The 71,423-nt window shown below is 47.2% G+C and overlaps 2 protein-coding genes across 2 annotated transcripts in view; one reads left to right on the top strand and one right to left on the bottom strand.

Moving 5' to 3' along the window:
* The first annotated feature begins 31,655 nt into the window (after window positions 1-31,655).
* Window positions 31,656-59,735, top strand: LOC146685306 (rab3 GTPase-activating protein catalytic subunit-like). The gene is made up of 13 exons (XM_085442379.1): window positions 31,656-31,673; window positions 31,762-31,829; window positions 43,919-44,084; window positions 45,075-45,174; window positions 47,657-47,738; window positions 47,923-47,991; window positions 48,946-49,019; window positions 49,734-49,826; window positions 49,967-50,139; window positions 50,236-50,323; window positions 50,748-50,836; window positions 50,980-51,087; window positions 58,781-59,735. Exons 1-13 carry the CDS (start codon window positions 31,656-31,658, stop codon window positions 59,012-59,014), a joined length of 1,362 nt encoding a protein of 453 aa, XP_085298505.1. The 3' UTR covers window positions 59,015-59,735.
* An 11,320-nt stretch (window positions 59,736-71,055) lies between these two features.
* The window catches only part of LOC146685307 (uncharacterized), a 10,122-nt gene continuing 9,754 nt past the window's right edge, over window positions 71,056-71,423 (bottom strand). Inside the window, exon 4 of the mRNA XM_085442007.1 lies at window positions 71,056-71,423. This exon is cut by the window's right edge and continues 382 nt beyond it. The gene's annotated coding sequence lies outside the window, so the exon portion shown is untranslated.

Below are 71,423 nucleotides of genomic sequence, written 5' to 3' on the forward strand. Positions count from 1 at the left end.
TATACTTTGTTTCGGTGGAGTTCCCCATTCAAATGCATGTAACAGTGAGAAACGCACTGTCTTGGCGAAAGAAAGCGTTTTTGTACAACTTCATATAAATAGCCGTAACTTTTGATAGAAGACTCAGACAAACATGTTTATGGCCTTATATTATAGAACTCAAGGTCTCCGTGCTGGGCAAAACAGGTTTTGCAGCTGTTTGAGCTAAGATTTCCAAGTTATTCACATAATGAAAACCTATACTTTGTTTCGGTCGAGTTCCCCATTCAAATGCATGTAACAGTGAGAAACGCACTGTCTTGGCGAAAGAAAGCGTTTTTGTACAACTTCATATAAATAGCTGTAACTTTTGATAGAAGACTCAGACAAACATGTTTATGGCTTTATCTTATAGAACTCAAGGTCTACGTGCTGGGAAAACAGGTTTTGCAGCTGTTTGAGCTAAGATTTCCAAGTTATTCACATAATGAAAACCTATACTTTGTTTCGGTCGAGTTCCCCATTCAAAATGCATGTAACAGTGAGAAACGCACTGTCTTGGCGAAAGAAAGCGTTTTTGTACAACTTCATATAAATAGCTGTAACTTTTGATAGAAGACTCGGTTACACATGTTTATGGCTTTATCTTATAGAACTCAAGGTCTCCGTGCTGGGCAAACAGGTTTTGCAGCTGTTTGAGCTAAGATTTCCAAGTTATTCACATAATGAAAACCTATACTTTGTTTCGGTCGAGTTCCCCATTCAAATGCATGTAACAGTGAGAAACGCACTGTCTTGGCGAAAGAAAGCGTTTTTGTACAACTTCATATAAATGGCCGTAACTTTTGATAGAAGACTCAGACAAACATGTTTATGGCTTTATCTTATAGAACTCAAGGTCTCCGTGCTGGGAAAACAGGTTTTGCAGCTGTTTGAGCTAAGATTTCCAAGTTATTCACATAATGAAAACCTATACTTTGTTTCGGTCGAGTTCCCCATTCAAATGCATGTAACAGTGAGAAACGCACTGTCTTGGCGAAAGAAAGCGTTTTTGTACAACTTCATAGAAATAGCTGTAACTTTTGATAGAAGACTCAGACAAACATGTTTATGGCCTTATATTATAGAACTCAAGGTCTCCGTGCTGGGAAAACAGGTTTTGCAGCTGTTTGAGCTAAGATTTCCAAGTTATTCACATAATGAAAACTTATACTTTGTTTCGGTCGAGTTCCCCATTCAAATGCATGTAACAGTGAGAAACGCACTGTCTTGGCGAAAGAAAGCGTTTTTGTACAACTTCATATAAATAGCTGTAACTTTTGATAGAAGACTCGGATACACATGTTTATGGCTTTATCTTATAGAACTCAAGGTCTCCGTGCTGGGCAAAAAGGTTTTGCAGCTGTTTGAGCTAAGATTTCCAAGTTATTCACATAATGAAAACCTATACTTTGTTTCGGTGGAGTTCCCCATTCAAATGCATGTAACAGTGAGAAACGCACTGTCTTGGCGAAAGAAAGCGTTTTTGTACAACTTCATATAAATAGCTGTAACTTTTGATAGAAGACTCAGACAAACATGTTTATGGCTTTATCTTATAGAACTCAAGGTCTCCGTGCTGGGAAAACAGGTTTTGCAGCTGTTTGAGCTAAGATTTCCAAGTTATTCACATAATGAAAACTTATACTTTGTTTCGGTTGAGTTCCCCATTCAAAATGCATGTAACAGTGAGAAACGCACTGTCTTGGCGAAAGAAAACGTTTTTGTACAACTTCATAGAAATAGCTGTAACTTTTGATAGAAGACTCAGACAAACATGTTTATGGCCTTATATTATAGAACTCAAGGTCTCCGTGCTGGGAAAACAGGTTTTGCAGCTGTTTGAGCTAAGATTTCCAAGTTATTCACATAATGAAAACCTATACTTTGTTTCGGTGGAGTTCCCCATTCAAATGCATGTAACAGTGAGAAACGCACTGTCTTGGCGAAAGAAAGCGTTTTTGTACAACTTCATATAAATAGCTGTAACTTTTGATAGAAGACTCAGACAAACATGTTTATGGCCTTATATTATAGAACTCAAGGTCTCCGTGCTGGGAAAACAGGTTTTGCAGCTGTTTGAGCTAAGATTTCCAAGTTATTCACATAATGAAAACTTATACTTTGTTTCGGTCGAGTTCCCCATTCAAATGCATGTAACAGTGAGAAACGCACTGTCTTGGCGAAAGAAAACGTTTTTGTACAACTTCATAGAAATAGCTGTAACTTTTGATAGAAGACTCAGACAAACATGTTTATGGCCTTATATTATAGAACTCAAGGTCTCCGTGCTGGGAAAACAGGTTTTGCAGCTGTTTGAGCTAAGATTTCCAAGTTATTCACATAATGAAAACTTATACTTTGTTTCGGTCGAGTTCCCCATTCAAATGCATGTAACAGTGAGAAACGCACTGTCTTGGCGAAAGAAAGCGTTTTTGTACAACTTCATATAAATAGCTGTAACTTTTGATAGAAGACTCGGATACACATGTTTATGGCTTTATCTTATAGAACTCAAGGTCTCCGTGCTGGGCAAAAAGGTTTTGCAGCTGTTTGAGCTAAGATTTCCAAGTTATTCACATAATGAAAACCTATACTTTGTTTCGGTCGAGTTCCCCATTCAAAATGCATGTAACAGTGAGAAACGCACTGTCTTGGCGAAAGAAAACGTTTTTGTACAACTTCATATAAATAGCTGTAACTTTTGATAGAAGACTCAGACAAACATGTTTATGGCCTTATATTATAGAACTCAAGGTCTCCGTGCTGGGAAAACAGGTTTTGCAGCTGTTTGAGCTAAGATTTCCAAGTTATTCACATAATGAAAACTTATACTTTGTTTCGGTCGAGTTCCCCATTCAAATGCATGTAACAGTGAGAAACGCACTGTCTTGGCGAAAGAAAACGTTTTTGTACAACTTCATAGAAATAGCTGTAACTTTTGATAGAAGACTCAGACAAACATGTTTATGGCTTTATCTTATAGAACTCAAGGTTCCCGTGCTGGGAAAACAGGTTTTGCAGCTGTTTGAGCTAAGATTTCCAAGTTATTCACATAATGAAAACCTATACTTTGTTTCGGTGGAGTTCCCCATTCAAATGCATGTAACAGTGAGAAACGCACTGTCTTGGCGAAAGAAAGCGTTTTTGTACAACTTCATATAAATAGCTGTAACTTTTGATAGAAGACTCGGATACACATGTTTATGGCTTTATCTTATAGAACTCAAGGTCTACGCTCTGGGAAAACAGGTTTTGCAGCTGTTTGAGCTAAGATTTCCAAGTTATTCACATAATGAAAACCTATACTTTGTTTCGGTCGAGTTCCCCATTCAAAATGCATGTAACAGTGAGAAACGCACTGTCTTGGCGAAAGAAAACGTTTTTGTACAACTTCATATAAATAGCTGTAACTTTTGATAGAAGACTCAGACAAACATGTTTATGGCCTTATATTATAGAACTCAAGGTCTCCGTGCTGGGAAAACAGGTTTTGCAGCTGTTTGAGCTAAGATTTCCAAGTTATTCACATAATGAAAACTTATACTTTGTTTCGGTCGAGTTCCCCATTCAAATGCATGTAACAGTGAGAAACGCACTGTCTTGGCGAAAGAAAGCGTTTTTGTACAACTTCATATAAATAGCTGTAACTTTTGATAGAAGACTCGGATACACATGTTTATGGCTTTATCTTATAGAACTCAAGGTCTCCGTGCTGGGCAAAAAGGTTTTGCAGCTGTTTGAGCTAAGATTTCCAAGTTATTCACATAATGAAAACCTATACTTTGTTTCGGTCGAGTTCCCCATTCAAATGCATGTAACAGTGAGAAACGCACTGTCTTGGCGAAAGAAAGCGTTTTTGTACAACTTCATATAAATAGCTGTAACTTTTGATAGAAGACTCAGACAAACATGTTTATGGCTTTATCTTATAGAACTCAAGGTCTCCGTGCTGGGAAAACAGGTTTTGCAGCTGTTTGAGCTAAGATTTCCAAGTTATTCACATAATGAAAACCTATACTTTGTTTCGGTCGAGTTCCCCATTCAAATGCATGTAACAGTGAGAAACGCACTGTCTTGGCGAAAGAAAGCGTTTTTGTACAACTTCATATAAATAGCTGTAACTTTTGATAGAAGACTCAGACAAACATGTTTATGGCTTTATCTTATAGAACTCAAGGTCTACGTGCTGGGAAAACAGGTTTTGCAGCTGTTTGAGCTAAGATTTCCAAGTTATTCACATAATGAAAACCTATACTTTGTTTCGGTGGAGTTCCCCATTCAAAATGCATGTAACAGTGAGAAACGCACTGTCTTGGCGAAAGAAAGCGTTTTTGTACAACTTCATAGAAATAGCTGTAACTTTTGATAGAAGACTCAGACAAACATGTTTATGGCCTTATATTATAGAACTCAAGGTCTCCGTGCTGGGCAAAACAGGTTTTGCAGCTGTTTGAGCTAAGATTTCCAAGTTATTCACATAATGAAAACCTATACTTTGTTTCGGTCGAGTTCCCCATTCAAATGCATGTAACAGTGAGAAACGCACTGTCTTGGCGAAAGAAAGCGTTTTTGTACAACTTCATATAAATAGCTGTAACTTTTGATAGAAGACTTGGTTACACATGTTTATGGCTTTATCTTATAGAACTCAAGGTCTCCGTGCTGGGCAAACAGGTTTTGCAGCTGTTTGAGCTAAGATTTCCAAGTTATTCACATAATGAAAACCTATACTTTGTTTCGGTCGAGTTCCCCATTCAAATGCATGTAACAGTGAGAAACGCACTGTCTTGGCGAAAGAAAGCGTTTTTGTACAACTTCATATAAATAGCTGTAACTTTTGATAAAAGACTCGGATACACATGTTTATGGCTTTATCTTATAGAACTCAAGGTCTCCGTGCTGGGCAAACAGGTTTTGCAGCTGTTTGAGCTAAGATTTCCAAGTTATTCACATAATGAAAACCTATACTTTGTTTCGGTGGAGTTCCCCATTCAAATGCATGTAACAGTGAGAAACGCACTGTCTTGGCGAAAGAAAGCGTTTTTGTACAACTTCATATAAATAGCTGTAACTTTTGATAGAAGACTCAGACAAACATGTTTATGGCTTTATCTTATAGAACTCAAGGTCTCCGTGCTGGGAAAACAGGTTTTGCAGCTGTTTGAGCTAAGATTTCCAAGTTATTCACATAATGAAAACTTATACTTTGTTTCGGTGGAGTTCCCCATTCAAATGCATGTAACAGTGAGAAACGCACTGTCTTGGCGAAAGAAAGCTATTTTGTACAACTTCATATAAATAGCCGTAACTTTTGATAGAAGACTCGGATACACATGTTTATGGCTTTATCTTATAGAACTCAAGGTCTCCGTGCTGGGCAAACAGGTTTTGCAGCTGTTTGAGCTAAGATTTCCAAGTTATTCACATAATGAAAACCTATACTTTGTTTCGGTCGAGTTCCCCATTCAAATGCATGTAACAGTGAGAAACGCACTGTCTTGGCGAAAGAAAGCGTTTTTGTACAACTTCATATAAATAGCTGTAACTTTTGATAGAAGACTCGGATACACATGTTTATGGCTTTATCTTATAGAACTCAAGGTCTCCATGCTGGGCAAACAGGTTTTGCAGCTGTTTGAGCTAAGATTTCCAAGTTATTCACATAATGAAAACCTATACTTTGTTTTGGTCGAGTTCCCCATTCAAATGCATGTAACAGTGAGAAACGCACTGTCTTGGCGAAAGAAAGCGTTTTTGTACAACTTCATATAAATAGCTGTAACTTTTGATAGAAGACTCAGACAAACATGTTTATGGCTTTATCTTATAGAACTCAAGGTCTCCGTGCTGGGCAAACAGGTTTTGCAGCTGTTTGAGCTAAGATTTCCAAGTTATTCACATAATGAAAACCTATACTTTGTTTCGGTCGAGTTCCCCATTCAAATGCATGTAACAGTGAGAAACGCACTGTCTTGGCGAAAGAAAGCGTTTTTGTACAACTTCATATAAATAGCTGTAACTTTTGATAGAAGACTCGGATACACATGTTTATGGCTTTATCTTATAGAACTCAAGGTCTCCGTGCTGGGCAAACAGGTTTTGCAGCTGTTTGAGCTAAGATTTCCAAGTTATTCACATAATGAAAACCTATACTTTGTTTCGGTCGAGTTCCCCATTCAAATGCATGTAACAGTGAGAAACGCACTGTCTTGGCGAAAGAAAGCTATTTTGTACAACTTCATATAAATAGCTGTAACTTTTGATAGAAGACTCAGACAAACATGTTTATGGCTTTATCTTATAGAACTCAAGGTTCCCGTGCTGGGAAAACAGGTTTTGCAGCTGTTTGAGCTAAGATTTCCAAGTTATTCACATAATGAAAACCTATACTTTGTTTCGGTGGAGTTCCCCATTCAAATGCATGTAACAGTGAGAAACGCACTGTCTTGGCGAAAGAAAGCGTTTTTGTACAACTTCATATAAATAGCCCTAACTTTTGATAGAAGACTCGGATACACATGTTTATGGCCTTATATTATAGAACTCAAGGTCTCCGTGCTGGGAAAACAGGTTTTGCAGCTGTTTGAGCTAAGATTTCCAAGTTATTCACATAATGAAAACCTATACTTTGTTTCGGTCGAGTTCCCCATTCAAATGCATGTAACAGTGAGAAACGCACTGTCTTGGCGAAAGAAAACGTTTTTGTACAACTTCATAGAAATATGTTCAGAGTTCCGGAATGCACCAAGGTTCCGGAATGTTCGGAATTCCGGAATGTTCAGAGTTCCGGAATGTTCAGAGTTCCGGAATGCACCAAGGTTCCGGAATGTTCAGAATTCCGGATTGTACCAAGGTTCCGGAATGTTCAGAGTTCCGGAATGCACCAAGGTTCCGGAATGTTCGGAATTCCGGAATGTTCAGAGTTCCGGAATGCACCAAGGTTCCGGAATGTTCGGAATTCCAGAATGTACCAAGGTTCTGGAATGTTCAGAGTTCCGGAATGCACCAAGGTTCCGGAATGTTCGGAATTCCGGAATGTTCAGAGTTCCGGAATGCACCAAGGTTCCGGAATGTTCGGAATTCCGGAATGTTCAGAGTTCCGGAATGCACCAAGGTTCCGGAATGCACAAAGATTCCAGAATGTTCAGAGTTCCGGAATGTTCAGAGTTCCGGAATGCACCAAGGTTCCGGAATGTTCGGAATTCCGGAATGTTCAGAGTTCCGGAATGCACCAAGGTTCGGGAATGTTCGGAATTCCGGAATGTACCAAGGTTCCGGAATGTTCGGAATTCCGGAATGTACCAAGGTTCCGGAATGTTCAGAGTTCCGGAATGCACCAAGGTTCCGGAATGTTCAGAGTTCCGGAATGCACCAAGGTTCCGGAATGCACAAAGGTTCCGGAATGTTCAGAGTTCTGGAATGTTCAGAGTTCCGGAATGCACCAAGGTTCCGGAATGTTCGGAATTCCGGAATGTTCAGAGTTCCGGAATGCACCAAGGTTCCGGAATGTTCGGAATTCCGGAATGTTCAGAGTTCCGGAATGTTCAGAGTTCCGGAATGCACCAAGGTTCCGGAATGTTCGGAATTCCGGAATGTTCAGAGTTCCGGAATGTTCAGAGTTCCGGAATGCACCAAGGTTCCGGAATGTTAAGAGTTCCGGAATGCACCAAGGTTCCGGAATGTTCAGAGTTCCGGAATGCACCAAGGTTCCGGAATGCACCAAGGTTCCGGAATGTTCAGAGTTCCGGAATGCACCAAGGTTCCGGAATGTTCGGAATTCCGGAATGTTCAGAGTTCCGGAATGCACCAAGGTTCCCACCAGGCGTGTGAAAGAAAGAAGAAAAGAAGGAAAAACCCGGACCGGGCCGCCTGGCCACCCTTTGTGAGGGTGTCCGCTCCCCAGGCTCCGAAAGCCTTGCCAGCCCTTGTGATCGGGTGGCACCGCCCACCAGGCGTGTGAAAGAAAGAAGAAAAGAAGAAAAAACCCGGACCGGGCCGCCTGGCCACCCTTTGTGCAGGTGTCCGCTCCCCAGGCTCCGAAATCCTTGCCAGCCCTTGTGATGGGGTGGCACCGCCCACCAGGCGTGTGAAAGAAAGAAGAAAAGAAGAAAAAACCCGGACCGGGCCGCCTGGCCACCCTTTGTGCGGGTGTCCGCTCCCCAGGCTCCGAAAGCCTTGCCAGCCCTTGTGATGGGGTGGCACCGCCCACCAGGCGTGTGAAAGAAAGAAGAAAAGAAGAAAAAACCCGGACCGGGCCGCCTGGCCACCCTTTGTGCGGGTGTCCGCTCCCCAGGCTCCGAAAGCCTGCCAGCCCTTGTGATCGGGTGGCACCGCCCACCAGGCGCGTGAAAGAAAGAAGAAAAGAAGAAAAAACCCGGACCGGGCCGCCTGGCCACCCTTTGTGAGGGTGTCCGCTCCCCAGGCTCCGAAAGCCTTGCCAGCCCTTGTGATCGGGTGGCACCGCCCACCAGGCGTGTGAAAGAAAGAAGAAAAGAAGAAAAAACCCGGACCGGGCCGCCTGGCCACCCTTTGTGAGGGTGTCCGCTCCCCAGGCTCCGAAAGCCTTGCCAGCCCTTGTGATCGGGTGGCACCGCCCACCAGGCGTGTGAAAGAAAGAAGAAAAGAAGAAAAAACCCGGACCGGGCCGCCTGGCCACCCTTTGTGTGGGTGTCCGCTCCCCAGGCTCCGAAATCCTTGCCAGCCCTTGTGATCGGGTGGCACCGCCCACCAGGCGTGTGAAAAAAAGAAGAAAAGAAGAAAAAACCCGGACCGGGCCGCCTGGCCACCCTTTGTGAGGGTGTCCGCTCCCCAGGCTCCGAAAGCCTTGCCAGCCCTTGTGATCGGGTGGCACCGCCCACCAGGCGTGTGAAAGAAAGAAGAAAAGAAGAAAAAACCCGGACCGGGCCGCCTGGCCACCCTTTGTGCGGGTGTCCGCTCCCCAGGCTCCGAAAGCCTTGCCAGCCCTTGTGATCGGGTGGCACCGCCCACCAGGCGTGTGAAAGAAAGAAGAAAAGAAGAAAAAACCCGGACCGGGCCGCCTGGCCACCCTTTGTGCGGGTGTCCGCTCCCCAGGCTCCTAAAGCCTTGCCAGCCCTTGTGATCGGGTGGCACCGCCCACCAGGCGTGTGAAAGAAAGAAGAAAAGAAGAAAAAACCCGGACCGGGCCGCCTGGCCACCCTTTGTGAGGGTGTCCGCTCCCCAGGCTCCGAAAGCCTTGCCAGCCCTTGTGATCGGGTGGCATCGCCCACCAGGCGCGTGAAAGAAAGAAGAAAAGAAGAAAAAACCCGGACCGGGCCGCCTGGCCACCCTTTGTGAGGGTGTCCGCTCCCCAGGCTCCGAAAGCCTTGCCAGCCCTTGTGATCGGGTGGCACCGCCCACCAGGCGCGTGAAAGAAAGAAGAAAAGAAGAAAAAACCCGGACCGGGCCGCCTGGCCACCCTTTGTGCGGGTGTCCGCTCCCCAGGCTCCGAAAGCCTTGCCAGCCCTTGTGATCGGGTGGCACCGCCCACCAGGCGTGTGAAAGAAAGAAGAAAAGAAGAAAAAACCCGGACCGGGCCGCCTGGCCACCCTTTGTGCGGGTGTCCGCTCCCCAGGCTCCGAAAGCCTTGCCAGCCCTTGTGATGGGGTGGCACCGCCCACCAGGCGTGTGAAAGAAAGAAGAAAAGAAGAAAAAACCCGGACCGGGCCGCCTGGCCACCCTTTGTGCGGGTGTCCGCTCCCCAGGCTCCGAAAGCCTTGCCAGCCCTTGTGATGGGGTGGCACCGCCCACCAGGCGTGTGAAAGAAAGAAGAAAAGAAGAAAAAACCCGGACCGGGCCGCCTGGCCACCCTTTGTGAGGGTGTCCGCTCCCCAGGCTCCGAAAGCCTTGCCAGCCCTTGTGATCGGGTGGCACCGCCCACCAGGCGTGTGAAAGAAAGAAGAAAAGAAGAAAAAACCCGGACCGGGCCGCCTGGCCACCCTTTGTGAGGGTGTCCGCTCCCCAGGCTACGAAAGCCTTGCCAGCCCTTGTGATCGGGTGGCACCGCCCACCAGGCGTGTGAAAGAAAGAAGAAAAGAAGAAAAAACCCGGACCGGGCCGCCTGGCCACACTTTGTGCGGGTGTCCTCTCCCCAGGCTACGAAAGCCTTGCCAGGCCTTGTGATCGGGTGGCACCGCCCACCAGGCGTGTGAAAGAAAGAAGAAAAGAAGAAAAAACCCGGACCGGGCCGCCTGGCCACCCTTTGTGAGGGTGTCCGCTCCCCAGGCTCCGAAAGCCTTGCCAGCCCTTGTGATCGGGTGGCACCGCCCACCAGGCGTGTGAAAGAAAGAAGAAAAGAAGAAAAAACCCGGACCGGGCCGCCTGGCCACCCTTTGTGTGGGTGTCCGCTCCCCAGGCTCCGAAATCCTTGCCAGCCCTTGTGATCGGGTGGCACCGCCCACCAGGCGTGTGAAAAAAAGAAGAAAAGAAGAAAAAACCCGGACCGGGCCGCCTGGCCACCCTTTGTGAGGGTGTCCGCTCCCCAGGCTCCGAAAGCCTTGCCAGCCCTTGTGATCGGGTGGCACCGCCCACCAGGCGTGTGAAAGAAAGAAGAAAAGAAGAAAAAACCCGGACCGGGCCGCCTGGCCACCCTTTGTGCGGGTGTCCGCTCCCCAGGCTCCGAAAGCCTTGCCAGCCCTTGTGATCGGGTGGCACCGCCCACCAGGCGTGTGAAAGAAAGAAGAAAAGAAGAAAAAACCCGGACCGGGCCGCCTGGCCACCCTTTGTGCGGGTGTCCGCTCCCCAGGCTCCTAAAGCCTTGCCAGCCCTTGTGATCGGGTGGCACCGCCCACCAGGCGTGTGAAAGAAAGAAGAAAAGAAGAAAAAACCCGGACCGGGCCGCCTGGCCACCCTTTGTGAGGGTGTCCGCTCCCCAGGCTCCGAAAGCCTTGCCAGCCCTTGTGATCGGGTGGCATCGCCCACCAGGCGCGTGAAAGAAAGAAGAAAAGAAGAAAAAACCCGGACCGGGCCGCCTGGCCACCCTTTGTGAGGGTGTCCGCTCCCCAGGCTCCGAAAGCCTTGCCAGCCCTTGTGATCGGGTGGCACCGCCCACCAGGCGCGTGAAAGAAAGAAGAAAAGAAGAAAAAACCCGGACCGGGCCGCCTGGCCACCCTTTGTGCGGGTGTCCGCTCCCCAGGCTCCGAAAGCCTTGCCAGCCCTTGTGATCGGGTGGCACCGCCCACCAGGCGTGTGAAAGAAAGAAGAAAAGAAGAAAAAACCCGGACCGGGCCGCCTGGCCACCCTTTGTGCGGGTGTCCGCTCCCCAGGCTCCGAAAGCCTTGCCAGCCCTTGTGATGGGGTGGCACCGCCCACCAGGCGTGTGAAAGAAAGAAGAAAAGAAGAAAAAACCCGGACCGGGCCGCCTGGCCACCCTTTGTGCGGGTGTCCGCTCCCCAGGCTCCGAAAGCCTTGCCAGCCCTTGTGATGGGGTGGCACCGCCCACCAGGCGTGTGAAAGAAAGAAGAAAAGAAGAAAAAACCCGGACCGGGCCGCCTGGCCACCCTTTGTGCGGGTGTCCGCTCCCCAGGCTCCGAAAGCCTTGCCAGCCCTTGTGATCGGGTGGCACCGCCCACCAGGCGTGTGAAAGAAAGAAGAAAAGAAGAAAAAACCCGGACCGGGCCGCCTGGCCACCCTTTGTGTGGGTGTCCGCTCCCCAGGCTCCGAAAGCCTTGCCAGCCCTTGTGATCGGGTGGCACCGCCCACCAGGCGTGTGAAAGAAAGAAGAAAAGAAGAAAAAACCCGGACCGGGCCGCCTGGCCACCCTTTGTGAGGGTGTCCGCTCCCCAGGCTCCGAAAGCCTTGCCAGCCCTTGTGATGGGGTGGCACCGCCCACCAGGCGTGTGAAAGAAAGAAGAAAAGAAGAAAAAACCCGGACCGGGCCGCCTGGCCACCCTTTGTGCGGGTGTCCGCTCCCCAGGCTCCGAAAGCCTTGCCAGCCCTTGTGATCGGGTGGCACCGCCCACCAGGCGTGTGAAAGAAAGAAGAAAAGAAGAAAAAACCCGGACCGGGCCGCCTGGCCACCTTTTGTGTGGGTGTCCGCTCCCCAGGCTCCGAAAGCCTTGCCAGCCCTTGTGATCGGGTGGCACCGCCCACCAGGCGTGTGAAAGAAAGAAGAAAAGAAGAAAAAACCCGGACCGGGCCGCCTGGCCACCCTTTGTGAGGGTGTCCGCTCCCCAGGCTCCGAAAGCCTTGCCAGCCCTTGTGATGGGGTGGCACCGCCCACCAGGCGTGTGAAAGAAAGAAGGAAAGAAGAAAAAACCCGGACCGGGCCGCCTGGCCACCCTTTGTGCGGGTGTCCGCTCCCCGGGCTCCGAAAGCCTTGCCAGCCCTTGTGATCGGGTGGCACCGCCCACCAGGCGTGTGAAAGAAAGAAGAAAAGAAGAAAAAACCCGGACCGGGCCGCCTGGCCACCCTTTGTGCGGGTGTCCGCTCCCCTGGCTCCGAAAGCCTTGCCAACCCTTGTGATCGGGTGGCACCGCCCACCAGGCGCGTGAAAGAAGAAAAGAAGAAAAAACCCGGACCGGGCCGCCTGGCCACCCTTTGTGCGGGTGTCCTCTCCCCAGGCTCCGAAAGCCTTGCCAGCCCTTGTGATCGGGTGGCACCGCCCACCAGGCGTGTGAAAGAAAGAAGAAAAGAAGAAAAAACCCGGACCGGGCCGCCTGGCCACCCTTTGTGAGGGTGTCCGCTCCCCAGGCTCCGAAAGCCTTGCCAGCCCTTGTGATCGGGTGGCACCGTCCACCAGGCGTGTGAAAGAAAGAAGAAAAGTAGAAAAAACCCGGACCGGGCCGCCTGGCCACCCTTTGTGCGGGTGTCCGCTCCCCAGGCTCCGAAAGCCTTGCCAGCCCTTGTGATCGGGTGGCACCGCCCACCAGGCGTGTGAAAGAAAGAAGAAAAGAAGAAAAAACCCGGACCGGGCCGCCTGGCCACCCTTTGTGAGGGTGTCCGCTCCCCAGGCTCCGAAAGCCTTGCCAGCCCTTGTGATCGGGTGGCACCGCCCACCAGGCGTGTGAAAGAAAGAAGAAAAGAAGAAAAAACCCGGACCGGGCCGCCTGGCCACCCTTTGTGCGGGTGTCCGCTCCCCGGGCTCCGAAAGCCTTGCCAGCCCTTGTGATCGGGTGGCACCGCCCACCAGGCGTGTGAAAGAAAGAAGAAAAGAAGAAAAAACCCGGACCGGGCCGCCTGGCCACCCTTTGTGCGGGTGTCCGCTCCCCTGGCTCCGAAAGCCTTGCCAACCCTTGTGATCGGGTGGCACCGCCCACCAGGCGCGTGAAAGAAAGAAGAAAAGAAGAAAAAACCCGGATCGGGCCGCCTGGCCACCCTTTGTGCGGGTGTCCTCTCCCCAGGCTCCGAAAGCCTTGCCAGCCCTTGTGATCGGGTGGCACCGCCCACCAGGCGTGTGAAAGAAAGAAGAAAAGAAGAAAAAACCCGGACCGGGCCGCCTGGCCACCCTTTGTGAGGGTGTCCGCTCCCCAGGCTCCGAAAGCCTTGCCAGCCCTTGTGATCGGGTGGCACCGTCCACCAGGCGTGTGAAAGAAAGAAGAAAAGTAGAAAAAACCCGGACCGGGCCGCCTGGCCACCCTTTGTGCGGGTGTCCGCTCCCCAGGCTCCGAAAGCCTTGCCAGCCCTTGTGATCGGGTGGCACCGTCCACCAGGCGTGTGAAAGAAAGAAGAAAAGTAGAAAAAACCCGGACCGGGCCGCCTGACCACCCTTTGTGCGGGTGTCCGCTCCCCAGGCTCCGAAAGCCTTGCCAGCCCTTGTGATCGGGTGGCACCGCCCACCAGGCGTGTGAAAGAAAGAAGAAAAGAAGAAAAAACCCAGACCGGGCCGCCTGGCCACCCTTTGTGCGGGTGTCCGCTCCCCAGGCTCCGAAAGCCTTGCCAGCCCTTGTGATCGGGTGGCACCGCCCACCAGGCGCGTGAAAGAAAGAAGAAAAGAAGAAAAAACCCGGACCGGGCCGCCTGGCCACCCTTTGTGCGGGTGTCCGCTCCCCAGGCTCCGAAAGCCTTGCCAGCCCTTGTGATCGGGTGGCACCGCCCACCAGGCGTGTGAAAGAAAGAAGAAAAGAAGAAAAAACCCAGACCGGGCCGCCTGGCCACCCTTTGTGCGGGTGTCCGCTCCCCAGGCTCCGAAAGCCTTGCCAGCCCTTGTGATCGGGTGGCACCGCCCACCAGGCGTGTGAAAGAAAGAAGAGAGGAAGAAAAAACCCGGACCGGGCCGCCTGGCCACCCTTTGTGTGGGTGTCCGCTCCCCAGGCTCCGAAAGCCTTGCCAGCCCTTGTGATCGGGTGGCACCGTCCACCAGGCGTGTGAAAGAAAGAAGAAAAGTAGAAAAAACCCGGACCGGGCCGCCTGACCACCCTTTGTGCGGGTGTCCGCTCCCCAGGCTCCGAAAGCCTTGCCAGCCCTTGTGATCGGGTGGCACCGCCCACCAGGCGTGTGAAAGAAAGAAGAAAAGAAGAAAAAACCCAGACCGGGCCGCCTGGCCACCCTTTGTGCGGGTGTCCGCTCCCCAGGCTCCGAAAGCCTTGCCAGCCCTTGTGATCGGGTGGCACCGCCCACCAGGCGCGTGAAAGAAAGAAGAAAAGAAGAAAAAACCCGGACCGGGCCGCCTGGCCACCCTTTGTGCGGGTGTCCGCTCCCCAGGCTCCGAAAGCCTTGCCAGCCCTTGTGATGGGGTGGCACCGCCCACCAGGCGTGTGAAAGAAAGAAGAAAAGAAGAAAAAACCCGGACCGGGCCGCCTGGCCACCCTTTGTGCGGGTGTCCGCTCCCCAGGCTCCGAAAGCCTTGCCAGCCCTTCTGATCGGGTGGCACCGCCCACCAGGCGTGTGAAAGAAAGAAGAAAAGAAGAAGAAACCCGGACCGGGCCGCCTGGCCACCCTTTGTGCGGGTGTCCGCTCCCCAGGCTCCGAAAGCCTTGCCAGCCCTTGTGATCGGGTGGCACCGCCCACCAGGCGCGTGAAAGAAAGAAGAAAAGAAGAAAAAACCCGGACCGGGCCGCCTGGCCACCCTTTGTGCGGGTGTCCGCTCCCCAGGCTCCGAAAGCCTTGCCAGCCCTTGTGATGGGGTGGCACCGCCCACCAGGCGTGTGAAAGAAAGAAGAAAAGAAGAAAAAACCCGGACCGGGCCGCCTGGCCACCCTTTGTGCGGGTGTCCGCTCCCCAGGCTCCGAAAGCCTTGCCAGCCCTTGTGATCGGGTGGCACCGCCCACCAGGCGTGTGAAAGAAAGAAGAAAAGAAGAAAAAACCCGGACCGGGCCGCCTGGCCACCCTTTGTGCGGGTGTCCGCTCCCCAGGCTCCGAAATCCTTGCCAGCCCTTGTGATCGGGTGGCACCGCCCACCAGGCGTGTGAAAGAAAGAAGAAAAGAAGAAAAAACCCGGACCGGGCCGCCTGGCCACCCTTTGTGCGGGTGTCCGCTCCCCAGGCTCCGAAAGCCTTGCCAGCCCTTGTGATGGGGTGGCACCGCCCACCAGGCGTGTGAAAGAAAGAAGAAAAGAAGAAAAAACCCGGACCGGGCCGCCTGGCCACCCTTTGTGCGGGTGTCCGCTCCCCAGGCTCCGAAAGCCTTGCCAGCCCTTGTGATCGGGTGGCACCGCCCACCAGGCGTGTGAAAGAAAGAAGAAAAGAAGAAAAAACCCGGACCGGGCCGCCTGGCCACCCTTTGTGCGGGTGTCCGCTCCCCAGGCTCCGAAATCCTTGCCAGCCCTTGTGATCGGGTGGCACCGCCCACCAGGCGTGTGAAAGAAAGAAGAAAAGAAGAAAAAACCCGGACCGGGCCGCCTGGCCACCCTTTGTGCGGGTGTCCGCTCCCCAGGCTCCGAAAGCCTTGCCAGCCCTTGTGATGGGGTGGCACCGCCCACCAGGCGTGTGAAAGAAAGAAGAAAAGAAGAAAAAACCCGGACCGGGCCGCCTGGCCACCCTTTGTGCGGGTGTCCGCTCCCCAGGCTCCGAAAGCCTTGCCAGCCCTTGTGATGGGGTGGCACCGCCCACCAGGCGTGTGAAAGAAAGAAGAAAAGAAGAAAAAACCCGGACCGGGCCGCCTGGCCACCCTTTGTGCGGGTGTCCGCTCCCCAGGCTCCGAAAGCCTTGCCAGCCCTTGTGATCGGGTGGCACCGCCCACCAGGCGTGTGAAAGAAAGAAGAAAAGAAGAAAAAACCCGGACCGGGCCGCCTGGCCACCCTTTGTGCGGGTGTCCGCTCCCCAGGCTCCGAAAGCCTTGCCAGCCCTTGTGATCGGGTGGCACCGCCCACCAGGCGTGTGAAAGAAAGAAGAAAAGAAGAAAAAACCCGGACCGGGCCGCCTGGCCACCCTTTGTGCGGGTGTCCGCTCCCCAGGCTCCGAAAGCCTTGCCAGCCCTTGTGATCGGGTGGCACCGCCCACCAGGCGTGTGAAAGAAAGAAGAAAAGAAGAAAAAACCCGGACCGGGCCGCCTGGCCACCCTTTGTGAGGGTGTCCGCTCCCCAGGCTCCGAAAGCCTTGCCAGCCCTTGTGATCGGGTGGCACCGCCCACCAGGCGTGTGAAAGAAAGAAGAAAAGAAGAAAAAACCCGGACCGGGCCGCCTGGCCACCCTTTGTTAGGGTGTCCGCTCCCCAGGCTACGAAAGCCTTGCCAGCCCTTGTGATCGGGTGGCACCGCCCACCAGGCGTGTGAAAGAAAGAAGAAAAGAAGAAAAAACCCGGACCGGGCCGCCTGGCCACCCTTTGTGCGGGTGTCCGCTCCCCAGGCTCCGAAAGCCTTGCCAGCCCTTGTGATCGGGTGGCACCGCCCACCAGGCGTGTGAAAGAAAGAAGAAAAGAAGAAAAAACCCGGACCGGGCCGCCTGGCCACCCTTTGTGAGGGTGTCCGCTCCCCAGGCTCCGAAACCCTTGCCAGCCCTTGTGATCGGGTGGCACCGCCCACCAGGCGCGTGAAAGAAAGAAGAAAAGAAGAAAAAACCCGGACCGGGCCGCCTGGCCACCCTTTGTGCGGGTGTCCGCTCCCCAGGCTCCGAAAGCCTTGCCATCCCTTGTGATCGGGTGGCACCGCCCACCAGGCGTGTGAAAGAAAGAAGAAAAGAAGAAAAAACCCGGACCGGGCCGCCTGGCCACCCTTTGTGTGGGTGTCCGCTCCCCAGGCTACGAAAGCCTTGCCAGCCCTTGTGATCGGGTGGCACCGCCCACCAGGCGTGTGAAAGAAAGAAGAAAAGAAGAAAAAACCCGGACCGGGCCGCCTGGCCACCCTTTGTGCGGGTGTCCGCTCCCCAGGCTCCGAAAGCCTTGCCAGCCCTTGTGATCGGGTGGCACCGCCCACCAGGCGTGTGAAAGAAAGAAGAAAAGAAGAAAAAACCCGGACCGGGCCGCCTGGCCACCCTTTGTGAGGGTGTCCGCTCCCCGGGCTCCGAAAGCCTTGCCAGCCCTTGTGATCGGGTGGCACCGCCCACCAGGCCTGTGAAAGAAAGAAGAAAAGAAGAAAAAACCCGGACCGGGCCGCCTGGCCACCCTTTGTGCGGGTGTCCGCTCCCCAGGCTCCGAAAGCCTTGCCAGCCCTTGTGATGGGGTGGCACCGCCCACCAGGCGTGTGAAAGAAAGAAGAAAAGAAGAAAAAACCCGGACCGGGCCGCCTGGCCACCCTTTGTGCGGGTGTCCGCTCCCCAGGCTCCGAAAGCCTTGCCAGCCCTTGTGATCGGGTGGCACCGCCCACCAGGCGTGTGAAAGAAAGAAGAAAAGAAGAAAAAACCCGGACCGGGCCGCCTGGCCACCCTTTGTGCGGGTGTCCGCTCCCCAGGCTCCGAAATCCTTGCCAGCCCTTGTGATCGGGTGGCACCGCCCACCAGGCGTGTGAAAGAAAGAAGAAAAGAAGAAAAAACCCGGACCGGGCCGCCTGGCCACCCTTTGTGAGGGTGTCCGCTCCCCAGGCTCCGAAAGCCTTGCCAGCCCTTGTGATCGGGTGGCACCGTCCACCAGGCGTGTGAAAGAAAGAAGAAAAGTAGAAAAAACCCGGACCGGGCCGCCTGGCCACCCTTTGTGCGGGTGTCCGCTCCCCAGGCTCCGAAAGCCTTGCCAGCCCTTGTGATCGGGTGGCACCGCCCACCAGGCGTGTGAAAGAAAGAAGAAAAGAAGAAAAAACCCGGACCGGGCCGCCTGGCCACCCTTTGTGCGGGTGTCCGCTCCCCAGGCTCCGAAAGCCTTGCCAGCCCTTGTGATCGGGTGGCACCGCCCACCAGGCGTGTGAAAGAAAGAAGAGAGGAAGAAAAAACCCGGACCGGGCCGCCTGGCCACCCTTTGTGTGGGTGTCCGCTCCCCAGGCTCCGAAAGCCTTGCCAGCCCTTGTGATCGGGTGGCACCGCCCACCAGGCGTGTGAAAGAAAGAAGAGAGGAAGAAAAAACCCGGACCGGGCCGCCTGGCCACCCTTTGTGTGGGTGTCCGCTCCCCAGGCTCCGAAAGCCTTGCCAGCCCTTGTGATCGGGTGGCACCGTCCACCAGGCGTGTGAAAGAAAGAAGAAAAGTAGAAAAAACCCGGACCGGGCCGCCTGGCCACCCTTTGTGCGGGTGTCCGCTCCCCAGGCTCCGAAAGCCTTCCCAGCCCTTGTGATCGGGTGGCACCGCCCACCAGGCGTGTGAAAGAAAGAAGAAAAGAAGAAAAAACCCGGACCGGGCCGCCTGGCCACCCTTTGTGCGGGTGTCCGCTCCCCAGGCTCCGAAAGCCTTGCCAGCCCTTGTGATCGGGTGGCACCGCCCACCAGGCGTGTGAAAGAAAGAAGAAAAGAAGAAAAAACCCGGACCGGGCCGCCTGGCCACCCTTTGTGCGGGTGTCCGCTCCCCAGGCTACGAAAGCCTTGCCAGCCCTTCTGATCGGGTGGCACCGCCCACCAGGCGTGTGAAAGAAAGAAGAAAAGAAGAAAAAACCCGGACCGGGCCGCCTGGCCACCCTTTGTGCGGGTGTCCGCTCCCCAGGCTCCGAAAGCCTTGCCAGCCCTTCTGATCGGGTGGCACCGCCCACCAGGCGTGTGAAAGAAAGAAGAAAAGAAGAAAAAACCCGGACCGGGCCGCCTGGCCACCCTTTGTGAGGGTGTCCGCTCCCCAGGCTCCGAAAGCCTTGCCAGCCCTTGTGATCGGGTGGCACCGCCCACCAGGCGTGTGAAAGAAAGAAGAAAAGAAGAAAAAACCCGGACCGGGCCGCCTGGCCACCCTTTGTGTGGGTGTCCGCTCCCCAGGCTACGAAAGCCTTGCCAGCCCTTCTGATCGGGTGGCACCGCCCACCAGGCGTGTGAAAGAAAGAAGAAAAGAAGAAAAAACCCGGACCGGGCCGCCTGGCCACCCTTTGTGCGGGTGTCCGCTCCCCAGGCTCCGAAAGCCTTGCCAGCCCTTGTGATCGGGTGGCACCGCCCACCAGGCGTGTGAAAGAAAGAAGAAAAGAAGAAAAAACCCGGACCGGGCCGCCTGGCCACCCTTTGTGCGGGTGTCCGCTCCCCGGGCTCCGAAAGCCTTGCCAGCCCTTGTGATGGGGTGGCACCGCCCACCAGGCGTGTGAAAGAAAGAAGAAAAGAAGAAAAAACCCGGACCGGGCCGCCTGGCCACCCTTTGTGAGGGTGTCCGCTCCCCAGGCTCCGAAAGCCTTGCCAGCCCTTGTGATCGGGTGGCACCGCCCACCAGGCGTGTGAAAGAAAGAAGAAAAGAAGAAAAAACCCGGACCGGGCCGCCTGGCCACCCTTTGTGTGGGTGTCCGCTCCCCAGGCTCCGAAAGCCTTGCCAGCCCTTGTGATCGGGTGGCACCGCCCACCAGGCGTGTGAAAGAAAGAAGAAAAGAAGAAAAAACCCGGACCGGGCCGCCTGGCCACCCTTTGTGCGGGTGTCCGCTCCCCGGGCTCCGAAAGCCTTGCCAGCCCTTGTGATCGGGTGGCACCGCCCACCAGGCGTGTGAAAGAAAGAAGAAAAGAAGAAAAAACCCGGACCGGGCCGCCTGGCCACCCTTTGTGAGGGTGTCCGCTCCCCGGGCTCCGAAAGCCTTGCCAGCCCTTGTGATCGGGTGGCACCGCCCACCAGGCGTGTGAAAGAAAGAAGAAAAGAAGAAAAAACCCGGACCGGGCCGCTTGGCCACCCTTTGTGCGGATGTCCGCTCCCCGGGCTCCGAAAGCCTTGCCAGCCCTTGTGATCGGGTGGCACCGCCCACCAGGCGTGTGAAAGAAAGAAGAAAAGAAGAAAAAACCCGGACCGGGCCGCCTGGCCACCCTTTGTGCGGGTGTCCGCTCCCCAGGCTCCGAAAGCCTTGCCAGCCCTTGTGATCGGGTGGCACCGCCCACCAGGCGTGTGAAAGAAAGAAGAAAAGAAGAAAAAACCCGGACCGGGCCGCCTGGCCACCCTTTGTGAGGGTGTCCGCTCCCCAGGCTCCGAAAGCCTTGCCAGCCCTTGTGATCGGGTGGCACCGCCCACCAGGCGTGTGAAAGAAAGAAGAAAAGAAGAAAAAACCCGGACCGGGCCGCCTGGCCACCCTTTGTGAGGGTGTCCGCTCCCCAGGCTACGAAAGCCTTGCCAGCCCTTGTGATCGGGTGGCACCGCCCACCAGGCGTGTGAAAGAAAGAAGAAAAGAAGAAAAAACCCGGACCGGGCCGCCTGGCCACCCTTTGTGAGGGTGTCCGCTCCCCAGGCTCCGAAAGCCTTGCCAGCCCTTGTGATCGGGTGGCACCGCCCACCAGGCGTGTGAAAGAAAGAAGAAAAGAAGAAAAAACCCGGACCGGGCCGCCTGGCCACCCTTTGTGCGGGTGTCCGCTCCCCAGGCTACGAAAGCCTTGCCAGCCCTTCTGATCGGGTGGCACCGCCCACCAGGCGTGTGAAAGAAAGAAGAAAAGAAGAAAAAACCCGGACCGGGCCGCCTGGCCACCCTTTGTGCGGGTGTCCGCTCCCCAGGCTCCGAAAGCCTTGCCAGCCCTTCTGATCGGGTGGCACCGCCCACCAGGCGTGTGAAAGAAAGAAGAAAAGAAGAAAAAACCCGGACCGGGCCGCCTGGCCACCCTTTGTGCGGGTGTCCGCTCCCCGGGCTCCGAAAGCCTTGCCAGCCCTTGTGATCGGGTGGCACCGCCCACCAGGCGTGTGAAAGAAAGAAGAAAAGAAGAAAAAACCCGGACCGGGCCGCCTGGCCACCCTTTGTGAGGGTGTCCGCTCCCCAGGCTCCGAAAGTCTTGCCAGCCCTTGTGATCGGGTGGCACCGCCCACCAGGCGTGTGAAAGAAAGAAGAAAAGAAGAAAAAACCCGGACCGGGCCGCCTGGCCACCCTTTGTGCGGGTGTCCGCTCCCCAGGCTCCGAAAGCCTTGCCAGCCCTTGTGATCGGGTGGCACCGCCCACCAGGCGTGTGAAAGAAAGAAGAAAAGATGAAAAAACCCGGACCGGGCCGCCTGGCCACCCTTTGTGCGGGTGTCCGCTCCCCGGGCTCCGAAAGCCTTGCCAGCCCTTGTGATGGGGTGGCACCGCCCACCAGGCGTGTGAAAGAAAGAAGAAAAGAAGAAAAAACCCGGACCGGGCCGCCTGGCCACCCTTTGTGAGGGTGTCCGCTCCCCAGGCTCCGAAAGCCTTGCCAGCCCTTGTGATCGGATGGCACCGCCCACCAGGCGTGTGAAAGAAAGAAGAAAAGAAGAAAAAACCCGGACCGGGCCGCCTGGCCACCCTTTGTGCGGATGTCCGCTCCCCGGGCTCCGAAAGCCTTGCCAGCCCTTGTGATCGGGTGGCACCGCCCACCAGGCGTGTGAAAGAAAGAAGAAAAGAAGAAAAAACCCGGACCGGGCCGCCTGGCCACCCTTTGTGCGGGTGTCCGCTCCCCTGGCTCCGAAAGCCTTGCCAACCCTTGTGATCGGGTGGCACCGCCCACCAGGCGTGTGAAAGAAAGAAGAAAAGAAGAAAAAACCCGGACCGGGCCGCCTGGCCACCCTTTGTGAGGGTGTCCGCTCCCCAGGCTCCGAAAGCCTTGCCAGCCCTTGTGATCGGGTGGCACCGTCCAACAGGCGTGTGAAAGAAAGAAGAAAAGTAGAAAAAACCCGGACCGGGCCGCCTGGCCACCCTTTGTGCGGGTGTCCGCTCCCCAGGCTCCGAAAGCCTTGCCAGCCCTTGTGATCGGGTGGCACCGCCCACCAGGCGTGTGAAAGAAAGGAGAAAAGAAGAAAAAACCCGGACCGGGCCGCCTGGCCACCCTTTGTGCGGGTGTCCGCTCCCCAGGCTCCGAAAGCCTTGCCAGCCCTTGTGATCGGGTGGCACCGCCCACCAGGCGTGTGAAAGAAAGAAGAAAAGAAGAAAAAACCCGGACCGGGCCGCCTGGCCACCCTTTGTGAGGGTGTCCGCTCCCCAGGCTCCGAAAGCCTTGCCAGCCCTTGTGATCGGGTGGCACCGTCCACCAGGCGTGTGAAAGAAAGAAGAAAAGAAGAAAAAACCCGGACCGGGCCGCCTGGCCACCCTTTGTGAGGGTGTCCGCTCCCCAGGCTCCGAAAGCCTTGCCAGCCCTTGTGATCGGGTGGCACCGCCCACCAGGCGTGTGAAAGAAAGAAGAAAAGAAGAAAAAACCCGGACCGGGCCGCCTGGCCACCCTTTGTGAGGGTGTCCGCTCCCCAGGCTCCGAAAGCCTTGCCAGCCCTTGTGATCGGGTGGCACCGCCCACCAGGCGTGTGAAAGAAAGAAGAAAAGAAGAAAAAACCCGGACCGGGCTGCCTGGCCACCCTTTGTGCGGGTGTCCGCTCCCCGGGCTCCGAAAGCCTTGCCAGCCCTTGTGATGGGGTGGCACCGCCCACCAGGCGTGTGAAAGAAAGAAGAAAAGAAGAAAAAACCCGGACCGGGCCGCCTGGCCACCCTTTGTGAGGGTGTCCGCTCCCCGGGCTCCGAAAGCCTTGCCAGCCCTTGTGATCGGGTGGCACCGCCCACCAGGCGTGTGAAAGAAAGAAGAAAAGAAGAAAAAACCCGGACCGGGCCGCCTGGCCACCCTTTGTGCGGATGTCCGCTCCCCGGGCTCCGAAAGCCTTGCCAGCCCTTGTGATCGGGTGGCACCGCCCACCAGGCGTGTGAAAGAAAGAAGAAAAGAAGAAAAAACCCGGACCGGGCCGCCTGGCCACCCTTTGTGCGGGTGTCCGCTCCCCTGGCTCCGAAAGCCTTGCCAACCCTTGTGATCGGGTGGCACCGCCCACCAGGCGCGTGAAAGAAAGAAGAAAAGAAGAAAAAACCCGGACCGGGCCGCCTGGCCACCCTTTGTGCGGGTGTCCTCTCCCCAGGCTCAAAAAGCCTTGCCAGCCCTTGTGATCGGGTGGCACCGCCCACCAGGCGTGTGAAAGAAAGAAGAAAAGAAGAAAAAACCCGGACCGGGCCGCCTGGCCACCCTTTGTGAGGGTGTCCGCTCCCCAGGCTCCGAAAGCCTTGCCAGCCCTTGTGATCGGGTGGCACCGTCCAACAGGCGTGTGAAAGAAAGAAGAAAAGTAGAAAAAACCCGGACCGGGCCGCCTGGCCACCCTTTGTGCGGGTGTCCGCTCCCCAGGCTCCGAAAGCCTTGCCAGCCCTTGTGATCGGGTGGCACCGCCCACCAGGCGTGTGAAAGAAAGAAGAAAAGAAGAAAAAACCCGGACCGGGCCGCCTGGCCACCCTTTGTGCGGGTGTCCGCTCCCCGGGCTCCGAAAGCCTTGCCAGCCCTTGTGATGGGGTGGCACCGCCCACCAGGCGTGTGAAAGAAAGAAGAAAAGAAGAAAAAACCCGGACCGGGCCGCCTGGCCACCCTTTGTGAGGGTGTCCGCTCCCCAGGCTCCGAAAGCCTTGCCAGCCCTTGTGATCGGGTGGCACCGCCCACCAGGCGTGTGAAAGAAAGAAGAAAAGAAGAAAAAACCCGGACCGGGCCGCCTGGCCACCCTTTGTGCGGATGTCCGCTCCCCGGGCTCCGAAAGCCTTGCCAGCCCTTGTGATGGGGTGGCACCGCCCACCAGGCGTGTGAAAGAAAGAAGAAAAGAAGAAAAAACCCGGACCGGGCCGCCTGGCCACCCTTTGTGCGGGTGTCCGCTCCCCTGGCTCCGAAAGCCTTGCCAACCCTTGTGATCGGGTGGCACCGCCCACCAGGCGCGTGAAAGAAAGAAGAAAAGAAGAAAAAACCCGGACCGGGCCGCCTGGCCACCCTTTGTGCGGGTGTCCTCTCCCCAGGCTCAAAAGGCCTTGCCAGCCCTTGTGATCGGGTGGCACCGCCCACCAGGCGTGTGAAAGAAAGAAGAAAAGAAGAAAAAACCCGGACCGGGCCGCCTGGCCACCCTTTGTGAGGGTGTCCGCTCCCCAGGCTCCGAAAGCCTTGCCAGCCCTTGTGATCGGGTGGCACCGTCCACCAGGCGTGTGAAAGAAAGAAGAAAAGTAGAAAAAACCCGGACCGGGCCGCCTGGCCACCCTTTGTGCGGGTGTCCGCTCCCCAGGCTCCGAAAGCCTTGCCAGCCCTTGTGATCGGGTGGCACCGCCCACCAGGTGTGTGAAAGAAAGAAGAAAAGAAGAAAAAACCCGGACCGGGCCGCCTGGCCACCCTTTGTGCGGGTGTCCGCTCCCCAGGCTCCGAAAGCCTTGCCAGCCCTTGTGATCGGGTGGCACCGCCCACCAGGCGTGTGAAAGAAAGAAGAAAAGAAGAAAAAACCCGGACCGGGCCGCCTGGCCACCCTTTGTGCGGGTGTCCGCTCCCCGGGCTCCGAAAGCCTTGCCAGCCCTTGTGATCGGGTGGCACCGCCCACCAGGCGTGTGAAAGAAAGAAGAAAAGAAGAAAAAACCCGGACCGGGCCGCCTGGCCACCCTTTGTGCGGGTGTCCGCTCCCCTGGCTCCGAAAGCCTTGCCAACCCTTGTGATCGGGTGGCACCGCCCACCAGGCGCGTGAAAGAAAGAAGAAAAGAAGAAAAAACCCGGACCGGGCCGCCTGGCCACCCTTTGTGCGGGTGTCCGCTCCCCAGGCTCCGAAAGCCTTGCCAGCCCTTGTGATGGGGTGGCACCGCCCACCAGGCGCGTGAAAGAAAGAAGAAAAGAAGAAAAAACCCGGACCGGGCCGCCTGGCCACCCTTTGTGAGGGTGTCCGCTCCCCAGGCTCCGAAAGCCTTGCCAGCCCTTGTGATCGGGTGGCACCGCCCACCAGGCGCGTGAAAGAAAGAAGAAAAGAAGAAAAAACCCGGACCGGGCCGCCTGGCCACCCTTTGTGAGGGTGTCCGCTCCCCAGGCTCCGAAAGCCTTGCCAGCCCTTGTGATCGGGTGGCACCGCCCACCAGGCGCGTGAAAGAAAGAAGAAAAGAAGAAAAAACCCGGACCGGGCCGCCTGGCCACCCTTTGTGCGGGTGTCCGCTCCCCAGGCCCCGAAATTTGTGGCTTCAGTGCACACAAATTTATATTGTTCAGTTTGCATGTTAAAAGCCTGCCAAGCACCCCAAGGCTGATTATGCTTGGTAAGAAGTCATTTATGACATAGAGCTGATTAGACCATATTAAAATTTCTGTTTGGCACAGGAGCTTTTCGTGGACACAGGTATCCAGTCTCTGTTTTGTTAGCTCAAATTTCTGTAATTTCCTTTATAAACCAAGGTTGTTGGACATGTGTCTCAGTGAATCCAGCAAAGTAACAATATCAAATTTCACATTACATATTACTGATCAACAGTAGTCTAGCTACACCAACAGCAGAAATACTGAAGTCAATACTGTAAAGTTTAACAGCAGCACAAACTATAAACTCCAAAATAACCATACAGTTGATTCACCTCCGGTACTTTAACTGGGCTGACTCTTTGTTAGGTGTGTTTAATGTGCAGAATAATTCCCAATTATATACAATTATAATATGTTAAAATGGACCTATGTACACAAGGCCATTAATAATTAACTGTACGTAGGTATTTGCTTTATGACTATCTAGACAGTGTGAAGAAGTGAAGTATTGAAATTATTTTATGTTGCATAATGACAACATGTTGCCCCTATACATTTAAGGACAAAGTTCAATGACCGCCACCTGCTGGATGGTGAGTGCAGAGGGGCGTGTAATTGTTGAGCTGGACAAAGAGAACACCTGTGCTGATGCAATGTCAGTCTTCTTTGGTTCATTCTATGTATTGAACCTGGAATACCAGGAGTCAGCGGGTGCAAGGTTTTTTGTAAGGATAAACCCTGAAGAGGGAACAAAATGTACCTCCAAGGTTGGGACAAGCAGGAAGACTGGGACCACTGTGAAGCGAAAGGTTGTTCACATTAACCCTCATGTCACAACTTTCCTCCAGTGGCTTACTGAATTTGAGTGGAGAACTTCAAATTAGGGAAATTAGTAAATTTCTTGTATAATTTAAGTGACCAATGTGTTGTTACCCATGTCTCCACAGATGATCCATGGCCCATGCTTTCTGGACATTTACACAAGACGAGCAACAATGAAGACAAGCTCTCTCGCCATCTTGCAAGACGCTGTCTCTGTCCAATAGGTTTTTTTGAGTGCAACAGTTTTGATTTTTTTCCCTTCTTTTACCCATCCATCCATCCATTCACTTCCGCTTATCCTTTTTCAGGGTCGCGGGGGGCGCTGGAGCCTATCCCAGCTGTCATAGGGCGAAAGGCGGGGTACACCCTGGACAGGTCGCCAGTCTGTCGCAGGGCCAACACACAGGGACAGACAACCATTCACACTCACATTCACTCGCACATTCACACCTAGTGGCAATTTGGATTATCCAATTAACCTATCCCCACAAGCTGCATGTCTTTGGACGGTGGGAGGAAGCCGGAGTACCCGGAGAGAACCCACGCAAACACGGGGAGAACATGCAAACTCCACACAGAAAGACCTGATGGTGGAATTGAACTCAGGACCTTCTTGCTGTGTGGCAACAGTGCTAACCTTCTTTTACCCGTTTGTTAAAAATTATTTCAGCTACTTACACTTTAATTGTCACATGTATTGGCTCACCCTACAAATCAATGAACTCAGTCCACAAAGCAAGATCAGGGTTCAGTGCAGGTCAGTCAAGTTCCTTCACACCACACACGCTCATCCATGTCCTTGTGGACCCTGTTTTGTGCAATGATTTGGTCGTGTGAGCCAGTATTTTGGACAAAGTGTATATAAAGGCAGACGTGTGGGGCTTGATATTATATCCATTACAATTCAGTTTGTTTGTATGGTGCCAACAAAATGAATGCCAAGGCACTTCACATTGTAGGTTTGAGACCCTACAAAATATAAGTAAGGAAACCCAACACTTGAGCATGTGTTGTCTGCCATGATATGGATATGACATAATATTGTTATTGTTTGTACAACCATCTGAGAAAATAATGGATTACATGGTTTAGTAAAAACAAGTGCTTCCTCAATGAAAATATGTTTTCAGTTCTTTTCAGTTTTTGATTTTGGAAATGTGTATTTCAGCAGGGAAGAATCAGAATTGAAATAAAGTGGTGCAAAGCACATGAATTATATTTTGTGTGTGTGTGTGTGTGTGTGTGTGTGTGTGTGTGTGTGTGTGTGTGTGTGTGTGTGTGTATCCATCCATCCAACTTTTTTGGAACCCTCCAGTCTCTTACAGTATGTTACTGTTAACTGAAATTACGGTAAATTACGACCTTTTAAAAGAGTAAATGACCGCCTGTTAGGACACGGTGTCCTCTAGCAGAGATGAATATTTTTGGTACTGATGATGCGTGATAACGGTAAGTTACTGGTTAATATATTGCAGTTTATTACCTTGCAGCGGGCTTACAGTGACATACCGTGAATAAACGGTAGTATACCAATTTATTAATCACAGTATGATGTTACTTTGTTGACGTAATTTACGACATAACGACATAACGGTATCTCACTGACATAACTGTCGCCAGTGAGATACCGTAAAAAAGGCTACGGTGCGTTACCATAATTTGTCCAAGAGTATTATACCACACCAGCAAAAAACGGTATCATCCTGCAGAAAGGTAAGCTACCGTAACACGGCGTCACGATATGACGCTGGCAGCAGTGACGCCAGTATGTTACCGTAAAGTGGCGATGAAAAGTCTAACGGTGCAGATACACGGAGTAATCAGAAAAGTTTAGCATGAATCTGGACATTAGATTTAAGATTTAAGTTTTAAGCTTATCAGATATCACTTGTTAGAAGCTCCTTACCGTTTGAATAAATCTCTTCTCAATCTGCTGTCCTCTTCTGCTTGCATCTTTTTTTTTTCATCTAACACTGACGTTATTTTTTCTCCGTGAAAAACACAGCAACTCATCTTATCCCGGGGTGCCAGGAAGTCGAGCTGCGGATCTCAGCAGAAAACTTTTCAAACTGATTGCAGGTTGATCCAGGTATACATTTGAAACAGGTTCTCCTCTGTGACGTGACAGTCGGAACGCATCTGCGTAACCATGGTTACAGGGGGACGCTTTGGAGCTCTGCTGCTCAGCAGCAAAATATTTCAGATCAATATGTAAATACTCCAACTCTAAAACCAAGTAATATAAATATGCTGCATATGTGTATAGTGCGTTCATGTGTGTGTGCGCTGCGTGGTGACGTAGGCGCGTGCATGTGTGCCCCGGTCACAGCTCCTTTCAGCATGGCCGGAGGTAAGTCACTGCCACGTTGCTCTCAGCTAATTAAAGTTTGTTCAGATCCCAAGCTGCAATGTGAATACAGCCAAACCGCCGCGTTTTTGTTTGTCATTAAGAGACTCATTCGGGATAAGTTTTGTGGAGGGCGGAGTTCACTAATATACACTTATAATGAGTTTTAGCCGAGAACGCAGCTAAAATGCTAGCATGCTAAGTTAGCCTGATTGCTAGCGGCTACTCGCGGCAGTCTTTTTTTAACAGCATGCACTCTTTTTTCCTTCGTCAGGAGAGGTGTACTGGCAGTCGCGTGACACACACAGATCAGACACATATTTCTGTGTTGCAGGTATGGAGATGTTCTTATGTTTTGGAGATGCAGTCTTTCAGTCATTGTTTTTATAAGTACAGTGTTGTACTGCCTGTTAGATGGCGGTTATTAATATAATTGTACTGAAGTATAATGTTTGAACTATAAGTACCAGAATATTGGGTCCTGGTTATTGAATTGTATTTATCTGACTGTTTATTTGTTTTTGAATTATTTTGTTTATTGTTCTTATAAGTTGTTTTTGATGTTTTTTCAGTGACATATTATTTATTTTGTGCTTTTTGTTTTTGAGAGCTTAAGTTAATGTTTTAAAACAATTTGTTGTATTTGATTCATTATATTATTGTAGTGTTAATGAAGCTGCAGACACAGCTCCTTTCAGCATGGCCGGAGGAGAGGTGTACTGGCAGTCGCGTGACACACACAGATCAGACACATGTTTCTGTGTTGCAGATGTGCAGTAAAGAGCCAAAGACCCAGTACTGTCTCCTGCCTCTTACTTTCACGCCAGAACACAACGCAAGAACAACAGGCGTAACACATGAACGGGTTACACATACTGAGGTGAGTTGTTGAGGATATGTCGAGCTGTCGATAAGCACGGCTGTTTTTGTGCTCTTATATACTGTTAGCCTGTTTTGCTGGCGTTAGTGAAGCTGTTTTCAACTGGATGTAACATTGTTGAACTCTGATGATTAATGAATAAACTCTCGATGTGACGACGTGAGCATGTAATTGTAACCCTGTGTTCATTTAGTCGTTTGATACCGTTTAATATCCAGTACATCTATTGGGTGTTTTATAACATGCCCTGGAATCATTTTAAGTTTTACAATGCCGGTGATTTACGACTCTTTCGCGACAGTCAACTGTGGCGTAAACTCTGGCGGGTCTCAGAGCTAGCTTATGTGAGCCAGCAGTGACATCTATACATGCAGTAGCCTTAAAATACTGATTATTTATTCTCCTGCTAGGTAAGAATTTGTGTTTTATACGTTTATTGTCACATTGTGCGCCATGTTATTGTTTCGGTGAAATGAATTTCTACAATGGCGGACTTAGACAAAATAGTGTTACTGTTAATTTGACTCTCTGCAGTGTTTAAATGCTTACATATACACACACAGTTACTGTCCCTCCACACGTAGGACTCAGTTCTGCTTCTATGCCCCATCTTTGTTTACTCTTTCCCACCCAACAAGTGCATAAATAAGATGTTAAAAACGTCATCATCATATCAAACATGATCGATTTGGGGGGAGTTTGTTTGGCACATGCTGACTGCATCTAATTATAATCAGAAGAGGAGGCGAGAGCAGAGAACGAGAGTGCAGCAGTTTGGTGAAAGGAACAGGTGAAGAAGAGGTGAGCATCCAAGAGACGAGCAAGAGGACGGTTTCAAAGCAGACATTATGGCACAATAAAAGCTGTAAGAGCAGAGATTCATTCATATCTTTACTATTTTTCTTTAGCTTCTACTCCCGCTGCTTACAATAAATCCGAGATAAAGAACAAACAAGAACAACTCACATGGCATTGATTGTTTAGTTCAGTGTCACTCTGTGATTGTTTGACATTTCATATAAATGTGACTCTAAAATATAGCCAATAATAAAAAGCTGCTGTTACTGAGTGAAACTTGAAGGATTATGATAAACTTCAGTTCTTACTGAATCTGTAACATTGCTTTTTTTAAAATTGTTAAATGACTTTTGTGTCACTGTGCACAGTGAAAAGCTCACCTGATGTAGTGGTGAGGCCATGTTCACCACTAGATGGAGACAACCTGGCACAGGTATTTTCTATACACTAAATTTCACACTGAAAAGCCTTGGTGGGAATTTTTGTTTCATAGAAAGTAAAGGAAAACATGTCTTGAGGTCTTTTTCCAGTGTTTTCAAAATTGTGTTTTTCACATACACATCAAAACTTCACACAGACAAACACACACACAAAACAACAAAATATGTCAAATTACATATTTTGTTGACTATTTTGTTGACTATGCACCCCTACCCATAATAAATGGGTAGGGGTGCATAGTCAGTAAAAGTCACCAAGGCTCTGCAGAGCTCCAAACCTGCTCTGCCACAGACAGAAGCATCAAAAATGTGCGCTGGGAGCTTCATGGCATGGATTTCTACAGCCAAGCAAATCTATATGTGTGTGGCCAAGAACCTTAGTCCATGTAGGGCATCTTAGCACAGTTTACTTGTGTCAGCTAGTGAGAGGGCAGCCTTTACATTGTTTTATTGTAGAGTGACAGGAACTGCCTATGAGCTTCTAATCAAGCAGAAGTGTTGACGGAAAATCTATCAAAGGAAATACATTGATGAAAATCAAAGAAGAGAAATATTTATGTGATGTTCCATTTTCCTGAGAGCTGATTGGCTGTGATGACTCCTTCAAGTACTACATGCTACTTTGTCCTGCTAGTTAAGCCTGCTGTCTGTTCTCAGGCCTCCTCCTGTTTCACTGCCATATATCCACCACCAGAGGGCTCCACTGACCTGCCTGCTGACATCAGAGCACACCCCTGTGTCATGTGACCTGGCAGGAGTAGCAAAGCTGGACTCAGACCTGGCCAGGCAAGTTCAAAGGCAGCTGTGGTAGAGAGAGTATATGGGCTCAAATTGTGGTCATAAATATTTTGTACTTGTAAATCAGGATTTGTGTGTGTATGGGATCAGAACGATGCCACCTTGAAATGAAACCGAAAAAAATATTGAAACTGAAAAAAATATTGAAACTGAAATAAATGTACAGCGCGGCTGCGGTCACGGACAAACTTGCATGTGTCTGTTCGGGAATGGCAGATGCTGAGAGGTCCAGCGTTTACATTACCGGCTATTTCAAAGTGACAGCCTGAGGTGTTCTTCAGTAAATTGGACTACCAGACAGGAGGACCTGAGGCCCCACCGTATTATTTTCGGTAAGTTAAATGTGTGTGTAAGCTAATCCGTAACTTAGGTCCTTAGGTGAGCACTCGGCTGTCGGGGAAACTTGTTTTGTAAAGTTCGTTTAGCTAACCCGTGCAGGTGAATGAATTTACCCTGACTAAAGAAACGCACCGGGCTGCTCAGTGACTAACCACGGTTACTGTACTTTCTTTATGAGTATTATACTGTAAGAGCAACAGGCTGGACTCTGCTTCTGCTCCTGTGCAGAGCTGATTATTAAATATGTGCAAACAGCAGCATGTTTTCTGTCGCTTTCCACATGTGGAACGACATTAACGCCAACTTTTAAAAACCTGGCACTTCAGTAACCCCTCATTAGTCAATAGCTACGGATTAAATAGCAAAGCCCGATACTTATGTACTGAAACCAACTACTTCCGCTTGGCAGCTTAAGTTAAAATGTTAATTTTTTCCTCTGATTATTTTTTTAGCACTGACTCTGTATATTTTTTGTTTGTTGCAAATATTCAGGTTAAAAAACTGTCCGAATTATATTTAATGAGTTATGTTCACAAAGTCACATGTGCAGTACTCTGTATAGCTTGCATCCTTTAGGACAAATAATTTGAAGCATTAATATTTCTTGTTCAATACTGAGCTGATAACACCTCCGTATTGTCATGGCCCTGGGTCATGTGACCCAGTATTCTGAGTTTCTTGGTGTTTTGTTATTCTTTTTAGTCTAGTTTCATTTCGGTTTATCTAGTTACATTCTGCCATGTTTCATGTCCAAGTTTTCTTTGTTTGTCAAGTTCATGTCACGTCTAATCTCCATGTTTTCTGTTTTACTTTGAAAGTCTGTATTCAATGTTAGTGTATTCAGTTTCATTTCTCCTGTCCTGTCGTTAGGTTCATGTGTGTCAGCTGTGCTCCCATGTGTGGCCACTTCCCCTGATCATCCCTCATGTGTATTTAGTCTCTGTGTTTCATACAGTCTGTGTCGCGTCGTCTGTGTACTTCCCCCCGGTCAAGTTAAGTGTTTTTCAGGATTCTGTGCAGTTCATGTTTGCCATTTGGTTTATGTTGTTTTTCATGCAGCCGCACGATGAGGTTCCGTGCAGGTCATGTTCATGTCTCTTTCGTCACGCCACTTGGTTCACAGTTTCCATGCATCTGCACAGCATTCTGTTCACAGTGATCATAGTTATGCCTTTCAGTCAGGTTAGTGTTTTTCCAGTTTAGGTTTTTGGTTAGTTGCAGTCTCAGTCCCTGTTATGTTTTGTCTACTCCCTTCTGCATCAGCCCAAATAAAGGCTCGCTTTCAGTTTAAGTTTTCCTTAAAGTGTCCTTAAGTGTCCTTCCCAGCGCTCATGAGACTGCTTTGCTGCACTGTGGTATGAGGTGCTAACCTGTTGACAGTGTTAATTTTAAAATGTATTCCACCAAAGATAATAGAAGTAACATATTCTGAATACTTTACAACTACATGAATATCCTATTGCTGTGTGATTTATTACTATTACCGAAGGTTACTCTCCATACCAACACCAACTAGATGTTTAAATCTTAATATAAATGAGTAACAGTAGGTGCACATTAGGTAAGGCTGCACTTTTTGCAGTGATCTCGTAAATAAAACAGGTCCGCGGCTCCGAACCGTAGTAAAGGGACCTCTGGCTAATACGTTGGGGTCTTATTTTTTTTTTTTCCTGGATCACCTGTTGAGAAAGAAAAAAGAAAACAAGCAGAAGAAGACTAGAGCAATAAAATAAACAACACCATGATGATCTATGGGAATATAACAGTAAATACTAAATGTTAAACATTATTGTGCAGCACGTAAGATCGACAGCGCACAGTGTGCTTTAAGGTAGGAGCCAAAAAGGAGCAGAGCAGCGGCGTTAAGGACGTCCTCGCCGTACCTGGGTCCATCAGGTCCTCCAGACGCGTGAGCAGTTTGGTGAGTTTCACCATTTGCTCCAGGAGCTGCGCCTGGATGACGGCAGATTCCAGCAATACCACCGTCTTTCACTCGCCCAGTTTGAGGACCTGCTGTCCCGCGTTGGTCCCAGCATTGCCCGCCTTGACACCAACTACAGACGCTCAATCCCACCTGCAGAGCGCCTGTCCATCTCCCTGAGGTTAGTAAAAGTGTTTAATACGGTAGTCCTTTATTGATACCTGTGCTAACATGGATGTGCTATGCTATCAATGAATGCTGTCGGTGTTTACTGATAGCAAGCTGTGGTACGGAGACGACTGTTTATAATATTTCTAGTGATACTCGGGTCTCATCAAGTCCCGATTTACAGTGGGGCAAAAAAGTATTTAGTCAGCCACCGATTGTGCAAGTTCCCCCACTTAAAATGATGACAGAGGTCAGTAATTTGCACCAGAGGTACACTTCAACTGTGAGAGACAGAATGTGAAAAAAAAATCCATGAATTCACATGGTAGGATTTGTAAAGAATTTATTCGTAAATCAGGGTGGAAAATAAGTATTTGGTCACCTCAAACATGGAAAATCTCTGGCTCTCACAGACCTGTAACGTCTTCTGTAAGACGCTTTTCTGTCCCCCACTCGTTACCTGTATGAATGGCACCTGTTTGAACTCATCATCTGTATAAAAGACACCTGTCCACAGCCTCAAACAGTCAGACTCCAAACTCCGCCATGGCCAAGACCAAAGAGCTTTCGAAGGACACCAGGAAAAGTATTGTAGACCTGCACCAGACTGGGAAGAGTGAATCTACAATAGGCAAGCAGCTTGGTGTGAAAAAATCAACTGTGGGAGCAATCATCAGAAAATGGAAGACATACAAGACCACTGATAATCTCCCTCGATCTGGGGCTCCACGCAAGATCTCATCCCGTGGGGTCAAAATGATCATGAGAACGGTGAGCAAAGATCCCAGAACCACACGGGGGGACCTGGTGAATGACCTGCAGAGAGCTGGGACCAAAGTAACAAAGATCACCATCAGTAACACACTACAACGGCAGGGAATCAAATCCCGCAGTGCCAGACGTGTTCCGCTGCTGAAGCCAGTGCATGTCCAGGCCCGTCTGAAGTTTGCCAGAGAGCACATGGATGATACAGCAGAGGATTGGGAGAATGTCATGTGGTCAGATGAAACCAAAGTAGAACTTTTTGGTATAAACTCAACTCGTCGTGTTTGGAGGACGAAGAATACTGAGTTGCATCCCAAGAACACCATACCTACTGTGAAGCATGGGGGTGGAAACATCATGCTATGGGGCTGTTTTTCTGCCAAGGGGACAGGACGACTGATCCGTGTTAAGGACAGAATGAATGGGGCCATGTATGGTGAGATTTTGAGCCAAAACCTCCTTCCATCAGTGAGAACTTTGAAGATGAAACCAGGCTGGGTCTTCCAACATGACAATGATCCAAAACACACCGCCCGGGCAACAAAGGAGTGGCTCCGTAAGAAGCATTTGAAAGTCCTGGAGTGGCCTAGCCAGTCTCCAGACCTCAACCCCATAGAAAATCTGTGGCGGGAGTTGAAAGTCCGTGTTGCTCGGCGACAGCCCCAAAACATCACTGCTCTCGAGAAGATCTGCATGGAGGAATGGGCCAAAATACCAGCTACTGTGTGTGCAAACCTGGTAAAGACCTATAGTAAACGTTTGACCTCTGTTATTGCCAACAAAGGTTATGTTACAAAGTATTGAGTTGTATTTTTGTTATTGACCAAATACTTATTTTCCACCCTAATTTACCAATAAATTCTTTACAAATCCTACCATGTGAATTCATGGATTTTTTTTTTCACATTCTGTCTCTCACAGTTGAAGTGTACCTCTGGTGCAAATTACTGACCTCTGTCATCATTTTAGGTGGGGGAACTTGCACAATCGGTGGCTGACTAAATACTTTTTTGCCCCACTGTAATTCGATTTATGCCGTTATCAGTGTTTGAATGATAGCATGGCTGTGGTGTCATATCAATGTATGCTCTCGCTGTTTGCTGATATCAAACTGTGGTATGAGGACCACTGTGGGTTAATCTTTGTAGTGATACTCACTCCTTTCTTTTTATTTAGACCTGGTTTAATTCTGGGATAGTTGAATATTTGTATATAATCCCAGCAGACTGTTTTAGATTATATCTAATATATATCATGTAATTATCCTTGTAATTACAAAAGGTTTTATGTAAGATTTATGTTTTGTAATTTAAATCTGACATCACAAAAGTATTTTGGAATTTGAATAATGTATTTTGTAACTGCAGCATTTTGTCCAGGTTCCTTGCCACCGAGGACTCCTTCAGGACCATCGCATTCAGTTTTCGAGTTGGCGTGTCCTTGGTGAGCCAGATCACCCCCCAGGTAGCGACGTCCATCTGGGACTGTCTAGTGGACGACTTCATGGCTGTGCCTTCAACTGAAGACTGGCGGTGCATTGCAGAGGGATTCCAGGAGCGCTGGAACTTCCCTCTCTCCCTCACAGTAGAGGTTGTATCTGCGCTCCATGGAGCTCCGTCCTGAAATTGCGGAGAAGTGTGTGTGAAGGCAACGTGTGTTCTCCACAATTTTCTGTGCTGTTTGGACAAGAGAGGGGCACCTGCTGTGAGGGGTGTGGCACCTGCTGTGAGGGGTGTGGCACCTGCTGTGAGGGGTGTGGCACCTACTGTGGTGGAGCCGTTGCAAGGCCTGGGTCGTGTAGCAGCAAACAACTCCTCCAGAGAGGCTGTCCTGGTGGGGGAGAAGTTCATGGCCCACTTCTCGGCGGAGGGAGCCGTGTCTTGGCAACCAAAGGAGTAGCCTGTTTGAAGTCTGAGTGACTTCCCCACAACGGCTCTTTTGAGAGCCACCCACAAACCTCTAAAGAGTGTTCCTGTCTTTTTTAATTTTTCTTAATAAATGGAGCTCTACTCCAAAATAAACTAACCTCTCTTTACTCTCTTAAAGACATATTTACATATAATTGTTACACAAAGTTTTGGCTGTCTCACCTTGTTTTGGTACAATCTGCCAGGTGTAACAATTTTTAATCATGTTTTTGCTGGAGAAGTGCAAGGTTTTAGTCAACACCATCAGACACAAAGAAATGTAAAAATATATATTTTAAATTAAGTTGTTTCAGCTATTTTGACTATTACCAGCTTCTCTGTTCTACTGTTTATGCACATATGTTTTCAAAGTAATTATACCACATTTAAAAGTAAGATTGTTTTGGCTTTTTATTATTAGAGTTAGGCAGCACGGTGGTTAGCACTGTTGCCGCACAGCAAGAAGGTCCTGAGTTCAATTCCAACATCAGGCCGGGGTCTTTCTGTGTGGAGTTTGCATGTTCTCCCCGTGTTTGCATGGGTTCCCTCCGGGTACTCCGGCTTCCTCCCACCGTCCAAAGACATGAAGCTTGTGGGGATAGGTTAATTGGATAATCCAAATTGCCACTAGGTGTGAATGTGCGAGTGAATGTGAGTGTGAATGGTTGTCTGTCCCTGTATGTTGGCCCTGCGACAGACTGGCGACCTGTCCAGGGTGTACCCCGCCTTTCGCCCTATGACAGCTGGGATAGGCTCCAGCGCCCCCCGCGACCCTGAAAAGGATAAGCGGAAGCGAATGGATGGATGGATGCATGGATTATTAGAGTTACAGTCATACATATTTTCAGAAGCTTGTATTTAATCTCCATAAGAAACGATCATATTTAGCAGCGTGAAAATTACATATTTATTTAGAAAATTACGTATTTTTATTGGAAGATCATGAGGGAGGAAAATATATGGTTCTTCAAAACAGAAAAATAAACAAAAAATCCATATTATGGAGTTGACAAGTGGTGACACATGAGTAGAAAACAGGATATTATTTCTTTCAAAATGACCATTAAACCTTAACAACCTTTGTAATATCACAAGACACATCATAACAATTCTGTTTTTGCACATGTCAAGTTCTACATCTTAATAGTTCACCAGCAAGTAGCTGCCTACTGCTCCTTGATTCCTAAAGTTCTCTGTGGTTGTGTGTTTAGACGCTGCTGGACTTTCTCTCCTTTTGACTCTCTGTGCTTGTTTCCAAAACCTTCTCTTCTGCCTTTTTTTCTCTTCCTTTCAGATCACTGATGTTCTTTATTTTTCCCTCTTTCACTCTATTTCTCCATCTTTCCCTTTATGAGAAACTCAGGCTGGCTGTTAATTTTTTCTCTACTTATTTTTTGATCATCCCTGTTCCTTCTCTTTTGTTCCTCTACTGACAGCTTCCTCTTTGCTATTCTAGCCTGAAATGTACCATTTTGTAATTGCTATAATTTTTCTGAAGCATATGCATTTACACATATTAAGGATGAATATTCACAACACAAATATGTATTAAGCAACAGAAATGCTATCCGGTCTTTAAGTCTGATGTCATTAGCCGTTTCCAGGTCCAAACTCCGCTGCAGATCCCAAAGTCAAAGGAACTCTGCGGCATCACTGAGAGTTACAAACTGTCTAAATTCTTTCATCTTTAATAAAATGATCAGTGTGGCTGTTTTACCAGGTGTAACATCCAGGCATCCATGAAAACAGAATATATGAAATTTAACAGAGTTAGAAGTTAGCTCGCCGGTTTCCACCTTAACACCAGCTCTGCTATCACTTCCAACATAAATGAAGTCAAAACTAAACAGCACTGGCGTTTGTAGGGTTACTGATGTTGGACTAGCTGGTATATAATGATGTGCTACGTGATTGCTAGCAACACAGCTATGTTAGCGTAACATAAACACAGTGAAACTTTTTTCCACTTGATAAAAGTTAACGTGAGGGTTCCCGATGGTTAGGCTGACAGTGATCACTGACTGTTTTTAGGGGCTTGTTCAGATTAAATAGAACAAGATAAAAAAGAATAAAAACATGTTAAAACACAACAGCCTTAATAAACACAGAGTAGTTTGGACCCGAAAGCAGGGTTCATACATCATCACTTAAAAGACCAGCTCTCGGGGCAGAGATAGCTCAGTAGATAGTGTTTGCCCCATGATCGTTGGGCAGGGCTCTAGACTAACTTTTTGCCATGGGCGTACGCGTACCGGCACAAAAGTTAGGCGCACACAAGTTTTATAATAATTTATATAATATAATGTGTTTTTCTGGATACACTGTGCTTTTTCAGCATTCAAAGATTGATGACACCGTGTCAGAGCACTGGCTATGAATTTCAGAAGGATCAGGCCTTAACTTAACAGAAAAGTTAGCAATAGTTCTTTTCCTGTTACAGCTACATCCACTTCTGTCGTGCCCAGGCTGCTCACTAGGGCTGGGTATCATCACTGATTTCTATAATCCATTCGATTCCGGTTTTCAAAGTCCCGATTCGATTCAACTTAGCCTCAGACAGTCAGAAATATTATAATTCTGATCATTTATCAGTACTGACTTCATCAGAATTGTGAACATCACAGCAGATTCCTTTGTGTGAAAGTAACTGAGAATAAAACACAGAAAAACATGAAGGAGATTTTCCTGGTCTGGCTTTTTATAGCAGATAACCTTAAAAATATTCTACAATGTTCTGCATATAAAGTTTAAATTTCTTCAGTACTGAACAACAGAAAAAATGGGCTTTCTTGAAGAAAAAGACAGTAGCCGACAGCACTGTAAACAACGGTAGACTGGTGGGTAATAAGCGAATAAATAATACAGAAAACAGAGATTGGAGACGGGAAACTGTTCTTGAAGTACAGAGAGAGATAGAGAGAGAGCTAGCTGTGCATGGATGTGATTTTAATAGTCGTGGAAGCAAAACAGCAAAATTCAGCTCGGTGAATTTTGGTTGGAGAGAGACAAAACCTGCAGCTCAGAATCAGCGCAAAAAGACGTAAACACATCGCGGACCGGACGCATCAGATTCGCTAAGCTCCGACAGCGTGTCCGTCTACGGGCCGTCGGGTGAGAAAGCCGAGAAAGACAAAGTTAATTCTGATGCGTCGGGTCCGCTCTGTGTTTACGTCTTTGTGTGGAGTCCGTGTACCTGCTCTGATTTGCTGTTTGGTTGTTGTTGAACTGGTTTTGTGAGCTTTAATCTGAGAATCTGGCGTTTCTGGCAAAACACAGTTATATTTAAAAGTCGATTCAGGATTTAATGAATTGATATCGCTTTATTCAAGCTACTCACCTCCCACTTCCACCTGCACTTTCAACTGGACCACGGCCAATCAGAGAGGTCCCGCCCCTTACTATCTCTGATTGGTTTAGTCCACGATAGGGACAAAATGTGTGTCTGTTGTTGACCACAGGGAAGGTTGCAGATTTTTTTTTTTTTTTTTTTGCTACCCGAACAGTTGGTCGCACAGGTGCAACCAAATATTTTTTTTTAGTCGCACCACTGAAAAATTTGGTCGCACTCTAGAGCCCTGTTGGGGGTTCAAATCCACCAAACAGTGGCTATCCTGAGATACCCTTGAGCAAGGTACCGTCTCTACACACTGCTCCCCGGGTCATGGATTGGTAGCTGCCCACTGCTTCACTGAGTAAATGGGTTAAATGCAGAGGACTAAGCATTTTCCTACAGGATTAATAAAGTATACATTAACTATGAGATTCAAGATCAGGCAAATTCCATAATATTCGACACATCTGTAAAGCAGAAATATCAGTAAAATGCACAGGAAGTAATATGACTGAAATAGTAATAAAAATAACTTAATATAATTAGTGAATAGGACACTTTTGTGACATTTGCCAAAATCATTAGAAAAAGGGTCAACACCGTCAGGCAAAAATCCTGATGGTGCTGACAAAATACCCTACTTTCTCTCATAGCACGTTTTTCTGACAGACGCCATCTTGTTGTTCATCAGTTGCTTATGGCCTCTACTGTGGTGTTGATGCACTATGGTTGTGACACAGAGTTTTATCAGAAAGGTATGCAATAAATGAAATAAAAATTAAAAAAACTCACCAGAGCAGTGACCTCATGGCATGTGTATCAAACAGGAAGTGGTAAAGGGGTCCTCACAGTGTAAGTTACCCACAATAATTCCTGATTTTTTTGTACTTTTTAAAAAATCTGATGGTGTTGACAGAAACTTTGGACATGTTTTGTCCCTTATCTCAAGAATCACTGATATATTCTCAAAATCTTTCATAAACTGCCTGCTTTTCAGGAATGAGGTGGTAATTCGATTTTGGAGCAGTTCTTGAGCCATAACCAATGATGAGCAGCTTTCCTCACTGTCACTGGTACGGTGCTGCACTGATGCCTTCCTGAGAGCCAATGCAAGCACAAAGAGTTAAGTCAGCAGTTTTTTGATGAGCTTTCAATATTTCCTTTAACTAACGGGGAGTGAGGTCCTTTTATCTCAGGCATGTCAGGAATACTGAAACCTGGGCTGACTGACCTGACCACAGCCTCTATGACTTCAGCATCACTGTGTCCTTTACACAAGAGGCTGACTGGCCCACAGATCTTGACACCTCTCCTTACTGTCACTTCTTGAAGCCTGTTTGCTGCTGTAGGAAACACGTTTTATGGAGCTGTCAGCTGACTCGGCGATGTTCTGTTCACTCTTTGACACACCCTGCTAATTGCTTATATTAACATCTCTTGGCTGGTCTGAGAATGGGTTGGCGTTCCCCGGACAAGCTGGAGGAGGCTTCTCTGCTTGGGCTGCTGCTGTGTTACTGCTGCATTTCTGCTCATCAGACTCACCTAATGAGATGGCTGGAACTGTTTCTTTTTGGCGAGGTGTCTGATGTCAGCTGGCAGTGATGATGATGATGCCACTCGAAGCTGCTTTTTCAAGTTTGATTCAGTTAGTCTTGAGTGGAAGCGCCTCTTTGCAAGAGTCAGTTTTGAAAAGACCTGTTCAAAGTGGTACGTTGTCCCAAACAGAGATGCAAATTTCAGGGCATGTCTCGCCAGGATGGGAAAAGCCTCAGCATGAACGTACAGTTTGTGAAAGTCCAGCAGAGAGAGGCTGTTATACTTAGCTTTGAGCTCGTAGTTGTTTTGCAGCCCAATTATTTCCACTTGGAAAGTGTCTGGCACAGATGGTTGCACATTAAACGGCGTAGCAAACATCTCCAGTTCCTTTTGGATATTCTTCACATCTTGAAACCTGTCATCAAATGCCTGAATGAGTTTTGCACAACGACTGTTGTTGTGATTTGGCGCTACACAAATAAAATTGAATTGAATTTAGAATTGTCCCTATTGCCAGTCTTGGCAGCCGGGGGTCAGTCCGCCAGGGCCTCCGCTCCTGGCCGCCACCCGGCACACAATGCACCCAGCTCGCACTGGAACGTTTCGCAGCCAAGTGTGAAGCAGCGGGAATGAGGATCAGCACCTCCAAATCTGAGGCCATGGTTCTCAGCCGGAAAAGGGTGGAGTGCCCACTCCGGGTCGGGGATGAGTTCCTGCCCCAAGTGGAGGAGTTCAAGTATCTCGGGGTCTTGTTCGCGAGTGATGGGAGAAGGGAGCCGGAGATCGACAGACGGATTGGGGCTGCAGCTGCAGTAATGCGGACGCTGCACCGGTCCGTCGTGGTGAAGAGGGAGCTGAGTGTAAAAGCGAAGCTCTCCATTTACCGGTCGATCTACGTCCCTACCCTCACCTATGGCCACGAGCTGTGGGTAGTGACCGAAAGAACGAGATCGCGGATACAAGCGGCAGAAATGAGCTTCCACCGAAGGGTGGCTGGCCTCTCCCTTAGAGATTGGAGCCTCCTGGGCGCCTCCTGGGTGAGGTGTTCCAGGCATGTCCCACCGGGAGGAGGCCCCGGGGCAGACCCAGGACACGCTGGAGAGATTATATCTCTCGGCTGGCCTGGGAACGCCTTGGTATTCCCCCGGATAAGCTGGAGGAGGTGGCTGGGGAGAGGGAGGTCTGGGCCTCTTTGCTTAGGCTGCTGCCCCCGCGACCCGGCCTCGGATAAAGCGGATGAAGATGGATGGATGAATTTAGAATTTGTTTGTTTTATTTTATTGTGAAAGAACTATAGAGGAAGCGACCACCTTTTCGCACATGCGTAGAAAAACATCCTAATTTCCTGAACCGATCAGGCAGCCAAAGGCAACAACATGGCTGCTGATAGCGATGTGAGTTTGTTTTGTAACATGTCAGTGGTCGTGTCCAAATTCATGGGCTGCATCCTCCTGAGGACCCGGCCTTCGCGGTCTATGTGGGCCGGGTCCTGAGAAGGTCGGGTAGGCCGGAAGTAAACGGCTGTTAAATTGGACGGTCTCGCCTTCGGATTAGCGTCACCGCTGTCTCGGTGGAGTTTAATAAACTCGGCCGTCTGCTCCTTGCTGTCTAAAATATAACAGGACACTGGAGTAAACTCTCGACCATCTCACACTTCTGTTTAATCAGTTTTCTGTTTGACGTTTATTCAGCTGTGTGAAAACCAAGGAGGAACCCACCTGGGGGATTAATAAAGTTTTATTTTATCTAATCTAATAACTTTAATCTCAGCCAAACCGATTTACTCACGAACAAATAAAACACTGAAAAAAGTCCAACAATAACATTTTTAGGTTGTCTAAGTGACTTATATATCACGTTTAACCTGAGTAGCGAAAGTCTGCGGTGATCTGAATATGATGTGCCGGGAGTTGTGCCGTTCTCTGCGGCTTCAGTGACCCTCGAGCTCCCGGCTAGCTATCGAGCTGGTGGGTAGCAGACGTGTAGGGACCTTGCTCAGGGGTACCTCAGCTTAGCTTTTCACTTGATTCAAACCCCCAACCTTCTGATCCCGGGGCAGCCACTCTACCTACTGACCTATCCCTCACACACGTTTACATCGTTGAACAAGTCTGTGCTACAGAGCACGCTGCATCGCTGCATCGCTGCATCGCTGCATCGCAGCAAAGAATGGGTTTGGAGGATTTTTTTAGAAGTGATGAATTGCTGCAGCCCCAGATTACGCCAATGAACACAACATATTAAAACCAGTCTGTGTAGCACTCAGTGGTCCGTGCAGTGACAGTGCTGACATACATGCCAGTACAATGCAGTTCTGCAGCTTGTTGCTCTGTGTTTCAGTCGGACTGTTTAGTTTAGCTGGATTGTTGCTGGTTGAGAGAAACTGAAGCTGGATGTCGGGCGTGTACCAGAGATCCTGCTAGTAATGCCTTCTGCTGTTTATCTTGTGTTCAGTCAGGTGCCGATGTTTGTGCAGATCCAGCAGAAGTGGAGGCGGATGTATGCCGGAGAGTGCAAAGGACCAGGCGTGCGCACCGACTTTGAGATCGTTCACCTGCGTCGAGCGCCCGTGCAGTACAACCACCTGTCCGGCCTGCTCGACATCTTCAAATCTAAGATAGTAAGTGCTCTGGAACAAACATCTTTATATGGATCATATTTCAAGGTTGTTTGTTTGTTTTTAATAAAGAAAAATTAAAATTGTGCAGCCACAGAGCGTCATGTACCCATGTTCTACAAGTATCACCTCAGCATCCTGTTCCAGACGATTTTAGGACGATGTGAATCCTGTTAAATGCAACTAATAATCATAAAAGCATCCACGAAGTGCATGTAAATGTATTTTCTAAAACATTTATTCATCTGGTTTTTCCTGCTCATGTACAGTCTCTCCTCCTCCTCCTCCTCCTGCTGTGCTCTGACAGTCACACAAAAACTGTATTCAACTTGAAAATAACACAAACATCTTATCTTATAATAAGAATATATTCTTGTAATAGTTCGTCAAAGAGCAGGTTGATAACAGTACAGCACACTGCTTAGTTATGTGAACATTGGGAAAACAGAAGAGGAAGAAGAAGACGTCTAATTCTGTGTAAATTCGGTTTCTGGATTTTTGTGGAGTTAATTTGTGAATAAAATAAAGACTGTTAGGAAGTGGATGTCGGTTTAATGATCAGTTTGTTTGAACTTTGTTTATTCCTATTCCTGGAAACACAATGGATTCCCAGACATCACGTTGTTTAACCCTTTCATGCACAGTGGTCTGCAGCTATTCAAAGGCTGTTTTCTTGTATTTGTGTTGGTGTTGATGGTAAACTTGCACAGAAACACTACACACTGATGTCTCCATACCCTTCATAAGTCAAAACCGATGTTGTCCACCTAAGTGGACATTTAAAAAATGAAGTTCAAAAATCTTATATTCATTCCTAAAGAAGAATAAAAATCCTGATTGATGTTGTCATCATCCACACATGAGGGTTAAATGTGTTCAGTATGTTCCCAGAAACAGCCGACAATGACGAGGTGTAATCCACGCCTGTACAGAGAGATTAATGCTGCAGCTTGTTACCATAAACATGAGCTGATGTCTTCCTGTTGTCATCAGGGTTGTTCCCTGTTCCCTCTGCCTCCAGTCAACATCGCCATTCGCTTCACCTACGTGCTCCAAGACTGGCAGCAGTATTCATGGCCACAGCAGCCTCCAGGTAGGCAGTACATGTCATGTCATTAATACACAAATAGAAAAATGTAATATTATTATTAAGAAATTATTACATTTTTTTTAAATACATGTCAGCAAGTGGCTGACATCCAGAAACCCTGCCAGTGGCTTTTAGGAGTCGTGTGTGTGATGCAGGTCATGTTGTTGTTTCCTGTGGAACGATTGTACCTGCTGGTTCCAGGTCGTTCTTCTGATAAGTCTTTTCACTCGTCTGTCTGAAATCGTGTGGGGAGCGCTTGGTCGTGGCTGGTTTATCGTAAATAAATAAAAACCCTGCAGGGGCAACGCCAGGTTTATGGCCCCAACAGTGCTCACTGGAACCTTCAGTAACTTAGAAGTTCTTCTGTAGCCGATGCCATCAGTCTTAAGTGTGCAAAGGTCTTGAGAGAGCTTGTTGGTTTTACCCATCATGAGACGCTTCTTGTGTGAAACCTGGCTAATGAGGCCATAGTTGGGACTGAACCGGCTGATATTAATTTGCACTAAGTGGCAGGATTGCTCTGTAATTACTCATAAATGTGTCTTTTTGCACCTTTCTTTCTGTCCAATACATTTCCCCCGTGTCATTCTTCATTGTTAGACGTCATGTATGGACATCTATGGTGGCGCTGGGTGATATGAGGAAAATGTAATATCACAATATTTTTTTGCTATATCACAAAACACGAAATAAATCACGATATGTTTAAGTTATTTTCAACCATATAGGATCTAAATTTGCACTTATTCAAACCGACCATTCAGGATGGTTTTCTATTGTCAACATAAAAATGATCTGAATGAACTGAAATGTTTTCTTTTAACCATCAGCTGCACACAGAGGATTTTCACAGATTACAGTATAATCACAGTAAGTCTCTTTCTGTGGTCAACACTAGACTTTAACATCAAAAGATCACAGCAACAAAAAACGACGTCAAGAAAAAAATCATGAGTCAAAATAAAACGACTGAAATGAAAAAGCTGCTCTGTTGTTCTTATAAAAATGGCAAAATAAAAAAAATGGATGACATCAAATTACAGAAACAAGTCGAGACAGTGACTATAAAACAGTTTATTTAATGTTTGCTTGGTGTGCAGGGAGACGTTGACATGCAGGGTTTAAAACATCATTTCTTTTGCAGCGAGATTCATTCTCTCACCGTCTGAAACTCCTGATGTCGCCATATTTTTACCTGTTCAGTTCAGTTCAGTTTTATTTATACAGCACCAAATCACAACAACAGTCGCCTCAAGGTGCTTTATATTGCACAGTATCGTACAATAATAGATACAGAGAAAAACCCAACAATCATATGACCCCCTATGAGCAAGCACTTTGGGGACAGTGGGAAGGAAAAACTCCCTTTAAACAGGAAGAAACCTCCAGCAGAACCAGGCTCAGGGAGGGGCGGAGCCATCTGCTGTGATTGGTTGGGGTGAGAGAAGGAAGACAGGATAAAGACATGCTGTGGAAGAGAGACAGAGATTAATAACAGATGTGATTCAATGCAGAGAGGTCTGTTAACACATAGTGAGTGAAGAAGAAACACTCAATGCATCATGGGAATCCCCCGGCAGCCTGCGTCTATTGCAGCATAACTAAGGGAGGATTCAGGGTCACCTGGTCCAGCCCTAACTATATGCTTTAGCAAAAAGGAAAGTTTGAAGCCTAATCTTGAAAGTAGAGATAGTGTCTGTCTCCTGAATCCAAACTGGAAGCTGGTTCCACAGAAGAGGGGCCTGAAAACTGAAGGCTCTGCCTCCCATTCTACTTTTAAATACTCTAGGAACAACAAGTAGGCCTGCAGTGTGAGAGCGAAGTGCTCTAATAGGGTGATATGGTACTACAAGGTCATTAAGATAAGATGGGGCCTGATTATTTAGGCAGGCATCGAACTCCAGGCCTCGAGGGCCGGTGTCCTGCAGGCTTTAGATGTGTCCTTGATCCAACACAGATGATTTAAATGGCTAAATCACCTCCTCAACATGTCTTGAAGTTCTCCAGAGGCCTGGTAATGAACTAATCCTTTGATTCAGGTGTGTAGACCCAGGGTGAGATCTAAAACCTGCAGGACACCAGCCCTCGAGGCCTGGAGTTGGCAAAGCCTTATTTAAGACCTTGTATGTGAGGAGCAGGATTTTGAATTTTCACCATCGTACGTAGAAAGACTCACAATACATCGAGTTTATTTGTTATATTGTTTGATTTAAAGTTTGTATAGTTTAAAGTTGTTTCTCTGCATGTGTGGATTGGATGGGTTGTTACCAACATCTAGTGAGAATTTCATGTGAACATCACCTTTAGAAATATATGTAGACAATTGGTGATGCGTTCAATATGTTTTACGTGTGTGTGTCACAAACAGAGGTTGGTTGTGTTACTGAACTCCCTGACTGTGAGGAAGCCCTGGGTGGGCTCTGGTGACAGACTGCCTGCTTTGCTGTTTGGACGATTATTCAGTTTTTTGTGTTTTTTCTGGCAGATTTTGATGCGCTCCTTGGTGGCGAGGTGGGGGGGGTGGAGTTTGGGAAGTTTCCATTCGGTGCCTGTGAGGAGCCAATAAGGTAAAAACTGATGATACTTTCTAAAAATTACAGTCACATGTTTTCTGCACACTGAGCAGTCGGTGTGACGGCTTTGTTGCTTATCACGTGGTCTTGGAGCCTCTTCATCATCATCCTTATCTGTGGGTCTGAGGAAGACTTACTTTGTTTGCTGTTACTGTGTTTCTGTTTTTCACTTTTGTAGTGAACTTCATCTCGCAACAACCTGGCCTCATCTTATTGAAGGCATAGTTGTGGATAATGACGTGTACAGGTAAGGCTGTGTGTGCAGTGTTCTGGTGTACTGTACTAAGAGCAGCTGCAATATACCAGCTAGTTCGTTTTGTTACCTCGCAACACTCAGCCTCACTGCAACTGTGTCACCAGCTGAGCCACGAGGAAACCGATGGGCTCAAATTGTGGTCATAAATATTTTGTACTTGTGAGTTCAAACTCACACACTGCCAGGGGACCTGAGCGCAGAGTTTTACACACAGTTTGTTGCTTTGTGTCTGTAAGACGACCTTAACAAAAAAAAAATTGTAACTCGTGTAAATATTTTTTACAAACACACAAATTCTCATCTGTAGATGCACAAACATGAAATCTTCAGATATTCTGGCTTACAAGGTTACAAAGCTCACAACTACACATTTGATTTACAAGTACAAATGACCACAATCTGAACCCATAGAAACCAGCACTAATCAGCCAGTGACCACAGCTGATGCTAGCGTGGGCTAAAGTGCACCACACTGAGTGATGAGGTACCCGGGCTAGAAAGACAACTCCAGTTTGAGGCGCATGTCCTCCTGACATTTGGTGTTTGTGTTAACGATCCAATGGAAAAGCTTTGATGGGAGTGAGCTGTTCACTTGCACTATAGCACACAAAACGCTGCGCTGAGCACTGAGTGTTGCATCCGTGTACACACTGCATTGCTTCATATTTCACTCGTAAAGTAGGAAATGGGTGGAGCAGTTTATTAAAAGGGTAAACGTACATGGGTTTGATTGTAAGGCCCAAACAGAGCTGGCACAGGTCTAACAAGCATGAAGGGACAAACTGAGTGTGACATAAGGAAATGCTTACATGTGTAATTATCTTGATTACTGGTGAAGGACTACGTCACATGTAATCAAACATGACTCATTACTTATAAAAACCCTTTAACTAAAAGTGTATCAGAAACTCTCCTCTACTGTTTACTCTGTTTATCACCCAACAGTGACCTCGACCCTCTTCAAGCTCCTCACTGGTCAGTTCGAGTCAGGACGGCTGAAAATCCTCAGTGTTTACTGGGTAAGTTAAGCTGATCAGTGGGACACTCGGGGACAGAGACCATGATGCTTTGGGGCAGACCACAGAGGTTTTACTAGTCAGTACAGATTTCAAACACACCGCTACATACAACATTAAGGTCAGTGCATTAAGTGCACTGACCTTAATGTTGTATTTTTCTGGTTGCTAATACACTTGGATCCATTACAAACATACACATTGTTGTGTGATGTGTGAAGACTTTTTATGGCTTTGTTTTTTGTCCAAACAGCACAGAGGAAACTATTTCTAAGCTAAAATTCATGCATCAAATGATACGCAGCAGATAAGACGGATGTAATCAAGCTACCGATAGAAAGAACATAGTAAAGGACAAATAAAGTGTCTTTTTTTCCTCATTGTTCTATGTGTGGGCCTCCTACTTCCTCCCACAGTCCAAAGACATGCAGTTAGTGGGGACAGGTTCATTGGGGCCCTAAATTTCCCACGGTGTGAATGTCTGTCTCTGTGTTTGCCCTGCGGCAGACTGGCGACCTGTCCAGGGTGTGCCCCGCCTCTCATGACAGCCCCAAGCACTTTACATGTGATGTAAAGTGGACTTTTCTTTTGTTGCCACGTCCATGATTTAGAAAATGTTACACAGATGTTGTCCTGCTTCGCTGTGCTGAAGCGTGTGCTTCATGAAAAGTTTGAATAAGAAAATATCAGGTCAGTAACTGTTTGTGTTCCCTGTAGGTGAGGCTGTGACAGAGCTCTTTAAACTCTGCTGTAGGACTGAGTGTACAGAGGAGATTCCTGGAAGAGGATACGCTGAAGATGAGGGCAAAGGTCAGGTTCCTGGCTTTACTTGTTGAGTGACCATACTGCATTCTGGAAACGTGCGTAGCTTACTGGGAGATCTGGGCATCTGTGCTGACCCGGGCCTCAGCAATTGAACAGAAACTCTTGGATGTGTTTGTCGTCTGTAGAAAACAGTGATATCAGCTCTGCTTTGTCCAAGCTGACCGAGCCAGCAGCAACTGTGCCCATTTCCAAACTGTCTGTCTCCAACATGGTGCACAGTGCCCGGAAGCACATTCGCCGCCATCGACGCATCGATGAGTCGCCCCTTAACACCGAGATACTCAATTCTGTCCTTCTGGTAAGAGTTAATCATGTAACCTGTTTAAAAGGCATTAACTAGTCGGAGTTGACTAATACTTGACTGAGTTTTAATGGTTTCAGCTCATTTTATGAGGAAACTGATTCTGACAGAAGAGGTGTGGATCCCGTGTTAGGAGACGGTGAGCGTGATATTCAGAGCAGCAGAGACCTCGGAGCGTGTGGTAGTTTGACTCGTACTGATGTGGCTCCTCTGCTTCTTTTCACAAACAGTTTTTCCTTCCTGGTTACTGTTGAGCCCGTCACACTCAGCAGCTCGAGCTCGAGCTAAGACAGCCTTGAATCTTCAAACTACAGCCGTAATTGCATTTATGTCTTAGAGTGCTGGCCACAGATATTGATCCCATCTGACAGCAGCTCAGTAAAGCACAAGAGCGTCATCTTAAACAGGATATCAGGCAGCGTTCTTATTTTTATTGTCTACTTCTGGTCACATCCTGCTTTTGCCACTGAGCGATCAGCATCCTGTGTTTTATCATGAAGTGATGACTACGTGAGCTGCACTTGTTTAATTCTTCTAACATCTAGAAAACAACAGAGTTTCTAAATGACAGACTTATTTATTTGTGTTTGTGTCTCTGTTTCCAGATGCTGCTGTGGAGAAGTCTGACTGTAAGAATAACACTCAGCTGTCCAACTCCAGTGGGACATCGGAGCAAGAGAAAACCTCTGATTATGTATGTTTGCCTCTTCACCACTCGCACACTCAAGGTTACACTCAGGTCAGGTCCAATATAAGTTTCAGAGTGAAGACAGGCTCAGTGCTGTCAGTACTTTGTCAGGATTTTTATTGATTTCATGGTCTTTTCCCTCGTTGTAGAACCTTTTCCACCAGCTGAAGTCGGCCCCCAGTGACAGTCTGACCTACCGTCTGGCTCTGTGTGTGTGTCTGTTCAACTATTACTACGGTGGGCTGCGGGCTGTTCTCTAAGTAAATATATTTCTAAAGGTGCTTTGATGTGAAATTATCACCAGATGTCGGTAACAACACTTCCAATCCAGACGTGCAAAGGAATCAAACCACAGATGAAGTTGTGTAATAATACAAAGTGACACAGGGACATTTATTTATTACTTTATACAAATGTTGGTGATGACAGTTCATGGCAGCGTCTGTATGGAGAAACCAGTCCCATCATTGCTCATGACTTTGACCCACTCACCACACAAACAGTCTATAAATCCCGAATGCTCCGTGGATCCTTCCCACAGATTCAGCTCAGGTGATTGGCTGGGCCGTTCCAGCAGCTTTACTTGATTTCTCTGAAACCAACCGTTTCCATTGGCTGTGTTTGTGATCATGGTCTTGCTGAAACATCCATCCTTGTTTCATCTTCATCATCCTGGTAGATGGCAGCAGATTCTAATCAACAATGTCTCCATTCATCCTTCCTGGAGTTATGTTTAATGTCTCAGTGCTGTACGCTGAATAAACAGCCCCCCCATGATGCTCCCGCCTCCAGACTTCAGTGTTGCTGTGGTGTTTTTGGGGTGAAGCCACCCAAACATGGTGTGTTTACAGCCTTCAAAGAGTTCAGTTTTGGTCTTTTGTGACCAAACTATATTAAAGATAAAGCATATTGTTGTACCTATGCATTACACTGGAGCAGAGCTTACATACACTCAACAAAAATATAAACGCAACACCTTTGTTACTGCTCCCATTCCCCATGGGATGGACGTAGAGACCTAAAATTCATTCCAGATACACAATATAACCATCCCTCCCAAACAGTGGTCACAAATCAGTCCAAATGTGTGGTAGTGGGCACATCTGCTATATTGAGATAATCCATCCCACCTCACAGGTGTGCCACATCAGGATGCTGATCTGACATCATGAGTAGTGCACAGGTGTACCTCAGACTGCCCACAACAAAAGGCCACCCTGGAATGTGCAGTTTTGTCTCACAGCAAAATGCCACAGATGCCACAAGCAATGAGGGAGCGTGCAATTGGCATGCTGACAGCAGGAATGTCAACCAGATCTGTCGCCCGTGCATTGAATGTTCATTTCTCAACCATAAGCCGTCTCCACAGGCGTTTCAGAGAATATGGCAGCACATCCAACCGGCCTCACAACCGCAGACCTCGTGTAACCACACCAGCCCAGGACCTCCACATCCAGCAGGTTCACCTCCAAGATCGTCTGAGACCAGCCACCCAGACAGCTGCTGGAACAATTGGTTTGCACAACCAAACAATTTCTGCAAAAACTGTCAGAAACCGTCTCAGGGACGCTCAACTGCATGCCCGTCGTCCTCATCGGGGTCTTGACCTGACTCCAGCTCGTCGCCGTAACAGACTTGTGTGGGCAAATGCTCACATTCGATGGCGTCTGGCACGCTGGAGAGGTGTGCGCTTCACGGATGAATCACAGCGCTTTGTGTTCTGCGTCCTGATTGGCTGCAGACTATTGTTGATCTCCTCCGTGCCGTCTCTCCTGTACAGTACAGAATCGCTTATTCATTGATTCATTAATGATTCATTGATGTTGAATTATCTCTCAGCTGCTCTGTTCTCATGTGCTGGACCTGAAAACACGGTTTGATCTTTGGTTTCTGTAATACTGGACTTATTTGTCTACGAAGGTTTGAACTTTGAGAGCTTAAACAGGAGAGAAACGTGTGAAAATGTTCATGTCGGTCTGAGTGTATAAAGTGTGTAGTGACGGGTTTTACCTTAAAACATCTATAATAATTGTAAAAAATAAAGTTGGCTACTTCAGATTTCACCAATCGCAGGTTATTTTTAGAACGTAACTCCCGCGATAAACGAGGGAGCGCTGTATACAAATACTGAGAAGTATAAAATTTGAATCCTGTCTCTCTCTGAGGCGCGGGGGGAAAAAATATCGACAAGTCGATCAACATCATCTACAGATACATTCGACATCTCGAGAAATGTAAATCGCCACTTGATTCGTCCATTTGGTTGAAAAACCCGACCTTGAACAAGGAGCGAATATCACACCAGAAACTAAGCGCTATGCGCCGGAAGTAGCATATGCTAAGGCGCACAGGTCTAAGTTATAGGTCTAAGTTCCCCATAATGCACTGGGTGTTTCTTCTTCACTCAACATGTGTTAGTACACCTCTCTGCATTCAGTCCGTCTGCCCCTCATCTATCGATGGATGTTAGAGGCTTTGGTTCCCACTGTCGCTCACAGACGGTCACCTAATGTTTCCTGTGTAACTGCAGGGTCTTTGCCTTATAACATAGAAGCAGCTTGAGGTAACTGTTGTTGTGATGCTGTGTGTGTGTAATAAAGCTCCCTTACTGACAGTGGGTCACCACAGCTTGTAGCTCCATGTATTTGATGCGGCACGTTTGCCCTCGCTGACACAACCTTAAAGGGATTTGTGTGTATGAATAAAGTTTATTGTTCATACAGTTCATTGCTGTATGTCTGTGAAAGGCTGAATGAGGGTTGTAGCTCCCTCAGCAGCTGTGGAGCGATGGCTCGTGGTCACCTGATTCAGCCCTGGAGATGTGGTTGGTTAGACACGCTGCTTTAGTTTACACTACAAACCACACTCACCTGTTTACACTCCTTTTGTGTTACAACCACCTTGTTACACTCAAACACCAGATGATGCATCTGAGCCAACTAAGGATTCACTGAGACTGAAGAAGCTCGAGATCATAAGAATTTGAGGCTCAGCTGATACAGTATCATAGGAGAATCCAACCATTGTATGTCAAGAGACTATAGGCAGTGAAAGCTCCATCTGGAGGAGGAACGACGTGGTTCAGAGCGTTGCCTCCTGCAGCTGGTGACATGTTCAGATTTCAGCTCTGTCGATTAGAAAGTCTGTTTTTGTTTTTCATCTGTGTGTTGCTCTTTCATCCTTCTTCCTGTTTCTTGCATCAAGCTGGCTGACTTCACCACTGATGAGGTAACCATGAGCAGTAAGCCTCGTGTCGCTCACAGTTACATTTAACATAGTGCGATAAACACACTCAGTCATTATAAGGTACATCCTCTAAAGGTTCACATAACGACAAACAGGATAATAAAAATAATCTGGTTCTTTGCAGCGTCCTCAGATGAACAACACACGACATTATTACACGTCTCAGTATTTGTTACACTGAACACAAATATAAACACAACACTTTTGTTTCCATGAGCTGAACCGGATCCTGACTGGTTTTGCGACATGTGTGTCATTGTGCTACACATGTACGGCATATTTCAGAGTGGCCTTTTATTGTGGGCAGTCTCAGACACACCTGTGCAATATTCATGCTGTCTAATCAGCACCTTGACATGCCACACCTGTGAGGTGGGATGGATTATCTCAGCTAACGAGAAGTTCTCACTAACACACATTTAGACAGATTTGTGAGCAGTGTTTGCGAGCAATGTTCCCTGTAATGTTTCACGTGTCTGAACACACAAACTCCCTGAGCGTCCCTTGGACCACTGTGAGCAACAGCAGACGTGTGCACTGTGGTCACACCAGCATCCAAGAATACTTTTACACAACAAGACTTCTTCAAAAAAGTAACTGAGTTTTGCAAACAGAGTTTTTTGCAGCTGTTTACCTAAAAATGCAGCCGAGGTGTTTTTTAAATAAACATTTCAAACTATTTGCAGAACAATCAGCTGTTCTGCATCAAATCTGATGCCACACAAATTATTTGTGCCGCTGCAAAAAATAATTTCTGTCCACTATGAGATGGAGAACAGCAGCCTGATACCTGCAGGCCTGACAGCAGCAGATGTGTCACTGCTGCAACACCTGTAAACCATTGTTCTGACACACACAACAAAACTATTGACTACACTACACACTAACTACACTCTAACTACACACTAACTACACACTAACTACACACTAACTACACTCTAACTACACACTAACTACACACTAACTACACTCTAACTACACACTAACTACACACTAACTACACACTAACTACACTCTAACTACACAAGATTTGTGCTAAACTTGGCAATCGCATCTCAAACACGCCGTCACTCCTAAAACTTCCCCCTTCCTAAACAACTAAATGTCATGTTGCCATATCATTTTTTGATTGGTCGACATGGTGCATTTTTGCACCAATAGGAAAGGCTGGTGGGGGTTTGTTTTGGTGTTGTTTTTGCTCACAGGCTTTCGAGCGTTTTCCTTATAAAACGGCGTTTTTACCGTTTCTTCCTGCAGTAAATATAAACAACGACAGTATTCAGGAAGAAAACCAAACATTGCAGATATTTTATCATAACTCTGGTTTTACGTGGCCGATCAACACAATTCAAAAACTGGTATAAAGTCCACACTTTGTCCGTCAGTTGTTCCGTCTGTCCTGCTCACATCTCCAATGGTTGTACACGTTGTCATTAACGTGGCTTCACTCCACATCAGCCGCTTTGCTAAAACACCGGTGTCGCACATAAGGACGCTGTCATAGCCTGTCAGCCACGTTGATCAGCTGCGTATATACGAATGTGAATCGCGTGATTGGCTGGACTACGGGATAAGGTGGCCTCGTTCTGATCCCATACGGGAGCAGCCAGTCACTGACTAACACTGCAAAACAGAATCGTTAAAGTTTTCATTTTAATTTCAATTCAGGTGATTTTTCTTTTTTTTTTTTTTTTTTGTGCGCAACGCAGATTTTCTGTGCAGAGACCGTGCCAGCAGTGCGCAATTGTGCCAGCAGTGCGCAATTGTGCCAGCAGTGCGCAATTGTGCCAGCAGTGCGCAATTGTGCATGCGCGCAGCTTAGAGGGAACATTGCTTGCGAGTGTCGGGTCTTTTGTGTTTGTAGAAAATGTTTCATATCTTTGAGTTGAGCTCATGGAAAACAGGAGCAAAAACAAAAGTGTTGCGTTTATATTTTTGTTCAGTGTAAATGATAAAACATCAGGTTTGACCCAGAATACAGTTTGATCCACATGATGGCGCTGTGAAAAGTGCGCGCTGTACTGGTGGCACCAGTGTCCCCAGCCCACAGACCAGTGCTGCCACTAATCGAGTTTCATTAGCAGCATCTAAATGCTGTTTAAAGGTGGACTTCATCTGTCACACAGGAGCAGTTTGGCTTCGCTTTGCCTAAATAATGACCTGGTGTATTTCTGTATACACACCTGCTAAGGATCAGGTGACTCTTATAATAAAAGGTTAATACGTAAAACCTTAAAAATAAAAAGGGCTGTTTTTAGCAGTATTTAGGCTGCAGTCTGTGTATTATGTCCATGATATTCTACAGTGGGGCAAAAAAGTATTTAGTCAGCCACCGATTGTGCAAGTTCCCCCACCTAAAATGATGACAGAGGTCAGTAATTTGCACCAGAGGTACACTTCAACTGTGAGAGACAGAATGTGAAAAAAAAATCCATGAATCCACATGGTAGGATTTGTAAAGAATTTATTCGTAAATCAGGGTGGAAAATAAGTATTTGGTCACCTCAAACATGGAAAATCTCTGGCTCTCACAGACCTGTAACGTCTTCTGTAAGAAGCTTTTCTGTCCCCCACTCGTTACCTGTATGAATGGCACCTGTTTGAACTCATCATCTGTATAAAAGACACCTGTCCACAGCCTCAAACAGTCAGACTCCAAACTCCGCCATGGCCAAGACCAAAGAGCTTTCGAAGGACACCAGGAAAAGTATTGTAGACCTGCACCAGACTGGGAAGAGTGAATCTACAATAGGCAAGCAGCTTGGTGTGAAAAAATCAACTGTGGGAGCAATCATCAGAAAATGGAAGACATACAAGACCACTGATAATCTCCCTCGATCTGGGGCTCCACGCAAGATCTCATCCCGTGGGGTCAAAATGATCATGAGAACGGTGAGCAAAGATCCCAGAACCACACGGGGGGACCTGGTGAATGACCTGCAGAGAGCTGGGACCAAAGTAACAAAGGTCACCATCAGTAACACACTACAACGGCAGGGAATCAAATCCCGCAGTGCCAGACGTGTTCCGCTGCTGAAGCCAGTGCATGTCCAGGCCCGTCTGAAGTTTGCCAGAGAGCACATGGATGATACAGCAGAGGATTGGGAGAATGTCATGTGGTCAGATGAAACCAAAGTAGAACTTTTTGGTATAAACTCAACTCGTCGTGTTTGGAGGACGAAGAATACTGAGTTGCATCCCAAGAACACCATACCTACTGTGAAGCATGGGGGTGGAAACATCATGCTATGGGGCTGTTTTTCTGCCAAGGGGACAGGACGACTGATCCGTGTTAAGGACAGAATGAATGGGGCCATGTATGGTGAGATTTTGAGCCAAAACCTCCTTCCATCAGTGAGAACTTTGAAGATGAAACCAGGCTGGGTCTTCCAACATGACAATGATCCAAAACACACCGCCCGGGCAACAAAGGAGTGGCTCCGTAAGAAGCATTTGAAAGTCCTGGAGTGGCCTAGCCAGTCTCCAGACCTCAACCCCATAGAAAATCTGTGGCGGGAGTTGAAAGTCCGTGTTGCTCGGCGACAGCCCCAAAACATCACTGCTCTCGAGAAGATCTGCATGGAGGAATGGGCCAAAATACCAGCTACTGTGTGTGCAAACCTGGTAAAGACCTATAGTAAACGTTTGACCTCTGTTATTGCCAACAAAGGTTATGTTACAAAGTATTGAGTTGTATTTTGTTATTGACCAAATACTTATTTTCCACCCTGATTTACGAATAAATTCTTTACAAATCCTACCATGTGGATTCATGGATTTTTCTTTCACATTCTGTCTCTCACAGTTGAAGTGTACCTCTGGTGCAAATTACTGACCTCTGTCATCATTTTAGGTGGGGGAACTTGCACAATCGGTGGCTGACTAAATACTTTTTTGCCCCACTGTACATTACAGTAAAAACAGTAATTATATAAAGAACAGATGGATCAGGATCCTGTCTGTGTCTTTACTATGATCTCAGCTGATAATGAGGCTTGAAAGAGACATGTTTGAACTTTTGCATTGATCAGACAAATAAGCCTGCATGTTTGCATGAGCTTTAACTGTAAAACATGAAGCCTTTATTATTAAAAAAACAAAACCCTTTTGGTGTCATACAGGTAAGAAAGCAGCGAAGCGTTTTTCTCTCTAACAGATGTTTCATCTGTTTTCTCTGCCGTTGCTCTGATGGGACCTGCAGGGTGTTTTTGGTGACGTGGAGGTTTGCACAGTTGCTGCCTGTGGTGTGTGTAGAAATGTTCATGTTCTAGTCCCACTGTGAAGCACATAGACGTGTCCTGACTTCCTGTCTGTCCCACACTCTGTTGTCTCTGTTTGTTGCTGCCAACAGTACAAGTCATCTTTGCAGATTTTACTGAATTAACAAAAAACATATTTACTGAAAGACTTATTCAGTAAACATGTTTGTTACACTGAGACTGAAACAGAGATCCCTGTTTACGCTCATAGAAAACGAGCCTCTGTTTTACTTTATTGAAATCAATTCTAATCACAGACAGGATCAGCAGCGTGCAGCTGCAGTGAGGTGTTGGTAGAGGAGCTGTGTTTGTGAGCTGTAGTCTGGATCAGGTCTCTGTGGGAGACTCGGTTACAGTACTTCTGAATATCCACGTGTCCACCTCACACAGCACATTTCTTCAGAATCGGTTGCTGTTTGCTAACATTTGACCTTTGCCCTTTTAGGCTGCCCTTCTGGCGCCTGTCGATGAGGACTTGGGATCTGACAAGAAGCAAACTGGGGGAAGCAGCAGAGTACCAGACTTCCCTCCTCCAGCAGGCCGGGAGATCTTGTTGCGCACCTGTGTGCCGCGACCAGCAGCGTACTCCAAGGCGCTGCCTCAGCGGCTCTTCTGTGTCCTGATGAGGGAGGAGTTTAGGTTGACCGGAGGCTTTTCCACAGACACGTCCTTCTTTTAAGTCCTGTGAACAATTCACACCTGGGATAAAGATAAGTGAAGGACACAGGATGGAGACTTTCACATGTATGAACGTGGCCATGGAGTAAGATCATAGAAATACATTTCTTCATTTGTTTGCTTTATTTGTAAGAACGGTGCAATATTTCAGCATCTACGGCTCGCCCAAGCTTAAAAGCAGGAAGCAGTATATTACTGGCATTGATTAAGAAGCATTTATGGCTTTGTCTGGAAATATGTGAAACTAAATCCTTCTGTGTATTCATAAATCTGCAGCTGTGATAAAAGTTTCACACTAAAACCTTCATTTTACCTTCAAAGCTTCTCTTGATGCCTTTTTAAGGAAATGAAATTTGTCGTTAGGATGGAGTTCCCCATCCTGCACTCACCACACGCTAACACAACCTTCTCAACTCTGATATTTAGTAGATTATATTTCAGTTGCAGGGATTGGTCCTGATGGTAAACATGAGAGCCGGTGAGGACTTCATGGGTCGTTTCAGCTGAGCTCCATCCTCCAGCATGTCCTGCTGCTGGATTAACACACAGCTGTTTGTTTGCATCCAACCAGAACCAGACCGTGCAGTTCTTATTCCTGTTCATAAGCTGATTGTTCAAACATGAAGCTCTTTGACGTTGTATAAAAACTGAAACGACACTTTACAGCTGACTGTGATGTTTTAAATGGAGCTGGTTCCTCGAGGCGCGTCCGACAGCATGAGGGGAAACTTGGTTTTGTCATATTTTCTTTGTTTTGTTAAGGGTGTATCCATCCCATGATACAGACACATACAGTTTAAACGATGTTTAATGTTAATCAAAACTTCTAAGATCCAGGTTGAATAAAACAGCATTAGGTGTGTGATTTCACTCTGCTCCACACACCTGCGTGCTCCAATCAGAGACACCAGAGGAACAGGTGATGAATGTGATGGGGAATGATAGGTTTGTATTCAATTCAATTCAATTCAATTTTATTTATATAGCGCCAAATCACAACAAAAGTCGCCTCAAGGCGCTTCATAGATACAGAGAAAAACCCAACAATCATATGACCCCCTATGAGCAAGCACTTTGGCGACAGTGGGAAGGAAAAACTCCCTTTTAACAGGAAGAAACCTCCGGCAGAACCAGGCTCAGGGAGGGGCGGCCATCTGCTGCGACCGGTTGGGGTGAGAGAAGGAAGACAGGATAAAGACATGCTGCGGAAGAGAGACAGAGGTTAATAACAGATATGATTCAATGCAGAGAGGTCTATTAATACATAGTGAGTGAGAAAGGTGACTGGAAAGGAAAAACTCAATGCATCATGGGAATCCCCCGGCAGCCTACATCTATTGCAGCATAACAAAGGGAGGATTCAGGGTCACCTGGTCCAGCCCTAACTATATGCTTTAGAAAAAAGGAAAGTTTTAAGCCTAATCTTAAAAGTAGAGATAGTGTCTGTCTCCCGAATCCAAACTGGAAGCTGGTTCCACAGAAGAGGGGCCTGAAAACTGAAGGCTCTCCCTCCCATTCTACTTTTAAATACTCTAGGAACAACAAGTAGGCCTGCAGAGCGAGAGCGGAGCGCTCTAATAGGGTGATATGGTACTACAAGGTCATTAAGATAAGATGGGGCCTGATTATTTAAGACCTTGTATGTGAGGAGTAGGATTTTGAATTCAATTCTGGATTTAACAGGAAGCCAATGAAGGGAAGCCAAAACAGGAGAAATATGCTCTCTCTTTCTAGTCCCTGTCAGGACTCTTGCTGCAGCATTTTGGATTAGCTGAAGGCTTTTCAGTGAGTTTTTTGGACATCCTGATAATAATGAATTACAGTAGTCCAGCCTGGAAGTAATAAATGCATGAACTAGTTTTTCAGCGTCACTCTGAGACAGGATATTTCTAATTTTAGAGATGTTGCGCAAATGGAAGAAAGCAGTCTTACATATTTGTTTAATATGTGCGTTGAAGGACATGTCCTGGTCAAAAATGACTCCAAGGTTCCTCACCGCGTTACTGGAGGCCAAGGTAATGCCATCCAGAGTAAGAATCTGATTAGATACCATATTTCTAAGATTTTCAGGGCCGAGTACAATAACCTCAGTTTTATCTGAATTAAGAAGCAGAAAGTTAGCGGCCATCCAGGTCTTTATGTCTTTAAGACATTCCTGCAGTTTAACTAATTGGTGTGTGTTATCTGGCTTCATGGACAGATAGAGCTGGGTGTCATCTGCATAGCAGTGAAAATGTATGCTATGTCTTCTAATGATACTGCCTAAGGGAAGCATGTATAATGTAAACAGAATTGGTCCTAGCACTGAACCCTGTGGAACTCCATAATTAACCTCAGTGTGTGAAGAGGACTCTCCATTTACATGCACGAATTGGAGTCTATTAGATAGATATGATACAAACCACTGCAGCGCAGTACTTGTAATACCTACAGCATGTTCTAATCGCTCTAATAGGATATTATGATCAACAGTATCGAACGCTGCACTGAGGTCTAGCAGGACAAGCACAGAGATGAGTCCACTGTCAGAGGCCATAAGAAGATCATTTGTAACCTTCACTAAAGCTGTTTCTGTGCTGTGCTGAGCTCTGAAACCTGACTGAAACTCTTCAAATAAACCATTCCTCTGCAGATGATCTGTTAGCTGTTTGACAACTACTCTTTCAAGGATTTTTGATATAGGTTTGTAGCATAAACCTATTCGCTGGAACGTTAAGGACAATCTGCTACGCAGCAAAAAGCAAGACTCAAGGCACCAAAGTTCTCTGGTTCACTCATGCATGAGGGAGATCTGGCTGGAGCCAAGTGTCGTCCCACCACTTGACCTCCGTCAGACTCTCAGCCAGACTCCCCAGAGCACTCCTTTTATTGTGGTGACATGAATATGCATTGGGTCATTAACATATAACATCTTACATAGGTATACATGTGAACAAAGAATACTGTGTGTGTGAGGTCAAGATGTGACCCTGTGAAGACTCCCCAAAGCTGGTGCCAGGAGTCTAACAGGTCCATCTAAACAAAAGGCTCTTACACTCAAACAGATATACATGTGTTTGCTATACCATATATCAAGAAAAGATAAAACCTCTCCTAGGGGGTGTGATCTATGCCAGAACACACTCTGTAGAGGAGTGAACGCACTCCCCTCTTCATGCTACACAGAGTTGTTACAGACCTCCTAGGATGAGACATTCTTTCAATCTACAATTGATTATACACTTCTAAGCATATATGAGTAAATGTTTCTAAGCATAAATGACAATCAACAATACAAAACCTAACATTCCCCCCTTTATTGACCTTTATGCTAGAAAAGTTTCCAGTTATGAATACCTCATGTCTGACAGTTTCAATGCCAACATTGTTATACTCAGCATACGTCAAATCACCCTAAATCACTGTAAAAGTACAGAGTTTAACAAAGGTATTAGCGGATATCCCATTCCCCATTGATCTCATCTCATGGCAAACTGCATCCTACAAACAAACAAAGAAATTGTTAATTTAATAGTGAAAATAAGAAGATAACATTTTCAAAAACATCCCATCTTGGTGATGCTTCCTCCGGGTGTGCAATCACATGTCTCTCTGCAGAGTGGTTTGAGTTCTGCAGGGTGTCATAAATGTCTCTTCCAGTTGTTTCCATCACTGTCCATAGGACCAGAGTCCAAATGTATGTAGAATAGACATTCAAACATACCAGTTAGTTTTGTTGTTTGTCAACATGGGTCTCAGCTATTTCCAAAGCTGCAGACCTCATAGGAAACTGCTGTTATCACCACCATAGCTTCTGGTTCCTGTGCTTTTCACAGAATCATGATGTCATCCTTAGACTCCTTCCAACGCTGCTGAAGGTTTAAGGCAGAGCACGTCGTACACCTTAGTTGTCTTCCTCAGCGTCAACATTGAATCTTTCATTGTATTTAAAATCTTGCTGTGGGAAGTCTCCTCTTGATCTCCTGGAAGCTCAGTAGCACAGCTCTCTGTGTGATGTCTGCTGTGCTGAAGATGATCTCTGATCCTCCTGAAGTCTCTCTCCTGGCCTCAGCTCCCATCTTGTGGACGATCCTCTCAGGCACTCCTTTTCGTCATGGATAGTCCTGATTTTGGGCCTGCTGGATCTGTCTCAAAACATTCAGGGCGTCAGTCATGTTTGATGAATGTGCGTCTTCTTTATGTAAATGCAGCATGTGTTGTTGAAGAGGACACAAAGTCCCCTTTCTCTGCTAATATCATAGAGTAGTTCTTCCCTGAGAGTTGGTCCAGGAACATATATAGTGTGGGGTATGTTGCCGTGCTGGGTAGATGGGAACAGACATAATACTCTGTATTTGCCGATTCTGCTTTTGTTCTGTCGTGGATATAACGGTACCAGGCATTATTCATCCATGGAGGGATGTGGTCTTGCATCATGTCTCTTAGGTGAGAGTTGTCATGTGTCCATCCTCTCTGCCTTCCTCCTGGTTCAGCTGATTCCGGCACCAGCTGGGGTCCTGTAAAGGTGAGCGTCGTAGTCAAGGTAACCAAGAGGGTCCACCTTCCCATGGTTGCACACAGGTGCGTCACGCCTCGCACTTGGTTGCCCTAGAGTTGATCAGAGGCTGGAGGTTGAAGTGCGAGCTTACCCTACGGGGGCTCAATCAGCACTCCCCCCTCACCACTGAAACAACCAAGTGTGAGATTTCTCTATTGTGCTGTCTTGGGGGTGCCGGGGTTTCCTGGGACCTCGACCTCTTTGCAGTGGCTCTGATAAATCCAGGAGGGTCTCTCGCTATTTTGCAGGCAGTTGAAATGGTCCTTGCTGTGGCTCCAAGGTCTGATCTCATGATGGGCCCCAACCAGCTTGACCTTTGACCTCAACCACTGCCTGGGCTGTCCGCTATGCCTGGAATGTTTCTCGCGTCTCACTGCTGCACCTGTATTTCAGAAAAACTTCTATTTGGAGAGCATGTCAACAATCATCAAACCACATTCTTTAGTTCAGTGAACTTCACTTATAGGCCATCAAAGCCTAATCTGAACATGTAAATAAACGGTTAATCACACAACTCACTGCAACAATAATAGTAAACATTGTTTAGTGTTAATTCTGGACCCCACCACTTGACGCATGGACACTCTCATGCGTCAACTCATCAAACTCAGATTCCTGTCTGAAAGAAAAAGGGTAGCCAGATCATGTCCCAGGCAACAGCAGGGCATCTCCTCCCCTGGAGCAGCACCACCCTGGACCTATAATCCTGCAATAAAAATGTTAGTGTGTTTTGCATATTAAATTTGCTTAACACCTGGCTCTGCCAGGAGCCTGCATACACACCATCATGGCCTGGAAAACAAGATCTGAAAATGAAATCAAACTTCACACTTATAAACAATTATATCATAAGAGTAATAAGCATTCAGCACGGGCAAGACAAGTGTCATGTGCAGGTTTTCTCAAATCAGTAAACTACAACTATTACCCTAATTTGCCCCAGACATGGATCATCCCATGTGCTCAGTTAATCCCATGTAATCAGTAATCGGTGACTTCTCTTAAGTAAAGTCACTCAACTCATCAATCACTATGAGCTCAATAGCCCATCTCCAACTATTCCATAAACAATCCCTTATTTGTTTTTCTCATGTCACTTGTCTGCTTCTGCTGAATCCTCTACATGCATTCTCAGAAAAACAAACATTAGCAACACACATTGATTATCCTGGTATAAATCATCTAGCCACATGAAGAACTGTAATGCTGTAGAGAAGAAATGCAAATGTTAGCGCTGCGCAGGTGTCTTGTCAGTCTTGTCAGCTTTTGTCAGCTTTTACCAGTCAGTCAGTTTTTGTTTTTTTTTTCCCCTTTCACTCATCCATTCATGCATTCATTCTTTCTTTCTTTGCTGATAGTGGAACCCATCGTCGCATTTAGTTTCCACTCTCAGCAAAATGACGTCATTTCAAAAAGAAAAAGAAGAACTTTAGTTCGGATTACATCGCTGAATCCTTTTTGGACAGGAACTTACTTCCTAATTGTCCCAAATAAGTGGCGTTCTCCAGAGCCCATTTTAATGTGGAGAAACTCACTTGTAACAATTTCCTCGACGTCGTGTCGTACAGCGCTTTCTGTTCTAATCGTGCAGATCTGCTCAAACGACAGAGATTATCGAACAAAACTTTCAGTGCACTGTGAAAGTATCAAAATAAAAAGGCCTTGTTAAGTCATGACACAAGCTCCTCATCTCAGGAGGGTAAATCGTACCATTAGCATGGTTCATCATACTATCATACTAATTGGCAGGCTCAACTTCACAACAGAAGAAAAATCATCAGCTAGATTCACTCCAAACCAACCATCAGCTGCACAACACACAACATAAGCCTAATGTCTTATTAGCTATGAGTTTAGTCACCAGGTCTGTGCTCTTCACTCATTTAAGCCACAGATTTTATTCAGTTTTCCTTTTCCCTTCATCATAAAACATGGGACATGCTGTCATGCACTTCACAAAAGAAGTTTGTTCTGACGTATTCAGAGTTGTGTATCTAAATACAGGATTCACTCGCACATCAAAACAGGAAACTCAGTGTTTTAGAGTCTCCACTCAACACACAACAAACTCCAAACATCTCATTCACTCGTGCTAGAATTCAGTCACCTTTCATTAATCTAAGAACGATCAACTAATTTGCATATCAGCTATTAACCCACTAAGATGACAGGACAACAGAAAAGCATGTTCAAAATAGTATCACAAAAGACAATTTCCCTCATACAGTAAATTACTTGCTGCATCAATCAAGCAGGAAGCTTCTCCCAATTTACTATATCAACAACTAAATTTATTGTCTGATCACTGGTTGGTCAAACCAGGATCTTTTTTCCCACAAAAGTTAAACTGCTGTCCTGCAACCTGGAGAGTCAATTTTTTTTGCATTGGATAAATTCAGTATTTGATAACAAGTGTCTGCTAAATTGACACTATTTTAACACTGATGAAAGATAAGCTAATTTTCATTGCATGGGTGTTTGTGTTATTAGGCAGGTCTAATGCATGTCTGTGGAGCTGCATCTCCAGCAGGGCATGTTCTTAAAGCTGCCTTTCCTACACACTTCTCTGCTATTATTTAATCATTTCTTAACTAATGTGCTATGAGTCCACTGGTTTTTGCATCACACTAAGTGACCTGGACAAAATGACAGACTCACATGCTTAAAATGTTGTCTAATCTTCATGAGCTCTCTTGTTTTGTATTAGTAGGGTTAATGCATGTTCTGCTTGTGTGTGTGATTTTGTATATGTTTCTATTTTTGCAGTGTTTCAGACTCCTTCACAATTTTCCAACTTAAGCAGTCAGTTTTGTTTTTCCCAGGTTTGCTAACCCAAATTTTGATTTCCCACATTTAAATAACAGCATTCCTCTGTGTTTCTACTTACTCTCACTCTGTTGTCCTCTCCCACTTCAACAGACCAACAGCCGGCAGTTCTCCTTCAGCTTTGTCCTGTGTTCCACTGTCTCTTCTTGCCATTTTACTCCACAGGTGGCAAATGTCAAACTCCAACAGTCTCCTCAGTTCTTCTCAAAAGTTTTCTTCACATGCACAGTGAAGTTGCAGCTTGTTGTAAACACAGTGCCATTCATCCGATCAGTCAGGATGATGGGTTTGCTCTTCTTCTCTGATGCTGTTTGTCCATACTGCTGCTGCTTGCTGGGACTCTTTGTTGCTGTCTCTTTATCTGCCATGTTATTGCTCTTTGGAGCTGCATTCCTTGTCTTCAGGGAGGAGTGAGCTTGCTTGTGAGGTTGAGAGACACATGGTGCTATAAATAAGTCAGCCAGAAACTTGGCCTGCATGTTTTCAATGATGTTAAACTATAACTTTCTTCCGACTGCTGCATGTGGAAAATTGATTCAGGTCTGCTTTTCACCTGAAAGTGACAAACTAAGACATGTTCATTATTATCATCACTGCTTAATCAACACACATCTCTCTCTCTGTGTGTGTTTTTGTGAACAGTCTTTTCTTAAAAGCAGAAAATGAGATTGTAGATGTTTTTGGCTGATCAACACAAAACCTTTTTCCTATAATTATTTTTCATCTACAATGTACATTTTGTCTCTTTTTCACTCTTTTGTTGCTTTTTTTCTTTACAATAGCTGGTGACCTGCAGAATCACCGCTCTCACAATCAAAGGCAATTACTTTTACACAGCGCACAAAAACACTGTGATGTCAGACACATTCACACTCACTTTGTCATCTGCATAAATAACTCATATGGCTAATGATATGTGCCATGGTGAACCATAAATATGATCACCAGTTTATTTAATTATTTTTAACCCAACAAAACAAATAACAGAAACATGATGCTGATGCTATGAACACTCGAGTCAAGATGCAGGGAAACTGCTCACGGAAATGCTGCACACTCCAGTTATCAGTTATCAGAGCTCTGTTTCCCTCTCTTTGAGTAGTTCTCAGACAGCTCTCGATCTGATAATGTGTAGCTTGCTCATCAGCTCAGAAGAGACCGCAACGCAACATCACACAGTAGTTGCTCTGCCCACAGTGGCAAAGACTTGCACTTTCATATTCAACACAGCTTCTCCATCATGTACTTTTAGATGTGTCATACAGGGTTCAGCATATTAGTTGTTTAACCTGAAAGCACTAGTGGGAACACTAGTGCTCTATATCTCAACAATGGCTCATAATAAGACAACAGTCTTTCACACAGGTCAAGTGCCTCTATGCACTTCATTAGTTTAAATATTTGCCTATATCACTTCACCTCATATGTCATTGTACTGAACTTGAGCAACCACAAGCTTAATGCAGATTACTTTTAACAACTATCCACCTCAATTAAATCTATGGTCTGGCTGTTGTCGATCAGGGCAAGCTAAAGAATAAACATTTTGTGTCAGCAAGGGGTGGGGGAAAGCCATTCACCACAGCACATCTCAAGTGCTGCTGATGTGGGCTGGCCTTCTCCACACGCCCTTCAAGGCTGGTGTGTTTTCTGAAAACTTCTAACATTTGAATCTCTTCCATTTATAAGCCTGCGATTAACCGCACGGCTCAGGTCCGCGTGAAACCCGCGCGACCGCGCTCGCGTGAACCCGTGCAGCGAAAGGAGCCGTCGCTCTCTCTCTCTTTTTTTTTTTTAAATACTTTGCGCTGCCAGGAGCAAAGTCCAGCATAAAGTCTGTCTCCCTCCGACTCACTCTTGGTTGCTTAGAAACCCATGATAACAACAACAGTCGGTGTCACAGACCACGTGTTCTGCCCCGCACACACTCACACAACAACAACAACAACGACAACAACACAAAATAGGCCTATCGTCCAGCACAGTCTGGACCCCGTGGAACTTCTCAACGCCTCACAAATGGCGAAGAACTCACCTCTCGCTGCACAAAGTAGCGAGGAACTCACTTATCGCTCAAAGTAGCGAACTTCTCAACGCCTCACACAGTGGCGGAGACTGCACAACCACACAGTTATAGAGTCGGGCTCTTTAAACTTACTCGGCGTTGCTTAGCGTGTAATATCAGCCTCGAATCCCGCCGATCGTCATTCATCGAGGAGAAAAGACAGACAGCGAATCCACAGGAACTTCCTGGCTGACGTCAGTCTTTCAGCGTGCCTTTCCTCCCCTCGGTGAATGTCGATTCCAGGGCTCTGGCTCTCGAAGGACCAATTAATGATAGGTTTGTAGCTTGAACCCATCCGCTGGAACGTTGAAGACAATATAATTACACAGCAAAGCAAGACACAAGTAGGCAAAGTTCTTCATGTTTCTCGTGCACGGGAGAGAACTGGACAGACGCCGTTCCTTCGCTTGACCCCAGTTGCTCTCGCCCGCTCTCCCGTACCACTGCTCTTTTATTGAGGTTACATGAATATGCATAGGTTCATTAACATATGACGTCTACATACACACAAAGAGTACCGTGTGTGTGTGTGTGTGTGTTACTGCTGATCAAAGGGTCATATACATGAAAGCACACAACAAACATCCTTGGTCAGGAAGAGGGTAGACCCCCCCCTCACCCTAAATGGTTCACCCTAGATAACAAGGTAAGGAAGTCCTGCAGTTCATCTAAACAAAGAGCACTTAGACTAGAACAGACGTAACTACGTTAATCCTACCATAAAACAATAAGACAAGGTACGACCTCTCTCATGCTCCCAGAGTGCTGTCTAATACACACAAAGTTTGCAGACTATCAAGGATCAAAACCTCTACCAATCTACAACTAATTACAAAACTCTAAGCACTAGGGGTGCAACGATACACAAAATTCACGGTTCGGTTCGATACTTTGGTGTCACGGTTCGATATTTTTTCGATACAAAAAAAATGTTCATGCCTTTTTAATTTGTCATTTATTAAAATTATAAATATATATTTTAACTCAAAAGTACAGTTTTTAAATTTAACCCTAACCCTTGTGCGTGTTTTTTATTTTGACAGCGAATGCGCACCTGCGGACCACTTATGTGCAGCCCTGGTTATTTAGCTCGTCATATTGCAGCCACAGAAATTCTTTTGTCCATGAAACCATAAAGCTGCACCTTCTTTTTGCCTTATAGTCTGATTTGTCATAACTTCTCCGTTTTGTGGTAAGCTTTTCTTTGGCTGTCACTTCTTCACCCTGACCTGTCTTATTTGGCTCAGCAGAACTGAAATATATATCCTGCTGCTTTTACACAGGCACTCACATAAGCTCAGCGATTCTCTGCGCGATCAACCTCTCACATGTTTAAGCTGCGGGAGATTTCACTTGTCATGTTTGCATAGTAAGCTAACGATTAATAAGACGATGTCAGAGGAATTGGTGCACAAATTATCATCACTCACAGATCAGTGCTGTCGCTCTCTATACACAGTTCTCACGATTGCAAAGTGAAAGCAAAAAAACAAGCGCAAATTCAAACGCGATTTCAATGTCACATATTGACAGTGGCTCACCGATGCCAATGACATAATTACCCAGCTACATTTCCGAAAGAATGCAAAAGCATTGACATATATTTTTCCTTCCTACAGTAGCCCGACGGGCAGGGAAGAGAGATTTTGGTAGCCCGACTGAAAAAAATCGCTAGCTCCAGGACGTCGGGCTAGCGATATTGCGAGCCCTGTATCTGATTGAGGAATCACTCATCTTTGGAAAAGAGAGTTTATTACAGAGAAATGGCTCTTTCCAAAATAAAAGCTATACTATCCGCTTCTTCTGGGCTATATTCTCAGCAGCATAAGGAGAATCATGTGCTAACAGCTGTCTAAATGACTCGGCTAAAGTTAGTAGCATGCTTGTTGTTTTTGTCTTTGCACTAGGATGATGTCGGTGTAAATGTGCAGTCATATTCGTTGTGTTCCCACTAGTGCTTTCAGGTTAATCTCGTTGAAATGACCTTAACGCCACAACACGGCAAATCTCCGTTAACGAGCTACCGCCGATCGCTCCGTGCATGGGGCTAGACGGCCAACACGTTAACGAGCTAACTGCGCTAACACACTAGTTCACACCAATGTAATTGAGCATTGCATGGCACATCCAACATACTGTTTTACTTTAGTCCATGACTCGCTTACCTTCAGGGTCATACGTCACATGAAAACCAAAATAATTCCAAACGCCAGATCTGAATGAGGTTCAATTTGCCTGGAGAGCTTAACTTCTGTCTCGCTAGCTTGCCCTGCGCTCTTCCTTCTGACTATGCTGTCTGTGTTGAGCGCTCAGTGGATCTGCGCTCGACAGTGCAGCCTAGGCGGAGTAGTCGAAGACAGATTCACTGAGCGCTCAACACAGACAGCATCGTCAGAAGGAAAATTGATAAAATAAATTACAAATGTTGTATTGTTCGATACATATGCGTACCGAACCGAAAGCACTGTATCGAACGGTTCAATATCGATACGAATATCGTTGCACCCCTACTAAGCACATATAAGTAAATATTTCTAAGCATAAATGTGTCAGGAATCGCTGTGCGGCAGGCAGGAGTTGGACCCAAAATGCAGGACTCACAGACTCGGGGAGGTGAACTCAAAACACAGCTTTATTTGCTGGTAGAACAAACATACAAACTAGACTAAACTGGGAAACCATAAACTAGGGAGACACAGGGAGATCCACACACAACATGAGGGACGACGTCACGCTGAACAGAGGGAGACGCAGACAGAAATACACAGAGGGTTAACGAGGAAAGTGGGAACACACGGGGAACACAGGTGACACTGATAATCATAACGAGACAGGGCGGGGTGAACTGAACATGACATGTACGGGCGTGAGAGTCACAAAGTAAACAGGAAGTGCACAGAGGTTCAGACAGGAGGAGAGAGAGAGCACGGGGAAAACACAGACATAACGGGCTGGGGAAACATGAAACAACCACAAAGGGAG

The sequence above is a fragment of the Copadichromis virginalis genome, linkage group LG19 (genome assembly GCF_057382275.1).
Source record: "Copadichromis virginalis isolate Kocher_CV1m ecotype Utaka linkage group LG19, C_Virginalis_male_GT1.1, whole genome shotgun sequence".
NCBI lineage: Eukaryota > Metazoa > Chordata > Actinopteri > Cichliformes > Cichlidae > Copadichromis > Copadichromis virginalis.

Excerpts from the sequence above, each read along its gene's own strand:
- LOC146685306 (XM_085442379.1), top strand. Across the intron at positions 31,830-43,918 it reads GCCCCACCGTATTATTTTCG|TCAGGTGCCGATGTTTGTGC; the intron begins GTAAGTTAAATG and ends TCTTGTGTTCAG. Across the intron at positions 47,992-48,945 it reads GTGGATAATGACGTGTACAG|TGACCTCGACCCTCTTCAAG; the intron begins GTAAGGCTGTGT and ends ATCACCCAACAG.